This window comes from Cetorhinus maximus, chromosome 4 (assembly GCF_964194155.1).
Source record: "Cetorhinus maximus chromosome 4, sCetMax3.hap1.1, whole genome shotgun sequence".
NCBI classification, from domain to species: Eukaryota; Metazoa; Chordata; class Chondrichthyes; order Lamniformes; family Cetorhinidae; genus Cetorhinus; species Cetorhinus maximus.
In genome coordinates, this window is record NC_135882.1 from 7,546,200 (window position 1) to 7,618,288 (window position 72,089).

Sequence of the window (72,089 nt, forward strand, 5' to 3'; positions counted from 1 at the left end):
AACAGTATCCTTGGAGATTAATCTTTAATTTCTGGAGACTCCAGAGTAATCCTGGAGGATTGGCAATGCTAGCGGAGGCCCAATGCCCGAGTTAAGACAAGACTTGGCGCCGGATGTGTGCTCTGAGCATGCCAACTATTTTACTCCTAGAAAACTGGCCTAAACCAATTACATCGTCAGAGAATCCCAAAGCCTCCGACTGCCACTGATTCCTATTAAGCAGCTGTTGAAATTCAAATTGTGCCGCTGCCATATCTGCAGGTACACTATGACCAGAAAATAACAGTGTAAATTAAATGTGGGCAAACAAGGAGATGTAGAAATCTTGCTCTCACATCATTAATTCCCCTGAGCATGCTCCAATGTGCATGGGTACACTTACAGAAGGGGGGACCATTGCCCAATAGGAACATAGGACCTAGGAGCAGGAGTAGGCCATTCAGCCCTTTGAGCCTGCTCCACCATTTGATAAGATATTGGCTGATCTGGTCCTGGTCTCAACTCCACTTCCCCGTCTGCCCTCCATAACCCTTGACTCCACTGTCTATCAAAAATCTATCTAACTCAGCCTTGAATATATTCAATGACCCGGCCTCCACTGTTCTCTGGAGAAGAGAATTCCACATACTAACAACCCTCGGAGAGAGAAAAAAATCTCCTCATCTCTGTCTTAAATGGGAGACCTCTTATTTTTAAATTCTATTCCACTCAATAGCACAGCATACTAAACCTGAAATGATCTGTTCTATTATGAACTGCAGCGTTATTCCTGCTAATGTATTTTTTGTACGTCTTTATATATGCACTTTCCAACAAACAGCATTCTCCTGGTCTTGCTCTCCCCATCGTTATTTTGATTCACCACGCACTGAAATTAAGATCAAACACTGAAGGGTCATGGAACTTTGTATAAAAGCCCTGAATTTCTCATTAATTTAACGTACTGCATAATTATTTCTTTATAATTTTAAAAGCCATTTGATAATTATTATAATTGTTTATAACTATTTATATTATTACAATTATTTATCATTATTTTTAATGTATAATTAATTTCTAATTATTTTAGTGTAACAGGGTGGTGAGAATGTGGAGTGGCTGAGGCGAATAATATTGCTACATTTAAGGGAAAGCTAGATAAACATGAGAGAAGGGAACAGAAGGATATTTTCATAGGGTGAGATGATGAGAGGGGGGGGGTGAAGTATAAACACTAGCATAGACTTGTTGGGCTGAATGGCCTGTTTCTGTGCTGCAGACCAGAAGTAACGCGATGTACTATGAATTGGGTTAAATATGAAACCAGCAATTTGGTAGACAGATAACAATGCTCGTGCTGGTGAACCACTTGGTTGTCTCATATTACAGTCTAAAGTTCCACGTGGAAACAGAAATCCCAGCTCCATGACAACTAATCAGCTATATCCCATATAATGTAAATGTCAGTGGTATTCATTCCTGCAACACACTTACTGAATAAAACGGCAAACATTACTGTTACACAACCAGCAATTTTCATGGTGAGAAACAATTTTTCAAGACCGAGAGATAACATGTATATCTGCATTCATCATGCAATATTTGCAATGAAAAAGTAACAAACTGCAACATTGTGATGACACTTCACAGTACAAAATCCTTCTTCTCATTTATTCTGGATTTAACTTATTGTGAGCAGATCATTTTGGAAGCTAATGGTTTCAGACACTGAACAGCAAAATTCAGACAGAATGCTGCTGTATGTTAAGCTCAGAGGTAATGAAGATATTTTAGACACATTTTAAGAATGGTTGTTTCCAATAAAGGTTCGGTGCTAGAACCTGGCATCTGCCTTTTAATTTGATCAACAAACAACAACCTGTATTTATATAGCACCTTTACTGTAGTGAAACATGCTAAGGGACTTCACAGCATCCTCATCAAACATGACACTGAACCACATAAAGAGATATTGGCGCAAGTAACTAACAGCTCGGTCAGAGACAGCGCCTTATAAATCAGGTGGCCCCAGGTCTTAAAGGAGGAGAGAGAGAGAGATGGAGAAACAGAGAAGTTTAGGGAGGGAATTCCAGAGCTTACGGCCCAGGCAGCTGACAAGTCGAACACTCTCATAGCTTCAGATGTTGAATTGAAAATAGGAAGGCAGCAGCTAATTGTTGCCTTCACGTGACAAGTGCTGATCTTGTTGATGTTAACCTTGTGTTTCACAATGAGGTGTGTGGAGCATAAACACTAGCATGGACCAGTTGGGCTGAATGGCCTGTTTCTGAGCTGTAAATTCGATGTAATGACAATTCGCACCAAGAGGGCTTATTTGAAAGTAACAAACAATCTGGAGCAACACAGCTTTGTAGATGAGGGTGGAGATGTTTCTTGTTGATATCCCTTCATATCATGGTCACTGATTCCATCCTTAAAAGCATTCAGTGCGTAAACAATGCGGCATGTTGTCTGCTATTTATCTCTACCAGTTTAAAAGTGGTCTCCTGTTTAAATGATTTAACAACCTGCCCAGAAAATGAAAACAAAGTGTACAGAAACGACAGGTCCACTTATTTATATGCAACGCAACATTGATTCTGTATAAATGTAAATAGTTATCCCCCAGCATCGTAAGAACCTATAATTACTACCGCCGACATACTGTCAGTGTTGCTCAAACCATTTCTTTCAGTTGTGCCAACAGAAGCAAAAACAAGTTTCAAGGTCAATGAGAAACAGTTGCTTTCTGTTTTATCAGAATTTCCAGCTCGGAGTTTTTAAGGAACAAAAAGTTGCAATTTAAACAGGATGTCATTCTGATCGTGCCAACACTTCCCATATTAAACTAAAGGCAAGAGACATCAAACACCACCTATTTCCATTTGCTGCACTGCAGTAAAGCAAGCCAGCGTTAAAAAACATTTCCATAGAAACGCCAAATGCTTGCAACAGCTGGACCAAAGCCTGTCAGCAGCTGCAGAAGGCCAAGTGCTTCTGCTGAAGTGACTTGCCCCAAATCACAAACATGCATCACAAATCGCCTTGTAGCCGGGGAAGGTGAATCTGACGTCCTCCCTGGTCACTCACAAAGTCAATTCAAAGTTACTTCTATATGCGGAACTTCAACTCTGATCGCACATTTTGCTTATCCAATCAAAAAACAGGACCAGCCTGAACCACGGCAGAGTTACAGTTTATAGACAGTGAAGTCCCGCCTTTCGCGACCCCTTTGTTCGTGCTTTCACGTACCCGCACGTTGTACACCCCATCGCCCATGCCCTGAGCAATGTTTTCTTATGTGCGTTTGAAACGTCTGAATCTCTGCACTGATTCTTTGCCAGGTACACCCTTTGAGCACGCCTGGAGTGTGGGATCGGTTAATTTACTCTGAGAGAGCACAGGAATAGACTGAATATTAGGAGGAATGCCTTTCCTCAGAGAGTAGTGAGGCTCTGGAATACAGTACAGGCTGGTGTGGTAGGTGCTGACTCTCCCAATACTTTCAGAGGGAACTGGACAGAAATCACATAAAACAGAGTGTAAGTGTCTTTATAAACCTGTGTAATCCTTGGTTCGTGTGGCCACTTTGGCTGGTTCCGGTGACCTGAGTGGGGGGAATCAGTGATGCATTTCCCTGGAAATATTTTATCCCTTGTTGGTTCTGGGTTTTTTCTCTTTTTTCATTGATCCCGCTTTTTAAACGGATTGGGGATATAACTGCTGGCGCTGGAAATCGGGAACTAAAAGCAAAAGTATGGAGTATACACAGCAGGTCTACCAGCTTCAGTGAAGAGAGACACAGCCTTTTGCAGAGGGCTGTAACTGCCCGCATCAATGCTTCCCTCGCATGGCTCGAACCTCTCCAATTGAGTCCCCTTCAAAAGCATGATCCCCCTTCGCCATTCACGAGGTTTTGCGGGAATATCATCCCCATGAACGGCACGGAATTCACTGTAATCGTAGAATCTTACAGAGCAGGAGGCCATTTGGCCCATCATGCCTGTGATGGCCCTTTGAAAGAGCCATCCATTAGTGCCGCTCCCCTGCTCTTTCCCCATAGCCCTGTAAACTTCTCATTCTCGAGCGTTTATCTAATTCCCTTATGAATGTTACAGCTGAATCTGCTTCCACTGCCCCTCAGGGAGCGCACTCCAGATCACAACAGCTCGCGATATAAAAGGATTTCTCCTCATCTTCCCCCTCTTTTGCCAGCGACCCAGCAGTTCCTTTCCCTTTAAAAAAATGCCACTTTGCAGCTTAATTATTTCCTAGCAAATCACAGAGAGATACGGTCGAGTATCCTTTATCTGAAACCCCGAAATTTCGGATTTCGGTTTTTGGATACCACATACAAACTTGCATTACAATAGCCTAAGCCTAGGCTAGCTATAGTCTAAAGCAAATAGAAAAGTATGATGTATCACTGAATAATAAATACAGTTTCTTTTTGACATGTTCACCGCAGAAATCACAAGATGAACAGTGCAGACTAAGAACCAGACTTCGCGCGCTAAAGGTCGATGAGGTTCAAGAAATGTGCAGTTTTTGGATGTGTTGGGATTTCGGATTTACGGATATCCATATTACAGATCGGTATTGACAGATTATTTGCTATATTGCGTGAATGGGCAAAACTGTGGATTTCATTACAGGCAAATATGAGGTCACCCACCTTGAATCTAAAAAGAATAAACCAGGGAACTTTCTAAATGGTGAAAAGCTGGAAATAATGGAGGTCAAAGAGACGTGGGGCCACAGATCATTAAAATCATCATGAACAGGTGTACAAACTAACCAAAAAAGCACATGGTTCGCTGGCCTTTATCTCTAGGGTACTAGAATACAAGAGGGTAGGAAGTTGTATTTCAGCTGTACAAAGCCCTGTTTACACCACACCTGGAGAACACTGTAAGCAGTTCAACCTCTGTGACATTGACCCTGAGGAACTGCTGCAATTCTCACCTCCTTTATCCAGATATGGACACGGGAACTGAATGCGGAGAGGGGATGATCACTGCCCGCAACTTTAGCACCAAAGAGGTCACCAAGTCAGAGGTCAATGGGGTCAAGGCGAAAACTCTCCAGTAGCTGGATTCCTACCTGACACAGAGGACGTTTGACAGGGACCAATCATTGCAGGGCAACACATCAGAGCAGTATTGCCAGCATTCCTGGACTTACCCACCTTCAGCTGTTTCATCAACAACCTTTCCTCTTTCATAAGGCTAGGAATTTGACTGTTTGCTGACCATCCCAAATTGTCCAGCTCCATTCACAGCTCCTCTGATAATGAAGCATCTATGGCAGAACCAAGACAATACTCAGGCTTGAGCTGACAAATGGCAGCAAACGTTTGCAACATGAAAGTGCTAAGCAATGGCCATCTCCAACAAGAAAATGCCCATCCTCCACCCTGAGACTTCCATGACATTACCATCACTGATCATCATGATGATGTTCATCAACATCCTCAGATTTACCAATGACCAGAAGCTTAACTGAACCAGCCATATTAATACATTAGCTATAAGAGGAAGCAAGAGGATGGTAGTTTGTAACAAGTGGCTTAACTTCCTGATTCCTCAATGCATCTTCAATATGTACAGAGCTCCAGATTAACTGTTCACAGTGTGAATGGGTGTGGCTGCAGGAACACTTATGAAGCCTGACACCATTCAGGACAGGGCAGTCCACTTCAGCAGCACCCCTGCCATCTCCTTGTGTCTGCAGTCTACATTGTGTATAGAACACACTAACTCGCACAAAGTTCTATTCATCCACCACCCCTGTGATGGCCGACTACATTGGCTCCCATTTCAGTGACACCTTGAATTTAAAATTCTCTCACACTTGTTTTCAAATCTTTGTCCCTCCCTATCTCTGTCAACTCCTTCTGTCTTACAAGCCTCCGAGATCTCAGCGCTCCTCCAATTCTGGCCTCTTCCACATAACCGATTTTCAACCCTCTCTCCTTGGCGGCTGTGCCTTGAGCTATCTCAGCCCTAAGCTCTGGAATTCCCTCCCTAAGCCTCCCCACTTCCCTCTCCTCCTTTATGACAATCCTCAAAAGCTACCTCTCTGACCAAGCTATTGGTCATCTGTCCTCGTATCTCCTTATTTGGGTCGGTGTCAAATTTTGTCTGATAACCCTTCTGTGAAGCATGTTGGGAAGCGTGTTAAAGGTGCTATATAAATACAAGTTGTTGCTGAAGAGCAATGTTTTAAAAATTGCAGACTTGCAGTTATGCGTGCAATGTTTCATCTACAGAAAGCTCACAACAGGATTAAATTTACTCTGTACAGCAAATTTCACTTGGTTTCTCGCTGACCCTATTCCTCTTTAGGGACCAGTCTGTCTGGAAAACTGTAGAATCCACTGCACAGCAGTGGAGCCCTTAAAACTTCCCTGCTTTTAAAAAATGTCCATTAAATAATTCTCACACCTTCTTACCCAGTTTGCTCAGTGCTGATCTCATATTGCTCAACTAAAAATACTTCAGGCATGCGTCAGAAGAGGAAAATAAATAAAACTGTGCACTGTACCAGTAAACAGATTAAATGTATGACTTTTAATTCAGGCTAATGCCCATCTATAATGGAAATTCAATGTCTTTAATTGTGCAGCCAAAGAGATATCCTTCCTCTTCAATTATAGAATCATTTCCACACACTATAGAAGACAAGGACTGGGTCTGGCAGTAGAATTAACTGTGGCCCTTCCTGTCAATGTACTCTGATCCCTTCCTGGTCAATTTATCCCCATAATAATCTTTCTTCAAACTTCAAACAGTCAAAAGGAAAGAGAAAAGAATCCCAATCGACACACAGACTCAAAATCCAGCCATATCTTGGCGATTATTAATTGCATGTATATATTACTCCCATGGGAAACTAGTTGCTATTTGAGAAGGATCCTATAATCCCCTAATACTAGACTAACAGCACCCTAATAAAGCAGCCCCTACGATAAAAGTGATTTGCCTTCAGCCCATTTGCAAAGTCTGTCATCCGCTTCTGCACAACAGTTTGCACATGTCTCTGTAAATCCCCAGAATTGCTTAGCTTTGCATCCCCTGTATCACATCTATAAAGCTGAAACTTAGCCTCAAAATGAAGGCTAATAACATGGTGTACCACTCTGAAGCAGACAACTGTCTCTGCTCCTGCTGCTTAAAATGCATTACACGAAGCAGAGCCAAGTGGGTTAAACAAAGGGGAATTTGAGAGTTACCAATGCAGATTAATGATTACTCATTTTATCTCCTGCACAATTAGCTGATCAGTTAACACAACCACAAAAACAGACTTGAGTTTCCACTGTTTCTTGTACATGCACCTCTGACGGGTATATGGATTTAAGATTAAAATTCCCAAGATTTATTTTGGAAAATGATATCACACAGGATGCATTACTAGGCTCAACGTAAGGACCGAACAAAACATGCAAATCTAGAAGGATAACTACGCCCAGGGGGCCTGTAAGGAAATGAATCAGTAATCATCTAATCATTGAAACAAAATAATTTTCCTTTAAGTAATTGAAACTTCTTTTACAGTGGGTTTCACAGCACATTTCCTAACATGGTAATACTATTCCATTACATCTTTAGCGCTAAATGTAAATATAAAATGCTATGTTGCAATTATTAATAGAAGGCAAAATATCGCAATCACTATCCTTGGCATTCTACTATCCTCAACATTGCATGTGCCATACATACACCATGGGCTTACCTTGTCATCCCTAACACTGTCATGTAGAATTGAATTAAGTTTCCTGTAAATCTCTCCCTGTTCAAGAAAAAAAAAGGATTAAAATGCTGAATTATGAATAAGCTGCTCAGTGACATTAACTTTACTCCCGAAGATTTGACCGGAAATTATTACTTGTCCTTCGCAGATCAAGAGCTGAATTAAAATAACCAATTTTTTTTTTCAACTTCCCATTCTGAAAGGAACTATGAATCATCATTTGAATTTTCTGTTACCCTGCATCACTTCTGCAATAAATAAAAAAGGAAGTGGTTTTACTTAATTTCTAGTCAATCTGACAAATCGAGAAAAAAAAACATAAGAATGCCAAAAACTTCAACAGGAATGACCATAAAAAGAGAAGCACAAACTGAACAATGAACTTGCAATGTTGATTCATTACATCTTGCCACCTCAATCGTTTGTAAAAACAGCACTATGTTTTCTGTGTTACATTTTATGTTTCCGTTACTCATCCGTATTTACGATATACTCCTCTGCTAACCCTTTCTGACTCCTTCCAAAACCCAGCACTAGCACCACAAAGTCACTGTGCTGACATCTGCACTGGATTAAACTGACAATAAAATGTTCGGCTCATAGGCACACACACGTGTTTCATGCAGGCAGAATACCCAGAAATATAAAAGATTTCAAAAGTAATTTCCACTGCGAAGATGGAAGTATGAAAGAAGGCAATGTTATTATTGGCAACCACTTCTCGAAAAAAAAACTCCCTTCTACATAGCAAACAAAATACAGAAAATACAACATGTCAGTAGAATGCATTATTAAATCAGTGAAACTTCCTATTAAATCTCCCTTGCAAGAATGCAGACTGACCTTGCATCTGACATGGGAGTGAGTTGTACCAACTTTCATTTTTACATGACGGTTATATATAGTCACTGCTTTCGCTGCCCATTAGGAAATTAGCAAAAAAAAATACTTCTTTTTTTTTTGCATTAGACAATTTTATCTCTTGTTAAACAAAAATCGATAAAGAGTTTCTTAATAGGCAAGAAGCTCGAATTGGAGGGACGCAGAAATCGCAAAGAGCTGTAGAAGAGGCTAGAGAAGTTTGGGGAAGGGGCTGGGGGAGGAGGCAGGAGGGTGGGAGTGGTGCAGATGGGGCAAGGCCTTGGAAGGGTTTGAGAACAAGGGTGAGAGAACGTACACTGGTGACAGAAAACCCAGGCTAAGCAAGTCCTGTTCAACAAGCAGCAGCGCCACCATTTATTCTCCAACTTTTGCCACCCGCTGCCTCCCCTCGCCACAATGTGAATGAAAACAATCCTCTGGGAAAGTAGTGACCCGCCCTAATAAATAAGTGTCATGCACCACTGCAGACTAATGCTGCAACAACGAGCTGACTGACAGGAATTAAAGTCCCCAGCTAAAACAGAAGAAGCATCCCTGCCTTTAGAAAGCAAGCCCACCTTGGTGACTGCAATGCAAACTCCCTCCAGCCGTTTTGAAATCTTTGCTTTCATTTAAAGTAGGCGATAAAAAATAATAAGTTTTGCAACGGCAAGGAAGGGAATGGGGTGTTGGAGCGGAGGGGGTTGTGGGGGGGAGAGTGGGGCGTGTCCCCTGCTCTGTGCATGACATGGTCTTGCAACAGGTTTTGCTGTGTTAACATCACCTCTTTGAAAGTGTGGGGAGGCGAGGCCATAAATCACAAATTTAACAAAGAGCTCTTTAATTTTATCAGAGCAGACAAAAACTCAAATGAATAAAAAAATCATCATTGTAAGTAGTTTTCTTATTGCGTTGGGCCAAGTAGGAATAATGGACAACAATGATTTACTATATACTGAGAGTAGCTGACATCCAGGAAGAGTACTTAAACCACAACTTGAACGTCATAAAATCAGAGAGTGCTGGAAAAACTCAGCAGGTCTGGCAGTATCTGCAAAAGAGAGAAAAATAGATTTAACGTTTCCAGTCGAATGTGACTCTTCTTTGGAACTGAAGGGTCCCATCGGAGAGAGGAGCAGGACTTCTTCAACTTTAATGTCTCTGACTAGCGCGAGCAATCGCATCGGGCAGTGGTATGTTTCCGTTACAGACCGGAACCTCATATCTCGTTGGTACAGTACGACAATGAAAGGGGTGGGCCACCAGCTCATTGGGCATTTGGGAGCCAAGAGAAGGTTCTATGACAACTTGCTTGCCACCAAAGCGAGTACAGATATTGGGCGGGCACAAATTCATAATAATTCATCTGTACTGCGCATTGATCACTTGATGCGCACATATACCGTCCGTGTGTGAATTTGCAGTGAAATGAGGTGAAGCCATAATTAATGGAGATTTGAATTCCATGTGAATTAATGGAGATTTATACCTCATTGATCCGGAGATTCGAAGTCAGGTTCCAGCCTCCTCACCATTCAAATAAATCTGAAACCGATGTCCTTATATTGTAGGACGGATTCAGTTGTGTGGAGAGACCAAAGAAGCAGTCATTGTTCTCACACTCAAACAAGGTTCAGGGAAATTTAACAGAGGTGTTCAAAAAAACTACATCTCATTGCCAATCAGCTTCTCTTGGTTGCAAGCTTCCCCGGGGGTTCAAGGTGTCACGGACGCACCCACACTGCTTTATGTGTTCCCCAGCATCAGCCTGGCACCAGATGGTAGGGGGTTTTAGGCCTGCTGTCATCCTGACAGGGGGGGGCGGCTCTTGGCGTCAAAGCCGCTCTGCCAAGGCTGCACCTCAGCACCCCTACGGCGCTGTGTGTGAACGGCCTGGAGTGGTGTGTTGCCCAGGAGGCCCTTATCAACATCAGCCTGCAGACTCAGCGGCAGCCATCTGAGGTTCCAGGGCGGCGATGTGTGAGCCAACAGAGCTGCGAGTGGCGTTTCTATCACAGTGGGCACCACTACTTGCTCCGCATTGCCAGAGTGGAGCCCACGCTTTGAGACCATTTGGAACTGGACTCCTCCATTCTCCCACCCGTCAGAGGGGAATGTGCAGGCAGGCGACCCGGGTACCCAGCATTTCCTGGTGCAGACACATTCGCCTTCTTCAGTACAGAAATAAAATACTGAGGATGGAAACCTGGAAAAAATAATGCTGGAAACACTCAGCAGATCGGGTGGTCTCAGGTGGAGAGAGAGACAGAGTTAATGAGCTGGGTTTTACCTCTCCCGTAGAGACAGGTTAGGACCAGAAGTAAAATTGATAAAGAGGTCTTCGGGTTGGATGCCCAACGCATGCAGGAAGTGCAGCAGCCACTTTGTGCACAGCAAGCTCCCACAAACAACAATGTGAGAATGGCCAGGTGTGATGTCGGTTAAGGGATGAATATTGGCCAGGACGCTGGGGGAAGTCCCCTGGCTCTTCTTCAGAATAGTGCCATGGGATCTTATACACCACAGAATCACAGAATTGTTATAGCACAGGAGCCATCCAGCCCATCGTGCCTGCACCTGCTCTCCAAATGAGCATAGGGCAGCTGAGGCCTTGGTTTATCATCTCATCCAAAAGGTGGCATCTCCAACAGTGCGGCACTCACTTAGTAGTGCACGAACATCAGCATGGTGTGGGTGTTCAAGTCCTGGAGAGGGATGTAACCCATAACATTCTGCAGCAGAAGTAAGAGTGCTACCAACTGAGCCACGGCTGACCCTCAAAGGAAGCAAATCGCAGAAGAGGAGAAAAGAATGGATAAGATGTACAGGAAACTCCATGGCATCTTTTCCTGCATGGTCACTCACCACTGCCATGTCTCTCCCCAGCCAACACCTCTTCCAGAGGGGAAGAGGGACTCCTGATGGTGGATGTGGAGTGATGTGTGGAGCATTGATGGTAAAAGTAATAAAGGGATGTGGCAGAGCGGAAAGTAGTACATGGCAAGGCTAGGGGTTGTGCAAGTGTGAGAATAATTGTGAGAGGTAAGATTGTTACCTTGACAACTCTGGGGAGGTCACTGAATTTTTTTCTGGCATTGCAGCCACCTCCCAGGAATACGTTCCTGCCATTTTCTCAGTGAATTCTTCACAATGGTAGCAGAGATGTTGTTCAGTGAGACCTCCCTCCTCCTGTTGATGGCCTGGACCAAAGCCTCTGAAGCTGTATTTAATTAACGTTGTGTCCTTTCTGTTATCACCATCAACACCCACCTCATGATAATGAGCCTGTCTCACCAATTTCCCATAGTTCTTACGGCCGGGTAAACAGGGCCCTACCTTCGGCACGCTCCTTCTCAGGCACAGCCACAACTCTAGGCTGATAAGCTGTGGAATAAGGCACGTGGCAAAGGAATGTAAGCCAAGGTAGGATCACCAATGCCAATCCTGGTGCTAATAAATTAGCAATAAAATACAGTTACCCGTTTACACAACAATAACAGTTTCCGAGTAGACATTTTATAGATCCTTCAGCTCTCAACATCGAGTTCAATAATCTTCGATTGAAACCACTGCTCCTATTTTCACGGACAGCAGGCACTGGTAATGGTTATGTTGTAACCACTTAAACCCAATCTTTTGTTTCTTTACTTATCCCATCACCAGCTCTTTTTGCCTTGCACCATTGTCCTTTTTGTTATTTAACCTCTCCTGCCTATCATTCCATATCCAGTCTATTCCATCCAACAAGAAAGAAAAATTCCGGGAGGAGTAGGGGGGGTTCCACCGTCGTGGTTAACTAAAAAGTTAAGGATAATATCGAACTTAAAGAAAAAGCATATAATTGTGCAAAGATGGGTTGCAGGTCAGATTAGACAGAATATAAAAACCAACAAAGGACGACTGAAAGATTGAGAAGGAGGGAAAAAAAATAGAGTATGAGAGAAAACTAGCTAGAAATATAAAAACGGATAGTCAGAGTTTCTATAGATATTTAAAAAAGGAAGAGTTACCAAAGTGACCATTGGTCCTATAGAAAGTGCGTCTGGGGAATTGAGATTGGAAAACAAGGAGAGGGCAGATGAATTGAACCAGTATTTTGCATTGGTTTTCACTATAGAGGGTACAAGTAACATCCCAATGTTAGCTGTAAATCAGGAAATGGACGTGAGGGAGGAACTCAGGAAAATGACAATGACCAGGGTTGTGGTACTGAGCAAATTATTGGAGCTACAAGCCGACAAATTCCTGGGTCCTGATGGTCTTCATCCTAGGGCCTTAAAGGAAGTGGCTAGTGAGGTAGTTGGTCTTAATTTTCCCAAGATTCGGGGAAGGTTCCATTAGATTGGAAAGAAATGAATATGTCTCCTTTATTCAAAAAGGGAGAGAGACAGAAAGCAGAAAACCGCAGGCCTGTTAGCTTAACATCTCTCATAGAGAAAATTCTAGAAGCTATTGTCAAAGACCATTATAGCAGGGTACTTAGAAAAATTCAAGGTAATCAGGCAGACTCAACCTGGTTTTGTGCAGGGGAAATCATGTTTAACCAATTTATCAGAATTCTTTGAAGAAGTAACATGTGCTGTGGATAAAGGAGAATCGGCGGATGTACTGTACTTAGAATTCATAGAAGGCATTTAATAAGGTGCCACATCAAAGATTATTGCAGAAAATAAAAGCTCTTGTTGTACAAGCTAACATATTAGCATGGATAGAAGATTGGCCAGCCAACAGGAAACAGAGAGTAGGCATAAATGGGTCATTTTCTGGTTGGCAAGATGTAACGAGTGGTGTGCCACAGGTATCAGTACTGGGACATCAACTTTTTGCAATTTATATAAATGACTTGGATGAAGGGACTGCAGATATGGTTGCTAAATTGACTGATGACACAAAGATAGGTAGGAAAGTAAGTTGTGAAGAGGACATAAGGAGGCTACAAAGGGATATAGATGGGTTAAGTGAGTGGGAAAAGACCTGGTAAATGGAGTATAATGTGGGAAAATGTGAAATTGTCCATTTTGGCAGGTAGAATAAAAAAGAAGCTCATTATCTAAATGGTGAGAGTTTGTGGAGCTGAGATGCAGTGGGATCTGGGTGTCCTAGTGCATGAATCGCAAAAGGCTAGTATGCAGGTACAGCAAGTAATTAGGAAAGCTAATAGAATGTTATCATATATTGTGAGGGGAATTGAATATAAAAGTAGGGAGGTTATGCTTCAGTTAGAAAGGGCATTGGTGTGACCACATCTGGAGTATTGTGTACAGTACCAGTCACCTTATTGCATTAGAAACAGTTCAGAGAAGGTTTACTAGACTAATACCTGGAATAAGTGGGTTGTCTTAAGAGGAAAGGTTGGACAGACTAGGCTTGTATCCACTGGAGTTTAGAAGAATAAGAGGCGACTTGATTGAAACATATAAGATCCTGAGGGGTCTTGACAGGGTGGATGTGAAGACGATGTTTCATCTTGTGGGCGAATCTGGAATTGGAGGTCACTGTTTAAAAATAAGGGGTTGCCCATTTAAGGCAGAGATGATTTTTTCTCTCAGAGGATAGTGAGTCTTTGGAACTCTCTTCCTCAAAAGGCGGTGGAAGTAGAGCCTTTGAATATTTTTAATGCAGCGCTAGATAGATTCTTGATAAGCAAGGGGGGCGAAAGGTTATCGGGGGTGCCGGGAATCTGCAGCTGAGGTTACAATCAGACCAGCCATGATCTGAATATCAGTGCAGGTTTGAAGGGCCGAATGGCCTACTCCTGCTTCTAATTCCTATGTTTGTATCACAGATCCTTCCTATTGCTCTTAGTCCTCTCCCCTCTTTCTCTGTCTCTGTACTTACTTTAAACTTGCTACATCTCTAACCTTTTTGCACTTCTGATGAAGAGGCATGGATCTGGTACATTAACTCCACTTCTCTCTCCACAGATGCTGCCTGGTCTGCTGAGTATAACAACAAACTGCATTTATATAGCACCCAAACGTAGTAAAAACATCCCAAAGGCGCAGGAGCGATGATCGGTAAAAAAAAATTGACACCGAGCCCCCTTATAGAGATATCAAGGGCAGCAGGCCAAAAGCTTAGTCAAAGAGTTGGGTTTTAAAGAGCGTCTTAATAGGAAGATAAAGAGGCAGAGAGGTTTAGGCAGGGACTCCCATAGCTCAGGGCCCTGGGCAGTTGACTGCACATCCACCAATGTTGGGGGCGAAAGAAATTGGGGGCGTGCAAGAGACCAGAGTTGGCGGCCTACTCCACATCGTCTAAATAGGCCTCTGTTCTGAGGCCTTTTTTCAGTCAGAACTCAATTCAAAATGGCCACTTTAATCGTCTAGGGCCTTAAACATGTGTCAAATTGTCAACAGACACGACGTCCGTTGGGCCAATATAAAAAAAGGCACTTGACCAGAAACTGTCCTTGATCACTGGGGGCTGAGCAGGGGAAATGAAAATAAAAGAGCCGGACTTTTGCTTCGTTCTATTTATATCCGCAACTAACATGCTGCAACGTGAGGTTATCTGAACTGTTTACCTTACAGAATTTATTATGTGTAGTTAACAATCCCAAAGAGAATCCAAATCTGAGAAAATAAGACCTATGACTCAAAAAAATAATCCACATGATTTGACCACAACTGGGGAGTAAATGGGAGGCAGTGGTAGTGGGGAGGTGGTTGAGGAGGGGGTCGGTACATTCCTATGAAAAACTGCCCGGCTGGATTCAAGAAAATGTGGTATTGTGCATTGGAATAAAGTAAACGGCCTCTCTACAGAGATTTCACCAAAGGGCTGTCTATCCAAGTGAACAAAGACATTTAATAAACACCGGCACTCTCACAGAAAACGCATCAGCGTTTACAATTAACATACGATAATACTATTCATATCCTAATCTCTGACTAAGTGCAGCAGGTTTAGTATTCTGGGTCTGTTCAATCTTTGTGTCATATCAGTCACCACAATTTCCAAGCAGTACATATTGTTAATAGAGTCTTTGGCTTCAGACCACAACTGAGAGGTTATACCTATCAGGAGAGATCGAACAGGCTGTGTCTCTCTCTCTCTCTCTCTCTCTGGTAAAGAGACAGGTGAGGAGGTGACCTGAGGATTAAGATTACGAAAGGGATTGATAGGGGAGGCATAGGGACAATGTTTCGGCTGGTGGGTGAGTCCAAAATGAGTGACCGATTTAAAGCTTAATACCGAAATCTGAAATGAAGCCAAAAAATGCTAGAAATACTCAGCAGGTCAGGCAGCATCTGTGAAGAGAGAAACAGGGGGTGGAATTTTCCGTGCCCGCTGGTATCGGGCGCGTTTGAATGATTAATGAGGCCGGATTGGGAGAATACTGCGTGAGAAGCCGCCATTGCGGCCAGCGGGTAAAACGTTCTTTTTTCCCTGCCCGCTACCGCATTTAGTGCAAATCCGCCAAGAATTAACCTTTCAGGTCAATGACCTTTCATTAGAACTGGGAAAGGTTAGAAATGTAATCGGTTTTGGGCAAGTGAAACGAGAGCGCCAAACAGAACATAAGGCAAGGGTACGTGATAGGGTGAAGGGTAGGAGAGATTAAATGGCAAAAGGTTTCATGGGCAGAATATTGCTGTCGGCGTGCGGGGGTGGGGCCGACGCGTAAAATGACGCGCGATGATATAGGGCATGCGTCCTGACGTCATCGCGCATCATTTCGATACTTCAGCCGCCTCCGCCCGCTCCCGTCCGCCATAGGAAAAATCATCCCCCATGATACAAGGCCGAAGGGTGCGATAATCGAGTCATTAAAGAAACAAAAGATGCTTCTAGAGGAGGTACGAATGGCAGGATTGTGAAAGCAGAGAAAAGCAAAGACCTCAAATATAAGATGGTCACCAATAAATCCAATTGGAAATTCAGGAGAAACCCAGAGAGCGATGAGAATGTGGAACTTGGAGTGGCTGAGGCGAACTTTACAGATGCATTTAAGGGGAAGCTAGATAAGTGTGTGAGGGGGCCAGGAATAGAAGGTTACGCTGATGTGGAGAGATGAAGAGGGGTGGGAGGAGGCTTGTGTGGAACACAGACACCAGCATGGACCTGATATGCCGAATAGCTTGTTTCTGTGCTGTACATTATATGTAATCAGTTCTTTTGCACTTGCTTCTCTTTGCTATACTAAAAGGTAATGAGCCAGAAATAAATATCAAATTTACATACTACTTTTATTTCTGCTCTCAATACTTTCAATGTATTTCACATAAGGAAGGCAGTGACCTAGCGGTATTGTTGCTGGACTAGTAATCCAGAGTAATCTGGGTCCTTACCTGGTCGGGCATGTGACTCCAGATCCACAGCAATGCGGTTGACTCTGAAGTGGCCAAGCAAGCCACCTCGTTGTATCAATCTGCTAAAAAGTCAATAAAAAGGAATAAAACCAGACAGACCACTCGGCATCGACTTAGGACACCGGACAACAGCAATCTCAGCTCTGTCAACCCTGCAAAGTCCTCCTTACTAACATCTGGAGCTTGTGTCAAAATTGGGAGACTAGTCAAGCAACAGCCTGACATAGTCATACTCATGGAATCGTACCTTACAGATAATGTCCCAGACACCACTCTCGCTGCCAGGACAGACCCAGCAGAAGTGGCAGCACAGTGGGAGTTCTCAACATCGACTCTGGGCCCCATGACGTCTCATGGCGTCAGGTCAAACATGGACAAGGAAACTTCCTGCTGATTACCACATATCTACCAGCCACCCCTCAGCTGATGAATCAGTATTCCTCTATGCTGAACACCACTTACATATGAACATACGAACTAGGAGCAGGAGTAGGCCACTCGGCCCTTCAAGCCTGGTCCACCATTCAATAAGATCATGGCTGATCTGATTGTAACCTCCAGCCTACCCCTGATAACCTTTAACCCCCTTGTTAATCAGGATTCTATCTAGCTCTGGCTGACAAATATTCAAAGCCTCTGCTTCCAAAGACTCCAAAGACTCACAACGCTCTGAGAGAAAAAAATATTCTCCTCATCTCTGTCTTAAATGAACGATTCTTTATTTTTAAGCCATGACCCCTAGTTCTAGATTCTCCCACAAGAGGAAACATCCTCTCCACATCCACTCTGTCAAGACCCCTCAGGATCTTAAAAGTTTTGATCAAATCACCTCTCACTCTTCTAAACTCCAGTGGATACAAGCCTAACCTGTCCAACCTTTCCTCATAAGACAACCTGCCCATCCCTGGTATTAGTCTAGTAAACCTTCACTGAACTGCTTCTAACATTTTACACCCTTCCTTAAATAAGATGACCAGTACTGTACACAGTACTCCAGATGTGGTCTCACCAGTGCCCTGTACAACTGAAACATAACCTCCTTATTTGGTATTCAATTCCCCTCGCAATAAATGATAACAGCTTATTATTAGCTTTCATAATTACTTGCTGTGCTGCATACTTGGAGGAAGCACTGAGGGTGGCAAGATAGAATGTACTTTGGATGGGGGACTTCAATGTCCATCACCAAGGAGCTTGGCTCGGTAACACCACTACTGTCCGAGCTGGCCGAGTCCTAAAGGACATAGCTGCTGGGCTAGGTCTGCGACAGGTGTTGAGGGAACCAACAAGAGGGAAAAACATACTTGACCTCATCCTCACCAACCTGCCTGCCGCAGATGCATCTGTCAGGCAGATATAATAATTCCCATAATGTTGCTGGAATTTATTGTAAAATAGTGGTATCTGTGAGTGTGTGTGTGTGAGAGAGAGACTTAATTCGATTAAAGACAGCTGGTCTGAAGGCTTTGATGTTTTCGGCGCTGAGCCAGGTTTGAGACGTTAAGTAGGTAGACATTGGGGTAAAAGGACATTTGCATTTTTAAATAAACCAGACTGAACTCTTTCAAAGGAGGAGAGAAATGTGTCACTTAGCCAGGTGAAGCTAAGAAACAGTATGCTTATGGTAAACTTACTGGTAAACTTAGTACTATGAGAGATTTTTATTATTAGAAGAGTAAAGTCCAAAGACATAGTGAAACAATGGGAACTTGCATTCAAAGGGGAAAATATGCATAAAGGAGGGAAGGCTGTGTGTAAGGGAAGGCAGTCTAAGATTCAACAAGTGTGAAAAGCCTTCAGCCTGTATGTACCAAACTGCTGCCTCAAGGGACTGAAGTTAAGAGAACTCACTTTGAGTCCAACTGTTCAGGATATCGTTTACTTTGCCTGGATGTCTTAAAATCTATGAGCAGAATATTGCGCTCATCGGGCGGGTGTGCGCCCGACCCGAACGAGCATAAAATGACACGTGATGACGTCAGGCAAGTGTCCCGACGTCACTCGTGTGATATCGTGGTTGCTGGGCGGGTGGGGGAGTTGGCAGCACACCCGCCTACTACGGCCACTAAAGTAATCATTAAATTCAATTTTTCACTGCCCATGACTTTGGATTTTTTCAGGAAACCTCATCCACGGGCAGGATGAGGTTTCCAACAGCAAACAAAAATTAAATAAAAATGCTTAAATTTCATTCATAACATGTCCCCTGCTCATGTGACAAAGTCTCATGGAGGTGGGGACATGTTTTTAACATTTTAAAAATCTTTCTTTTTTATTTTCAAAACTCTTCATCTTCCCTGCGGCAGCTCCTGTGCCTCAGGGAGCTTTTCCTGTGCCCACCCGTGCGCATGCGTGAAGTTCCGCGCTCGCCCTCTACCCCCTCCCCCACACACAGGCAGTACTGAGTGCTGCGGCGTGCGTTTCATGCTGGGTGGGCCTTAAGTAACCCACCAGAGTCAATCGTGGTTGGGCCCCGATCACGGGCAATGGTCGATTTCGGGGCTGCACCTGAGCCCGCCCTCCCCAACAAAAGGGCAAAATCCTGCACTACGTGTTTTACTGCTGCCTTAACGAGGGTGTAACTGGGAATGAGATTAACTTGAGGATTTATAAATTATTGTAGTTTGTAGACATATCTATGCGCTTACAACCTTTTATTAATAAATGTTTAATTTAGTTGAATAAAAACCTCTTAAGACTTGGTGGTCTTATCATTACTGAATTCAAAGCCCCCATCTCAATGATACAAATTGAAAATTAGTTGTGACAGTTGTTTCAATTTTCCCTCTGGGATTTGAATAGCTCAGCATTTACCATCTGCTGTGTCATAACACATCTGTCCATGACAGTATCAGTTGTAGTGACCACCGCACAGTCCTTGTGGAGACAAAGTCCCCTCTTCACACTGAGGATACCCTCCGTTGTGTTATGTAGCACTACCACCGTGCTAAATGGGATAGATTTTGAATAGATCTAGAAACTCAAGGCTGGGCAACCAATGAGGCGCTGTGGGCCATCAGCAGCAGCAGAATTGCACTCAAACACAACCTGTAGCCTCATGGCCCAGCATATCCCCCAATCTACCATTACTATCAAGCTAGGGGATCAATCCCTGGTTCAATGAAGAGTTCAGGAGGGCATGCCAGGAGCAGCATCAGTCATACCTAAAAATGAGGTGTCAACCTGGTGAAGCTATAACACTGGACTACTTGCATGCCAAACAGTATAGGCAGCATGCGATAAACAGAACTATGCGATCCCACACCCAACAGATCAGATCTGAGTTCTGGAGTCCTGCCACATCTAGTTGTAAATGGTGGTGGATAACTAAACAACTCACTGGAGGAGAAGGCTCCACAAATATCCCCATCCTAAATTATAGGGGAGCCCAGCACATCAGTGCAATAGATAAAGTTGAAGCATTTGCAAAAACCTTCAGCCAGAAGTGCTGAGTGGATGATCCATCTCGGCCTCCTCCGGAGGTCCCCAGCACCACAGATGCCAGTCTTCAGCCAATTTGATTCACTCCACATGATATCAAAAATGGCTGAAGACACTGGATACTGCAAAGGCTGTGGGCCCTAACAATATATCGGCAATAATACTGAAGACTTGTGCTCCAGAACTTGCCACGCCCCTAGCCAAGCTATTCCAGTACAGCTACAACACTGGCATCTACTCAGAAATGTGGAAAATTGCCCAGGTATGTCTTGTACACAAAAAGCAGGACAAATCCAACCCGGCCATCAGTCTACTCTTGATCATCAGTAAAATAATGGAAGGACTATCAACAGAGCTATCACTTGCTTAGCAATAACCCGCTCACTGATGCCCAGTTTGGGTTCTGCCAGGGCCACTCAGCTCCTGACCTCATTACAGCCTTGGTTCAAACTTGGACAAAAGAGCGGAACTCCCAAGGTGAGGTGAGAGTGACTGCCCTTGACATCAAGGCAGCATTTGACCGAGTGTGGCATCAAGGAGCACTAGCAAAACTGGGAGTCAGTGGGAATCAGGGGGGAAAAAATCTTCACTGGTTGGAGTCATACCTAGCACAAAGGAAGATCTTTGTGGTTGCTGGAGGTCAATCATCTCAGCTCCAGGACATCACGGCAAGAGTTCCTCAGGATAGTGTTCTAGGCCCAACCATCTTCAGCTGCTTCATCAATGACCTTCCTTCCATCATAAGGTCAGAAGTGGGGATGTTCGCTGATTGCACAATGTTCAGCACCATTCGCGACTCCTCAGACACTGAAGTAGTCCATGTCCAAATGCAGCAAGGCCAGCACAATATCCAGGCTTGGGCAGACAAGTGGCAATAACATTCATGCCACACAAGTGCCAAACAATGACCATCTCCAACAAGGGAGAATCTAGCCATCACCCCATGACATTCACTGGCATTACCATCACCGAATCCCCTGCTATCGACATCCTGGGGATTACCACTGACCAGAAACTGAACTGTATTAGCCACATAAATACTAGGGCTACAAGAGCAGGTCAGAGGCTAGGAATCTTGTGACATGTAACTCACCTCCTGACTCCCCAAATCCTGTCCACCATCTACAAGGCACAAGTCAGGAGTGTGATGGAATATTCTCCACTTGCCTGAATGAGTGCAGCTCCCACAACACTCAAGTAGCTCAACATCATCTAGGACAAAGCAGCCTGCTTGATTGGCACCCCATCCACAACCATTCACTCCCTCCACCACTGATGCACAGTAGCAGCAGTGTGTACCATCTACAAGATGCACTGTAGGAACTCACTAAGCTCCTTAAACAGCACCTTCCAAACCCACGATTGCTACCATCTAAAAGGATAAGGGCAGCATACACACGGGAACACCACTACCTGGAAGTTCACCTCCAAGCCACTCACCATCCTGATTTGGAAATATATCACCGTTCCTTCACTGTCGCTGGGTCAATATCCTGGAACTCCCTTCCTAACAGCATGGTGGGTGTACCTACACCCACATGGACTGCAGCAGTTCAAGAAGGCAGCTCACCACCATCTTCTCAAGGGCAATTAGGGATGGGAAATAAATGCTGGCCTAGCCAGCGAAGCCCACATCCTGTGAATGAATAAAGAAAAACATTCATTTTTACCGCCTATGTGGTAACACCAGACATTGTTGGGGGCATCAACTGTACTGAATTTTGGTAAATCTTTTCAAGAGAATGAGTCAGCTTTGGACGTTTGTTTAGATCATTTCCATGAAAACCCAGAGGGATGAAATTGTAGCAGCAATTTTGAGAAATCATGCAATATTCTTGTTCTGATTTCCTCAAATACCATTAAAATTACCATCATTAGAGTAAAATGACTAAAATTTCAAATAAATCGGGAACACACCAGCTCTGCAGATTCTAATTTGTCATTTTTAATTTTAATTCTCTAATTAGTTTGAAGGTGGGTCCTCCAAGCACGTGAGAGAGAAAAAAAGAAAGACTTGCATTTATATAGCACCTTTCACAACCTCTGGGCCTCCCAAAGCACTTTACAGCAAATAATTACTGTTGTAATGTTGGGAACGTGTTAGCCAATTTGCACACAGCAAGCTCCAATAAACAGCCTTGTGATAATGACCCAGATCGTCTGTTTTTAGTGATGTTGACTGAGGGATGAATATTTGGTCAAGTCACCAGGGCAAACTCCCCTGATCTTCTTCAAAATAGTCCATTGGGTTTTTTTACATCCATCTGAGAGGGCAGGCGGAGCCTCAGTTTAATGTCTCATCCGAAAGACGTATGAAATCTATCCATGCGTACCAACATTGTGAAGGGATTCTTTATCAGTGAACCAGTGATTTCTCCCAAATATCCCAGAGAGGAAATCAATGCCTGTGAAGCATACCACTGCAGGAAATTGTCCTCTTTCCACTGTGCAAAAATGGGCTGAATTCCAACCAAAACTGTTGAATAGGAAAAATACTCTGTATTTCCCAACTCCACAATTCCAGCAAGTCCAGGATGCTGATAGGGTTGGAATTCTGCACATTTTTGCACAGTGGAAAGAGGACAATCTTCTGCAGCGGTATGCTTCACAGGCATTGATTTCCTCTCTGGGATATTTGGGACAAATCATCAGTTCATCGATAGAGAATCCCTCCATAACTTTGGTACGCGTGGATAAATCTTCCAACGACTCATTGGCAAAGACTCGCTAACGCCACACAGGCCAGGGAACAAACCCTGATCTTTTCTGATCAATGCAGTAACCGACCAGCTCTGTGATAGCTAGGAATGTGGTTGACAGAATTGTTACAGCACAAGAGGCCATTCAGCCCACCATGTCTGCGCCTGCTCTCCGAATGAGCAAAGGGCAGCAGAGACCTCGGTTTAACGTCTCGTCCAACAGTGCAGATGGAGGTGGGCCGGTGTGTGGAGCACTAATGGTCGGAGTGATAAAGGGATGTGGGGGAGTGGAAAGCTGTGAGTAGTAAGGCCAGGGTTGGTACAGCTGTGAGGACAATTGAGAGGTAAGATTCTTACCTTACCAACTCTGGGGAGGTCACTGCATTCTTCTTCAATTAGATTGAAGTCACTGATTGTCATACACTGTGAGACTTGTTATTCTATGTTTATCTACATGTGCTCACAGTAAAGGAAGAGCCATTGCCCATAAAGAAACTGCCAAGTGGGGAAAGCTGAGACCCTCGTTAAGACTGCACTGGGCAAGTTTTGACATGACAGGACCTCAATCGGCATAAATACCTGAGGTTTCCAGCAGTGGTGTACTGCTGCAAAGGGCTGGGATCTTAGAAAGAATGCAACAGTGTTGGAAGGAAGTGCAGATTCACCAGAATGTTACCAGGCATCTTAAGGATTAGATTTCGAGCAAAGCTTTCATAACAAGGTTTATATTTGCTGGAATATAGGTTAAGGGTTATTTGACTGAAGTTGTTAGCACTTTGAAAGGAATTTATAGGGTGGATAGAGAGAAACTTTATTCCGTGGGTAGGCAAGACTAGGATAAGGAGACATAACCTTAAAATCAGAGGCAGGCCATTAAGGAGAGAAGTTAGGAAACACTTCTTCAAAGGGTGGTGGAAGTATGAATCTCTCTCCCTCAAAAAAGGAGTAGGTCAATTAATAATTTTAAATCTTGAGTTCAGCAGTTTCTTTGCTGACAAGGGTATGAAGGGTTATGGAACCAAGGCGGGTAGATGGAGTAAACAACATAAGAACTAGGAGCAGGAGTAGGCAATTCAGCCCCTCGAGCCTGCCCCGCCATTCAATACGATCATGGCTGATCTCATTTCGGACTCAACTCCAATTTCCCCATAACCTTTCAACCTGTTACTAATTAAAAATCTGTCTACCTCCTCCTTAAATTTATTCAGCGTCCCGGCATCCACTGCACTCTGAGGTAGTGAATTCCACAGATTCACGACCCTTTGAGAAAAGTAATTCCTCCTCATCTCTGACTTAAATCTACCACCCCTTAGCCTAAAACTATGGCCACTCGTTCTAGAATGCCCCACAAGGGGAAACATCCGCTCCACGTGTACTTTGTCTATCCCCTTTAGCATCTCATATACCTCAATTAGATCTCATCTCATCCTTCTAAACTCTAGCGAACATAGGCCTAAACTGCTCAATCTCTCCTCATAAGACAAGCTCCACATCTCTGGAATCAATCTAGTGAATCTCCTCTGAACCGCCTGCAATGCAACTACACCCTTCCTCAAGGGGACCAAAACTGTGCACAGTACTCCAGGTGCGGTCTCACCAATGCCTTGTACAGTTGCAATAACACTTCCCGATTTTTATACTCTATTCCTTTAGCAATAAATGCCAAAATTCCATTTGCTTTCCTTATTACCTGCTCCACCTGCATACCAGCTTTCAACGATTCATGCACGATCAGATCAGATGTGATCCCAGTGAATGATGGAACAGGCTCAAGGGGCTGAATGGCCGAGTTCTCCTTTTCCTATGTTGCAATGATCTGAGTTGGTATCATTTTTAACTGCCCAATCACTCCAGTTCCAATGGATGGGTAGGACGCCTACACCTTATAATGCCGTATTTCCATGATCCTGTTAGAAGTTGGCGAATCTCACGGGAAAAGTCACCTTACTCATTTCTTAAGAAATGTTGTTGCTTAATTGCTAAAGAATATTTGAACAAAGTAGTATCAGAATCCTTAAATCGCTGCACTACAAAACTTCTAAAACAACTCGGTCCTTTTTTTGAGGTATCACTGTACCTCATGTACTAAAATGCTTTCAGACGGACTAGATAGCATTCCCATTCAAGCATACACTCTCCTCACTAAAAGAAGCATGTGCATCCATATCTCAAACCCAAATTATATTTTATCTCCGCTCTTTAGGACAATAAGCCCAATCGATTTGAGCATTTATAAAATTGCGCAAAATTCAGAACAATAAATTTTCTAAGAAATATTAAATTAACATTTCTATCAGAAAACCTGGATCAATGCTAATGGTTTCTTTTACCATGAAGCATAACCTTCATGTAACCCATGTTAATGCAAGTCAGCTTTTCTATTTTAACGCAACCTTTTTTCTAAATTGCGCAAATAGGAGGGTTCACTGAGGTCTGCAAATCTGATGGTGTCGCATTACGAACAAGCTTTCTTGGGTCCTCTATAACGTCTGTCTTCAGTTAGTAACGCTGGGAGACTAGCACGGTCTCACCAACCGATAACTTCAATGTAGAGGTGGGGCTGAATAGATGAACTTTCTACTGAAATCTAGAACGTGTAATCCGATTTCGAACCGCACACTGCCATAGATTTCTTATTAAAAACTGAAATGGAGTATACTCCAGTGGCTCAATAACATCATTATGATTATTTTTAAAACAATTAAAGAATTAGACAAAAAGTGTCAATAAGGCAATGGGATATATAAAATAAGCACAATACACCACAGGGCAAATGTACATCTTTGTTCATCTACGAGGAAATGAAAATATCTCTGTTTCTAAATATCATACTTCTATTTCTGATGAAGGAATCTGTCTGAGATGTAGTCAATTTTTCCTCTCTCGTATGTTTTTCAGTCTGATGCATCTTTCCTATTTTCCTTCCCGCCATTATTTCAGATTTTGGAGCTTTTTTTCTTTAAAAGCCTTTATCAATGACACTGAATCTCAGCTATTTTTTTAAGGCGCAAGATTTACTCCTTTGAGGGTGTCAGTTGTAGGGAGGTAAGGTAATTTGCCATAGTCTACAAAAGATAACAGGCGTCTCTCCCCATTAGAGAGAGAGAGAATTGGTCGTGTATCGCTTGAGGGGCACCTCTCCTCAAGCGCTGGGCCAGGCGAGGAGGCAGGGCCCCCATGAACTACCACCGCAAGTACAGGGATTGAATCCATGCTGTTGGCATCACACACTGCCCATCTAGCCAACTGGCATAACCGTGCAGAAGGAGCCAAACCAGCCATCCCACCATGTAGCTTCTTGCCTCTGGGGAGTGTGAATTTATAATATATGAGGTAGATGCTATCTATCCCGGACGGTGGGAGCAACCCAACTAATGACCAGTAAGAGTGAAGCAAGGACAGAATAAAATCCTCTGAAATGGTAAACGTTCCATTTCCAACTTGCACACCATATAAATGCCTGAATACAAAGCTTTGTGGTCACTCTGCTCATGATTGGTCCTTTCTCTTTTTCTAGGTGTTTTTGGTGCTTTTTATGGCAATCCTGAAAGTCAAGATTTTTAAAAAATTGCACCTTAGTGGACTCCAAGAATGGATTTCACCTCCGGTGTGAGTGAGAGGTGACTTGATTGAAACGTATAGGGCAGAATTTTCCCTTTGGCGTGCGGGGGCGGGCTTTCGATGCCTGGACTGCTCAGGGGACGCACTCCAGTACCCCCCAGATCGTGTATCACTGATAGTGGTTGCAGGCTGCGCTCTCCACAATCTTGCGTTGGAAAGGGGGGACGCAGTGGATGATGAAGACGTCAACACAGTGGATGCAGCTGCACACGATGAGTCCAGCAGCGAGTCCAAGGACTAGCATGCACAGGGAAATGCTGAGAGGGTAGACGCTGACCCGGCCATACTCCAGGGAGGCAGGGACACCTGGGAGGCTTTAATCCAATGAACCTTCAGCTAGCACACCACAGATGGACCACCAGGACAAGCCTGGGCTGTAGGCTCCATACTCGATACCTAACTGCAAAATCTGCCACGTTAGGAACAGTCACTAAGGACCTTGTTAATAAAGCTGAATGTCCAACAAAGCACTCGTTACAGTTTTGGAAACCATACACATGCAGAAGAGGCACCCTCAGCCATGGTGACATATTTGAATTTATTCTGTCAAGCAAACCAACTTATTCCAAAAAAAAGAGAATAGTGTTACCAAACAAAGCAAATCATAAAGACCTCATCTCGGGCCAACACAAAAGCACCAGTGATAAACCCGTGGTGGGTCTAAGATGCCTTATGTTTTTGTTTCCAGGTGCTATGTCTTGGTGCTGTCCCCTCGCTGGGAGTGGTATCTGAGCCAGCCTGCTGACTCTGCTGTCCTGTTGGCCTCGATGACCTTGGTGGCTGTCCTCTGGCCTGTGGAGCCTGTGCTGGCCCCGCCTGGGAGGGAGCTGCCAGTTCCACAGCTGGCATCTCCCCAGTCGTCGCAGCCTCACCCGATGCAATGGTCACTGGCAGAGGGGCGGAGGAGCTGCTGCCCTCATTCGGAGCGCCCTGAGAGGAGCCCGCAGAGACGACAGGCAGCTGCTGCGCCGATGTGAGGTTGCTTCAGACCTCCCTGCTCACTGTAGATGGATGGGCACCGAGCTGGGAAAGTTGATGCCCAAACCATCTCCCACACTGGCACAGACCAGCTGAGGTCAATGCCGATGTGAGGGCTTGCTGGTCAGAGCGCATCCCCAGGAGGCCCTGATGGGGTGTCCTGGAGGGGCCTCTCCACGAGAGTCACCACCCTCTCCATGGAGGACGCGTGGCGCTCAGCCTTGAGGATCATTGCTTTGGCAATCGTCCGTGTAGACTCCTCCACCACGGAGACCAGGCCAAGCATAGCCTCATATCTCCCCCAGATGCTCCTGCACACCCGGCCGCATTTCCTGCCCCTGCTGCTTCGCGGACGACTCCAGAAGCACATCATCAGGTAGCGACTGAGCACGTGCCTGGTCCCCTGCAGCCCTCCAACTGCTGGCGCCATGGGCACTCTCTGTCTCTGCCAGCTCCTCCAGTGACTGTGAAGGACCCTTACTGCTGTGCCCAGGACACTAGCCGATGTTTTAATCCCCACCGAGGTGCTAGTATCTGCGCTGGTGCCTGCCTGGCAGAGATGGTGTGATGCTGGTGAGACTCTAGGGCCCTCAGGTGTGAGAGGGGGCCTCTGCTGCTCCTCCTCCCGACCCTGCTCCACTGATGCTGAAAGGAAGAACAAGGGCAGTGAATCAATTAACGTGGAGACAATGTCAATGTACATCCCTGTCCTCCGGATCATTATGTGCTCATCCTTCCATAGCAAATGGTCAAGCCATGTTGCAAAATTAAATCAGCACCCCAGCCTCACCAACACCAGTGGACCTGGGCACTTGATGCCTCTCCAGATCCAGGGCCTCCTGCTCGAAGTGGCTGAGAATGGTGATCTGCGCCTGGCCGCCGCCAGTCCTCACCCGCTCTGCCGTGTTATGAACATTCTTCTCCTGAAAATGAGAGAAGAGCATTGATTTGTGTAAATTGTACATGGACTCTGTTCGCGCACAGCCCACCCCGACCAGAGTGGGACATATCAGGGCTCCAGAGCCTCCTCACCTCGCTGCTGCCGAACACTCACACAAAGATGCTAGGCCTGTTCCCCACCCCCCCCAACCGCCATCCCCCTTGACCACATGCTGCCGACATCACATTAGGCGCCACACAGTATATCCTTCCACAGCAAGGAGGCGCAAGCACATGGAGCGCAGAGGGCAGCAGATGGTTCGTTGCCAACGCCACCTTGAAGCTCCCCTCCCAGCATCTCAACACCCTGACTTGGACATGTCCTGGAGATCAAACACAGCACCTAGGTGCAGCTCCTCCAGGTTGCCCCCAAACCAGTCATGTGGGACTCAGTGTAACACATGCTTCGGGGGCAAAACACATCTCTTCATCACCCTCTCAGGCTGACCTCAGCATGGGCAGTATCTGTTTGCCCACCCAGCAAAGGACAAATGCCATCAATGATTCGATGCAGTCACTACACTCAGACTTCGGGGGTGTGGTGGAAAGCAGGGGGGGGTAAGTCAACCTGCTGGGTTACATGACCAATGCCAACATGGCACTCACCCTGCCAACAAGTCGTTGAAGCGCTTGCGACACTGGATCCAGGTGCGCCGCACCACGTCGCGGGAGCTCACCACCTCCGCCACCTCCTCCTAGGCCCTCCTCGAGGAGGGCAGCAAGGCAATCATCCGAGAAACAAGGGGTACACTGGCCCCCTGCCCTACTCTCCGGCCTGGCCTGTCCCACTGCCCTACCCTCCGGCCTGGCCTGTCCCACTGCCCTACCCTCCGGCCTACCCTGTCCCACTGCCCTACCCTCCGGCCTGGCCTGTCCCACTGCCCTACCCTCTGGACTGGCCTGCTCACCAGAGCTCTCTAGTGGGCTCTTCCACGTGCCATTGTGAGCAGCCTTGCAAAGGCTGCCAGAGCTTCAGATAAACAGGCCGCTGAGTCGCCATTGGACCGGGCGGACAATGCACTCCTGCCACCGCCCGCCCACTCCCGCAATCCTCAGGAGTCGGGCATAATGCTGGACAGCTCTTATTGGCCCGCCCCCGTAAAATGGCGGCACATACCCAATCGTGGGCGGCGATCAGGTCCACGCCCACCCACAGCTGCTCCACCCCCTCGCCAAAGAGAAAATTCAGCCCGTAAGATCCTGCGGGGTCTTGACAGAGTAGATGCAGAAAGGATGTTTCCTCTTGTGGGAGAATCTAGAACTAGGGGTCATGGCTTAAAAATAAGGGGTCGTCCATTTAAGACAGAGATGAGGAGAAATTTTTCCGCAAGAGGGTCATGAGTCTTTGGAGCTCTCTTCCTCAAAAGGCGGCGGAAGAAGAGCCTTTGAATATTTTTAAGGCACAGCTAGACAGAAGCTAGGGGGTGAAGTTATCGGGGACAGGCGGAATGTGGAGTTGAGGTTACAGTCAGATCAGCAATGATCTTACTGAATGGTGGAGCAGGCTCCAGTGGTCTCCTCCTGCTTCTAATTGGTATGTTCACATCTACTAAATCATGACAATATGAATTAAATTGTACAAAGAACGAGCAATTAGTTCCAGATTTATTAAGACTCAACTTGAAACTGGAAGTAAATGATTTGTATTTTCTAGTACCATAGAGAGGCAAGAGCAAGATTCGATGATGCAGCCTTTTTCCACCAAATCTCCACATTGCTAAACAAAAACTAGGTGAAAGCCACTGCAAGCATATAGAGTGCGACCTTCATTATTCCAATCTCCATAATGTAAGAAAGGACTATAGAGGCACTGGCAGCAGTGCAATGAAGATTTATGAGGATGTTACCGGAACGGAGAGGTTATATTTATCAACAAAGGCCCAGCAGGCTAGGGCTCTTTCCTCTAGCAAAGAGATGGCTGAGGGGTAACCCGAAAGGGGTCTTTAAGGTAATGAAAGGGTTTGATGGGGTAGATATAGAATAGGTGTTTCTACTTGCGGGGGAGATCAAAACTAGGCACTAATATGATGGGCACTAATAAATCCAGTCAGGAATTCAGGGAATGCTTATCTAGAGAGTGGTTAGAAGGTGGACTTCACTATCAGTTGGGGCAGTTCAGACAAAAAGTATAGATTCATTTAAGGAGCATTTAAGTAAGCACAAGAGGGAGCAAAAACTACACTAGCTCCCATTTAACCAACACCTTGATATTGGGATTTGTATCTTTGTTTTCAAATTCCTTCTTGGTTTCACCCCATGGCTACTTCTCTAATCTACTCCAGTCCCACACCCTCTTGAGATAACTGTGCTTATCTAGTTCTGGCCTCTTGAACTTCACTGATTTCAATTACTCCACCATTGGCGGTCATGTCTTCAGTGGTCTGGATCCTAACTCTGGAATTTCACCCTAAACTCCTCTACCTCCTTCAAGGAACTTCTTCAAACTTACCCCTTTGACCAAGCTTTTGGTCATTTGCCTTAATGGCTTTGTGTCAAATTTTGTTTCATAACAGTCCCATGAAGCTCCTTGGATCCTTTTACTACGTTACAGGGGCTATATAAATACAAGCTGTTGTTGCAATGCATTATCATTATTCACACACCACAGACATTAGAAAGACTAGACACTCCAGAATGTGCCAAGTTAGGAGCAAAGAGCATGCTGTTGTCAAGCTAGGGGAGTATTTTTGTATCCGCTCTTGTCTCTGCTGCAGAGGTTCATGCCCACGCCAGAGATTTGTGAGCATAATCAAGGCTGACACTTCATTGTAACATCGAGGGAGTGTCACAGGAGCCATCCCTCAGATGAGACATTAAACTGAGGCCCTGTCTGCCCTCTGAAAAAAGACTTGCAGCCATGTCGCACTTTTCATCACCACTGGACATCTCAAAGTGCCTTACGGCCAATGAAGTACTTTTTAAAGTGTAGTCACTGTTGTCAATGTAGGAAATGCAACTGCCCTCAGCAAAACCCCACAAACAGCAAAGTGATGGTGATAAGATAATCTGTTTCTCATGATGTTGATTGAGGGATCAATATTGTCCACGGCACCGTGGTGAACGCTCCTGCTCTTCTTCGAAATAGTGCCAGGGAACCTTTTACATCCACCCGAGAGGGCAGGTGAGGTCTCGGTTTAAGGTCTCACCTCTGACAATACAGTACTGCAGCGCCAGTCTTCATTTTTGTGCTCAAGCCCTGGATAGCGATCTAAACCCACAACTGAAGCATCCGTGCTACCAACTGAGCCTTGGCTGAGGTGGACATGAAAGATCCCATGTCACTATTTTGAAGAGAAGGAGAATCCTCTTGGTGTCCTGGTGAAGATTTATCCCTCAACCGTCACTAAAACAAATTCAGTGCTGCTTTTGGGACCTTGCTTTGCATAAGCTGGCCACTCTCTTCCATACATTACGACAATTACACACTTCAAAAGTATTTCACTGGGTGTGTAACACTGTGGGGTGCTCTGAAATGCATCACATAAAAAATGTTCTTTGTCATTAAAACTTACTAGTTCATTATTCAATCAATGCCAATCACATAAAAAGCAAATGCAGACCAGACAGTTTAACCTCGGTGGTGGAAATCTTTTGGAAATGATAATCCTGGACAAAATTAACACCACTTACAAGATTATAAGAAACAGGAGCTCGGGTAGGCCATTCGGCCTGGGGGGTCGGTACCAGGACCACTGTTTTTCTTGATATATATTAATGATCTCATTGAAACGTATATAATTCTGACAGGGTGGGACAGACTGGATGCAGGGATGATGTTTCCTCTGGCTGGGGGGTGTCTAGAACAAGGGGTCACAATCTCAGGATACGGGGTAGGCCAATTAGGACTGAGATGAGGAAACGTCTTCGCTCAGAGGGTGGTGAACCAGTGGAGTTCCCTACCACAGAGGGCTGTGGAGGCCAAGTCACTGAATATGCTTAAGAAAGAAAGAGATAAGATTGCTAGACTCTAAAGGCGTCAAGGGGTATGGGGAGAGAGGGGGAGTACGGCACTGAGATAGAGGATCAGCCATAATCATATTGAATGGCGGAGAAGGCTCAAAGGGCTGAATGATCTACTCCTGCTCCTATTTTCCACGTTTCTATGATCTATACTTGGGTGCACAAAATAAAATTTCAGAATTTGCAGATGACACAAAACGTGGAGATATTGGGAACTGTGAGGAGGACAGTGATAGACTTCAAGAGGACATAGACATGATGGTGGAATGGGTGGAAAAGTGGTAGATGAAATTTGTTGCAGAGAAGTATGAAATGACATCTTTTGGTAGGAAAAACGAGGAGAGACAATTTAAAAACAACGGTACAATTCTAAAGGTTGGGCAGGAACAGGGAGACCTGGGGGTTTATGTACACAAATCATTGAAATTGGGCAGGGCAGGTTAAGCAAATGGTTAAAATGGGATTCTGGTCTTTATAAATAGGGGAATAGAGTACAAAAACAAGGAGGTTATGACAAACCTTTATAAAACTCTGTTTCGACCTCAACTCGAGTATTGTGTTAAATTCTGGGCACCACACTTTAAGAAGAATGTGATGTCTTTAGAGAGGGTGCAGAAAAGAATCACAAAAATGGTTCCGGGGATGAGGAATTTCAGTTACATGGACAGATTGGAGAAGCTGGAATTGTGTTGATAGGAGGTTTTATAGAGGTGTTCAGAATCATGAGGGGCCTGGACCGAATAGATGTAGATAGGGAAAAACTGTTTTTCATTGGTGGAGGGATCAAGAACCAGAGGACACAATTTACGGTGACTGGCAAAAGAACCAATGGCAACATCATGAGGAAAAGCATTTTTACACAGTGAGTGATTAGGGTGTGGAATGCACTGCCATATAGGGTGGAGACAGATTCAACCATGACTTTCAAAAAAGAGATTTGAATAAGCATCTGAAGAGAAAGAATCTGTAGGGCTATGGGAAAAGGGTGAGGGAGTTTTTTAATTTGTTTGTGGGATGTGGACGTCACTGGCTAGGCCAGCATTTATTGCCCATCCCTAATTGCCCTTCAGAAGGTGCTGGTGAGCTACCTTCAGCTGCAGTCCCTGTGGTATAGGTACACCCACAGTGCTTTTAGGGAGGGAGTTCCAGGATTTTGACCCAGCGACAGTGAAGGAACGGTGATATATTTCCAAGTCAGGATGGTGAGTGGCTTGGAGGGGAACTTCCAGGTGGTGGTGTTCCCATGTATCTGCTGCCCTTGTCCTTCTAGATGGTCGTGAATTTGGAAGGTGCTGTTGAAGGAGCCTTGATGAATTCCTGCAGTGCATCTTATAGATGGTACACACTGCTGCCACTGTGCATCAGTGGTGGAGGGAGTGAATGTTTGTGGATGGGATGCCAATCAAGCGGGCTGCTTTGTCCTGGATGGTGTCAAGCTTCTTGAGTCTTGTTGGAGCTGCAGTCATCCAGGCAAGTGGGGAATTTTCCATTGCACTCCTGACTTGTGCCTTGTAGATGGTGGACAGGCTTTGGTGAGTCAGGAGATGAGTTACTCGCTGCAGGATTCCTAGCCTCTGACCTGCTCTTGTAAGATGAGCTACTCTTGCAGTCAGTACGGGCACAATGGACTGAATGACTTCCTTCTGTGCTTTAACTATTCTATGATTCTATGAAAATAGCCCTCAACACAACAAACCCAAAGTGCTTTGCACAATCTGGAACAAGTTCATGGGATATAAATTCACTCAACCTTGGAACCTCTTGGATTATCTGTCAACTACTTATTGGCTAATCTGGGGTAGAGATTAAAATTCAAATGTTATGTAGTTGTATTTATGTTGTTTTATTTGTAACTGGTATCACTTTACCGACTGACACAGTTGCCCATGTTTTTCAACAACGGCCGAAAACAAATATGCTTTCCAAGTTTTACAAAAGAAATTGGAAAAAATACTTGAAGATGAGCAATTGCAGGGAAATGGGGGAAGGTCAAGGAGGATTGGGACTAACACAATTCCTCTTCCAAAGGGTCAGCACAGACTGGATGGGCTGATTGACCTCCCTCTGTGCTTTTTACTATCCTGTGATTCTACAATACTGAATGCTAGCCTGTGCAGTATCCTCAGAGGTAAGTTATTATAGAAGCAGGGATGATAAGTGTTGTGTATATTTGAACAGATGATAACTATGAATTGCATCAATGAATGACAGACAACAAGTCATTATTAGTCATCCTGTGCTAGTGTGAATCAGCAGTCTCAGTAAGGGATGGCGTATGGAGTAAACGATCATTAGCAGAGGGTTATATTTTGTGTAAATACCAAATTTTCCCCCAATACTGCAGATAAATGGGAATGAGAATTATTTCTGGAAGATTACAAACAAAGCTCTGGGTTTTTCGATGATTTTTGGTTTAATTTAGATCTCTGTTAAATCTCATAATTGGCATGAAGTCAGCTTGGTAACTTCATGTCTGAGTTTTATTCCACATTCCGTTTGATTCAGTGGTTTTAGCAACACATTAACACAGATTGCGTTGTTTAACTTGCCTCTTCCAGTATACTGTGAACAAGAAACTTATGCCTTTTAGCATATCTGTTCCAGTTGTTATATAAAATAATATTGTTTTAAAGATTCAAAGCACAATGGCATTCAAAGCACTTAGGCTCAGAAGCAATCTGACAACAAGCACCATGTAAACCCCCATACCGACCCAAAGTAAAAAGTCGCACAGCATCATTCTGACACATGAGCCTCTTCAGACATAACTCAAAGGGGCAAAATCTACACGTATAAGGTTCTTTTTAAAGTTGTTATGACCCACGCAGCACTGAAGGACAATGCATGCTGTTTATACTTTACAAAGGAATTTAATATGCATTCTTCCCCCTGCCTCTCCCCACCACCTCTTGACATTATGAACAAACGAAAAGTTTAGTAACACCCACTGAACTCCATCCATTTATTTATAATTAGATACATTTATTTAAACTTCTTCATTCACATGCAGGCCAAAGAACCCAGTTTGGGAGTAGTTACTGGGGTACCTTACCATAAATAAAACAGAGTGAAAGCTTAACTTCCATCCAAAAGAGGTGGTCAGACTTGCGGGTTACAGAACTTAAAGCTAAGTAAAGTCCAACGTTATACTTTGTCAGTACTGGGTTACTGCTGCCTCCGAGAATAATTTCATGTACTCACTCAGTGCTGTATATTTGATGGTGGGGGGAGGGGGGGGGGAATTGTTGCATGCAAATCTTCAAGGGTCGACGCCCCCTCCAAAAAAAATCAATGCGGACATTATCAAAAATCTGTTCGCCATTAATTAAGGGGACGTGCAACTTATTTCGTACAATATTGTCCCCATGATTGCAATGAATGAATCAGAGATTGTTTCTCCCTCTCAAAACCACCACCATCCAAATGCAGTGGATTTTTTTTTAAAAATTGCAAAGTTGAGAAAAGGCAACATTGTTTTTTTTTAAAAATTATTTTGCCATCTCCAAGCGTATCCAGATGTTGCTACCTTGACCACTCTGTGTTTGTGTGTGTGTGTGTGTTTCAGACTCGAGACGGTAACAAAGCAGCTCAGCTCCAGTTCTGGACTACAGTGTATTTCTGTATCAGCTCTTTGCCTTTCTGTGTCCATTTACAACAGCAAAGATGAAGCGCAGGATTCAAGAACATATATATACACACACACACATACACACTGCTTGCTATCCCCTCAGTGTTGCAACAGAAATCTCAGAGCAAATTAAAAATAAGCACTGCTCCACAACCCAGAGGGGAAAGGAACCGATATCGGTATCCAGTTTCCCCCCTCTCTCTCTCTGTCTCTCACGAACATACATACACAAACATAAAGCTCTCTTTTAATGTAATTTCCTTCCTCCACATTATACTTACAGCGCAGTTGATCTCCTCACAACCGCTTGTACAAATTCACTCCCCTTTGCAACAGCAAAACAAAAAAAAAATGCAACTGTCTCTGGAGAAACGAAATCTCTTTTTTTACGATTTATGGTAAGTGTACATATAGCCCTGATCAACCAATCACCCAGCTCCGTGTATTGTAATATATATTTTTTTTTTAAAAAATGCAACTTGTGCGTATTATTCTGGCTCTGCGTATATGTGTGTGCATCATTTGCAAAGACGTAAGCAGTTTACGTGACACTTTATATATCCATCAAGCATCATTTATAACCATTCTATACGTGAGCCTATTGAAACATGCTAAACGCTGCTTTCCGCAGTAACCACCAACTTACCGAAGCGCCTATGATTAGGACCAAATCTACCAAAATGAAGAGAGAGAGAGAGAGAGAAACACGCCTTGGGTTCCGTTGACTTGAATTAACTTTGTAGCTTGTTTGTGTGCAGTTCTGTTGGCATAAGATGCTATCAATGAAAAGCAAACAGCGGTTTGCACAGTATGTGCCTAGTGGGGAGAAGGTTGCAAGTTGACGATTATGCTACAATATTTCCCCTGTTGTTAAATTTCTTGTATTACATTACTGACGTACGTTGCAACCAGGCTGGAGAGAGATAGGGGGATGTGAGTCAAGCCCAACTTGCTCAGTGAAGTCCCTCCCCTCCACTGTACTGATTGTCAACATTAACAATTTACGGAAGGCGGCTATTCACAAGATAGCACCGTTTCTTTTCTCCAGCTGCCCTTCGGCATGGTGCCAATGCAGCCAAACCCTAAAGCCCATTTACTAAAACTACTAATCCTTTGATTTAATAATATTGTGGAGGCTGCACTTTTTTGCTTACTTCTGGGGGGAAAAAAAAGCCAGTACGCGCTGTAATTAAAAAAACCTGGATGTATTAAAATAAAAATACATCGGCCTGGGTTTGGCTAAAGTGAAATACGATTGAAAACTCACCCCAAACACACAGAGCATTAACAATTTATGCAGAATCTATTTTAAACACTCCGCGTGTAATTTCTGTCAATTTTTTCCCTCACCATAAATTCCTATATCCATATTTAGAACGGCTACAGTGCTGCCTTGGCAGGGGAGTGTAATTACGGTGTGACATGTTTACATAGGCGACCTCCATTATAAATAAGCACTACCTGAAAGGGTGGTGGAAGCAGATTCAATAGTAGCTTTCAAAAGGGAATTGGATATATTATTGCGAAAAAGAAAAAAAAAATGCAGGGCTATGGGGAAAGAGTGAGAATAATTGCATAACTCAAAGAGTCGGCACAAACATAACTGGCCTATTGGCCTCCTTCTGTGCTGTATGTTTCTATATAGCTTTAAAATGGGGACTGAATTACATTTGTACATCTTGAGTCCGTGATTCTCGCCCTTCAAATCGCAATTCCCCTTGGCCTTGACTTCCTATGTGCACCACAGCAAGAGATCCACAGTATTTATATTATTGGTGAACTGAACTTAATGCAGAAGTTTGTATTCAATTTTGCTGTGGTTAGAGTAAACTAAGATTATGTTTGATTAGCATCCTGATGAATAGGAAATACATTAAGTGCAAGAATTGACATTTGCTTAACAATGATGGCATTGGAGAATGTTGGCTGGCACTGGGTTATAATATCCGAATTGAAGTCTGTATAATGTATGGGTTATACTGGAGCTAAATGTTGAGGCTTGACACTGTAGCAGTACATGGGGCCTCCTGTCTATTAAACAAGTATACGTGTCTATTTTTCGTCAGTTCAACTTAACAGTGCTTCAGTTTGATATAACAACATTTTTAGCGAAGTGTGTTTGGGTCTGTTGCTGCGCTGGGGCTAAGCTATGGAAAACATCCAAAAATCACTTTGGAGGACTAGTAAAAACTCACAACCAGACTTTCCTCTAAGCAACTCTACACCACTAAATTAAATGAACTCATCCATTTGCCTTTGATGCTATCTGATTGAGTGCAAAGCTTGTCTTCTGTCAATTATTTCTAACCATCTCTCTTTCTATTCTGAATGTGATTTGATAACATTTTGAACTTTGCTTTCCATCTTTTGTTACTACTTCCTCTACAAATGGGTCTTTTTAATCCGTATGGTTTAATACCACCCTCACCCACTGTATCACCTTGTGTTCACCTCCCCCTCCCCCCGCCCCTTTCTTTAGTTCTCCCTACTATCATGCACAATTATCCAGCTAACATCTGCGTGGATTTTTTTTCCATCTTCTACCAATGCAGTTCTTAAATTTGCCACTGGAAGGCACACGAGAGTGGTTGGCTGAGAGGGTAATAGTTTACCTACCAGAGGGTTGGAAGCTCTTACAGTGCAATGGGTAGCATCCCTGCCTCTGAGCCAGGAGCTCTGGCTTTGAGTCCCACTCCAGGAGTTGATGGCTATGTACAGTGCGTACATCACGCGGCCAAACAGGTTGAGTATCAACCTACAAACCCTTCCAACACATGCCAAAGGCAGGCGGTAAAAGCAGGAGAGATTCCTGGTCAGCCGTTTGATGGAAAGAACATTGGAGTCCCTATCATCACCATCCATAGCTCCACACTTCAACACGCATGTAAAAGTGCGTGTTGCCACATCAACTCAGACTCCCTGAGTGAACTGCAACACACACCACCAGCACCAAAGAGTTTGCCTTCCTCTATCATGGACAAGTACCTGGAGTTAATGCCCTGCTGCTCCGGTTAAAGTTAGGAATTTCACATGTGACAAACAGAATGCTGGAGAAGGTGCAAAGAATGATGTACCAAGCGAATGCCACAACTGCTGTGTTTTGTAATGCACTGAACAATGTTGTTTACTCCTCTGTAACTCAGCATTAAAGTTGTCAGCTACCTGGGGCTCAGAGAGGAACAATGTGCAGAGAGGCCATTTCTCACCAGGTGACGGCTGTCATCATCTAAAACCATTTGGAGCCAAGGGGGAGCATAGGGATAGCGCCACCACTGGATGCCAAAATAACTGCATTAGGCTCCCATGCCACTTGGGTCTTTCATGTGATTGAGCCAGCACGCGTTTCAACACTTAGCGCAGATATAATAGCTGCCTTGTTTTGACATGCATCTGGATGCAAACACAAAGTTCAGCATCAGCAGGCCCAATTTTATGAGATCTGTGGCATTTTCATTAATTACAAGGCACCATCAAAGCACTATTTGTGAATGCGAAGGCAATATAATTACTTTTATCCACAGAAAGGGACACTGCTTCGTAAACACCAAGATGGCTTTGATGATCGAGAATTATGCAAGTTAATGCTTGTTTTCCAGGGACTAGTCGTGATGCACAACTGGTGCTACAATCAAGCACCTCCCAATTATATGGGAGAGGGAGAGAACTGCATACAAGAGTAGGTTACTGCCTACTCCAAATAAGGCTATACAAGGTGTTTATAATAGAGTACATATGTTAAAGAAACTGATGTTCAAACTGCTTCACAATGAGGAGCAGTTTTATTTTACATATTGAGTTGTTATCATATTATGACTAAAAAAAGAGTTTATTTTTTCCAAGATAAGTTGATTTTGGGAAATACCTTATGATTAAATAAAGATAATTGTGGAACTGAGCATCATTAAAACACCCTTAAGTTTTCATTAACCAACTCTGTATTTTCTTTTAAAGGGTTCATCATATCTGACCTATCCTTAGTGCCTGATTAATCGTGCAAAATGGCTGCATTTGGCCAGATGCATTGGTGAATGTGGATCTGACCCGTGGAAAGATTTGACAGTACAGTAAAGCATAAGATAGCTCCCTTTTCAGCATTTGAATATTGTGTACAAAGCATGTAACACACACGTTCATAATGAAAAGCTTGATACTTACAAAGAGAAGCATGACTTGTTTGCGAAACCTGGCCAGTATTAAAAATGTTAACAGTTGCTCAAGATTACTCTTGCCATGTCTTCCAGTATCTCTCTGCAATTTAGCAACACCCCAGAGAGATGTTTTATCATATCAATCAATTTGCCAATTGTAATTATGCTGCACATTGGAATCTAGGGCTTAAGAGCAGGACATAGGCCATTCAGCCCTTCGAGCCTGCTCCGTCATTCAACAATGTCATGACTGATCTGACTGTGATCTCAGCTCCACTTTCCTGTCCACCCCCACCCCCCCATAAACCTTGACTCTCTTGTCTATAAAAAATCTGTCTAACTCAGCTTTCAATAAATTCAATGACCCAGACACCACTGTTTTCCAGGAAAGAGAATATTATATAGTAACAACCCTCTGAGAGAAAAAAATTCTCCTCATCTAAAAAGGGAAACCTCTTATACTTAAACTGTGTCCCCTAGTTCTAGTCTCCCGCACAAGAGAAAACATCCTCCCAGTATCTATCCAATCAAGTTCCCTCAGGATCTTAGATGTTTCAATAAGATCGCCTCTCATTCTTCTAAACACCAATGGGTACAGGCCCAACCTGTTCAACCTTTCTTCATAAGATAAGCCCATCCATCATCCCAGGAATGATTCGAGTGAACCTTCTTTGAACTGCTTCTAACACAAATGTATCTTTTTTTCAAATAAGCAGACCAAAACTGTACACAGTATTCCAGATGTGGTCTCGCAAGGCCCTGTCCAGCTGCAGTAAAGCTTCCCTACTTTTATATTCCATTCCCCTTGCAATGAATGCCAACATTCCATTTGCCTCCCCCTAATCACTCGCTGTACCTGCAAACTAGCTATTTGTGATTTGTATACCAGGACACCCAGATCCCTCTGTACCTCAGAGTTCTGCAGTCCCTCTCCATTTAAATAGCATGCTGCTTTTCCATTCTTCCTGCCAAAGTGGATTTTCTGACATTACACTCCATCTGCCAAATTTTTGCCACTCACTTAACTTCTCTATATCCCTTTGCAGACTCTCTACCTCCTCTTGACAACTTACTTTCCTACCTATCTTGGTGTCATCAGCAAATTTAGCTACCATACATTTGGTCCCTTCATCCAACTCACTGACATAGGTTGTAAACAGTTGAGGCCCCTGCACTGATCTCTCTGGCATTACACTAGCTACAGCTTGCCAACCTGGAAAAAAAAACGTTCCCTACTCTCTGAACATACGATTAGGAGTAGGCCTCTCGGCCCCTCAAGCCTGCTCCTCTCTGCTTCCTGTTGGCTAAACAATCTTTTATCCATGCTAATATGTTACCCCCCTGCACCATGTGTTCTTTTGATGTGTAGTAACCTTTGATGTGACACCTTCTCAAATGCCTTTTGGACATCAATGTACACCGCATCTAAAATGGTTCGCCTTTATCTACCTTCCTTGTTACTTCCTCAAAAATCTCTAATAAATTAGCTTAACATGACTTCCCTTTCACAAAGCCATGTGGACTCTGCCTGATCCCATTGTGATTTTCAAAATATCCTGTTATAACCTCCTTAATAATGGATTCTAGCAGATGGTAGGCTAATTGGCCTATAGTTTCTGATTTCTGTCTCCCTCCTTTCTTGAATAAAGGTGTTACATTTGCTATTTTCCAATCTGCTGGGATCCTTCCAGAATCTAAGGAATTTTGGAAGATTATGACCAATTCCTCTACTATCTCTGCAGCCACTTCTTTTAACACCCTAGGATGCAGACCATCTGGTCCTGGGGACTTGTCAGCCTTTAGATCTAATATTTTTCCTAGCACCTTTTCTCTGGTGATGGTGATTATTTTAAGTTCCTTCCCCTGGTTTACCTCTTGATTTTTAAATGTCTTTGGGAAGTGTTCTAAGTCATCCACAGTGAAAACAGACACAAGATACCTTTCAGCCCTCCATCATTTCCTTGTTTTCCATTATCAATTAGTCAAACTCACTCGCTAGAGGACTAACAATTGCTTTAGTTACTCTTTTCCTATTTAAATACTTGTAGAAACTCTTACTGTTTGATTTTTTTTATTTTACTAGCTAGCTGTCTCTCATACTCTACTTTTTCCCCCTCTATTATTTTTAAAATAATTTTTTGCTGATATTTAAAATCTGACCAATCTTCTGACCTACCACTAATCTTTGCAGATTTGTGCAGTGTTCCTTTCAATTTGATACTACCCTTAGCTTCCTTATCCTGGCACAGATGATGTGTCCTTCTCAAAGATTCTCTCTCTTTCACTGGGATAAATCTTTGCTGAGAGTTATTAAATATCTCCTTAAAGGTCTGTCACTGAATAACCTAGTTTCCCAGTTCACTTTAGCTAGCTCTGCCTTCATACCTTTTAATTACCTTTATTCAGGTTTAAACCACCAGTCTTAGACCCACACTTCTCCCCTTCAAACTGAAAGTGAGTTCTATCATGTTATAATTCAGTCACCTAGAGGCTCCTTTACCATGAAGGTATTGATTAACCCTGTCTCATTGCTCATTACTAGGCCTAGAATTGCCTGCTCCCTGGTTGGCTCTAGAATGTACTTCTCTAAGAAACTGTCCCAAATAAGCTCTATGAACTCATTTTTCAGGCTACCTTTGCCAATCTGATTCACCCAATCGAAATGTAGATTAAAGTCAGCCCGATTATTGTGATACCTTTCTTACAGCTCCGTTATTTCTTACTGTATACTCTGTCCTACAGTGTAATTACTGTTAGGAGGCCTATAAACTACACCCACATGTGACCTCTCACCTTTCCTATTTCTTATCTCTACCCAAACTGAGTCTACACCTTGCTCTTTCAAGCAAAGGTCATCTCTCACTACTGCACTAATTACATATTTATTTAACAAAGCTATCCCACCATCTTATCCCTGCTTCCTACCTTTTCAAATATTCAATATTCAGGTCTCAGCCTTTGTCACCCTGCAACCATGTTTCCCTAATGGCTATCAGGTCATACATATTTATTTCTGTGCTAATAATTCATCCATTTTGTTACAAATGCTGCACACATTCGGAGATGAGTTTTTAACTCTGTCTTTTCACCATTTTTGCAATCTCTGGCCTTATCTGCTGGTGCAGTCTTAAATTTGCATGCTCTGACCCTTCCTGCCACACTCTAGTTATCATTACCCAAATCTCTACCCTGCATTCCCTATCGACCACCTTCAACATTCACTCCCTCTGTTACTGAAGCACAGTGACCACAGTGTATACCGTCTACTAGATGCACTACAGCAACTCACTGAGGATCCTTCAATAGTGCCTTCAAAATCAATCAAAGCCAGCGCTGCTGGTTGGGACGTGTCGTTCGTATACCTAACACAGGACAGCTGAAACACTTTAGGGACGTCTTCAAAGCATCGCTGAAGAGGGCAAACATCCCTGCTGACTCACGGGGGTCCCTGGCTTGTGACCGACCAAAATGGAGAAGGTTCATTGGGGAAGGCAATCAATACATCAAGGGCAGAATCGTTGGCTCGGTAAGCTGGGGCTTGCCAAGGCCTAAAATGACACGGGTGATGTCGGGCGTACATACCGAAGTCACCGCGCATCATTTAGATTTTCAGTTTGGTGGGTGCACACCCATGCCTGCCGAACTGTCAAAGGCCTATTAAGGCCATTTAACAATCAATTAAATCATTGACCTGAGCTGCCCGTCCAACCTTAAGGTTGGCGGGGGGCAGGCAAAGAGCCCAGGCGACCTTCGCATATTTCATGGAACCTCATCCACGGGCGGGATGAGGTTTCATGAATGTTTTTAAAGAGTTTGAAACATTTTTAAATAAAATTAATGGACGTGTCCCAGCTCATGTGACAGTTTCACATGAGGGGACATGTCCTTAAATTTTTTTTTTTTACCTTCATTCAATGTTTTATAAGTGAAAGCAATCTTCCTGAGGCACCTCTGTGCTCTTTCGTGTGCATGCTCGAAAGAGCGCACTCCCAACTCAGGCAACCCACCCTTGACCCGCACAGGGAGCGCTCAGCGCTTCCGGGCATGCGTCGCGCTGGGCGGGCCTTAATTGGCCCGCCCACGTAAAATGGCGGCGCCCAGACGATCGGGGGCGCTGATCAGCTGCGTGCCCGCCCACACCCCTCCCCCACACAGCATCACCCCCCCTCTCCCCCGACGGGGAGAAAATTCTCCTCCAAGAGATTTCGACGGGAATGTGTGGAGGCGAAATCGAGGAGTCAGAGGGAGCACAGAAACCTCCAAGCAACTCACTAATTCGAACTTTCAAGCACCACCTGCCCCACGTGAATCTGCAGATCACGTGTTGGACGTATCGGCCACCTCAGAGGCCATCGAGCTGGAGTGGAAACAAGTCACCCTCAATCCTGAAGGACTGCCTAAGAAGAAGGAGGAGAAGAAACCTGCAAACCCCACCACCTGGAAGGACAAGGGCAGCAGGTGCATGGAAGTTCCACCCCCTGCAAGCCACTCACCATCCTGGCTTGGAAATATATCACCGTTCCTTCACTATCGCTGGGTCAAAATCCTGGAACTCCCTTCCTAACAGCACTGTGGGTGTATCTACACCGCAGCGGCTCAAGAAGGCAGCTCACCACCACTTTCTCAAGGGGCAATTAGGGATGGGTAATAAATGCTGGTCTTGCCAGCGACACCCACATCCCATGGACGAATAAAAAAAAAATGTTCAAACAAAATGATTAAGAAAAGCATTTTATTAACTGGTGCACCACCTCTCCATCCACCACCTTCACACCCAAAATGATTTTTCTCTCTGAGCGTTTGCTCACAACAAAATGGTGGAAATTGCGTTTTTAGGGCAATCCTGGAGGATCAGCTACGCCTCAACTTGGCTGTTGTCACATCACCCAAAAGAACCAATTAAATGAGTTAGGCTATGAGTCATATTCTTGTACTTAGACAACATAAGAACATTCATGAAAGTGTGACTCAGACTTTAGATGTTAATGATGTTGGCAAATGATAAAATGGCCACTGACTGAGTCAATATGAAAGGGAATAAATATGATTGAATTCAGGCCTGTTTTCAAACCACTCTTCCTTCAGAGCCTGGTCTGTTTGATGGTGAAAAAAAAAGAACAATCATTAAAGTGGAATTCATCATTAAAATTATATTACAATTCTTATTATTGCGAGGGACAAAAGACTGATTTGATTTAAGTTTTTCCTATTCTAGCCTAGAATGTTTGTAACTGTTATAAAGCCAGCAGTTCATATCTACTTTATTTCCAGTTCTTTATGACTAAATTTTAATCGGCTGCACATGCATTTGGACACATTTTCTAAAGTTCTGGAAAAAGTTTTACCTCATTTTAAAATGCTGTTATATTGGAGTGGATTAGTCACTACTTTTATTATTAGTTGTCTAAATATGTATGGTTAGCTTGCGGGCACATTGCTAAATATAAATCCAATTGCTTTTAGGGAACTTGTGCTCTGGCCCCAACTCTCGAGTATTCTCCTTAATTCAGCCAGAACATAAATATATAAAACTCTTACATGAAAGCAAGACTGTCGAACTAAAGGATACCTCATCAAGACTTGGTTTGATTTGTTTAATGCTATCATTGAATTCTTTAAAAATATTCTAAGAATGCTTTGTTCCCCCTGCTCCCTCCAAAGTTTTATATTGGGTGTACCTACACCACATGGACTGCAGAGGTTCAAGGAGGTGGCTCACCACCACCTTCTCAAGGGGCAGGATTTTGCCCTTGGTGGGGGGGTGCTCGGCGGGGGTGGTCGGGAAGTCGACCGCCGCCCGCGATTGGCTCCGCACTGCGATTTCACACGGGCAGGCCAATTAAGGCCCGCCCTGCGTGGATCGCGAGCGACAGCGCTCAGCAACGCCTGTGCGGGCGGTAGGAGGAAGGAGAGCCGGGCCTAGTGCGGGACCACTGTTAGGTTGGACGGGTAGAGTAAATTTGAATTTAACTAGATTGCTGACGGCCTTAACAGGCCTTTTAATTACCGGCGGGCGCACGGCCAACACCGGCGTGCGCCCCCCCCCCGAGTGAAATATCGCAAGGCTGCGCGATGATGTCGGGATGCAGCGCCTGACATCATCGCGCGTCATTTTACGCTCGGGCGTGTTGGATGCGTGCCCACAGGCCAAATGTAATATCCTGCCCGAGGGCAATTAGGGATGGGCAATAAACACTGGCCTAGCCAGCGACGCCCACATCCCAGGAATGAATAACAAAAGAAAAAAAAAGTGCACAGTTAGTCCTCTTATTGTGGGCAGCTGCAAACATTGTGAGCTTGTGATTTATACATTGATATATTATATATTTTTTTTATATATATATGTATATATATATATAAGAATTTGTTAGCTATCTGCCCTTGCACAGACTCTGGCCTCTTTTACTATTAAATTGTGCTAAGTGCATTTGAGTGTATAATCCCTTTGTGGTGGGATTTTGTACTGTGAGTGAGGGCCAACATCTTGCAGCCTCAGCAAAAATAAAGAAATTTTAAAAATGTATTAGCAGACGACCTCAGCATCCTGCAGTGTTTTAATCCACTCTCAGAGAATAGTTCGCTAATTAAAAACAAAAAAAAAACACCTATTTTCAATAATGCCACGTAAAAACATTGCTTAGCCCAGGAACTTTACGGCTTGAATGACTCATTACTAGGCAAGTACTTGGCATTTAATAAATCCCCCGAAGGCTTGTTTAAATACACACAGGCATTAAAAAAAAACAAATACCTCAAAATCAAACATTGTGAGTGGCTCTAGACAACACAGGAGCTCATTAAATTTTAAATCTATTAGTTAATACAGAATTACTCATTGCGTTTCCTAAGAAGTGACCTATTTTCGTCATGAGATAAACACTCGAGTTAACAGATGCTTATCTTGTAATCTGTTTTCCTGCAAACAGTTCAATATTGGAGTTTAAATTATTTAAAGGCACCCAGTGCCAACTGCAGCACATTAGGTTTTGTGCGTTGGGGTTGGTAACCATGAAATTAAAGTGGGGTACTTATTTTCCCATGTCTTTGTCGATCCGCCACTCTGCATTGCAAATTCCACAGGTTAGACCAATTAAGCTTCAGGCTATGTGAGAGCTACGCTGAGTCAGTCACGAGTGGGAGGGAGAGGGGAGTAATCGATATTTTATGAAGTAAAAATAAATATAGGACGTTCACTTCGAGGCCCAGAGGCAACCATTATGCATTAACAACCATTTACGGCCTACCAGCTGTAATCTAATTAATATATAAGACCAGTTTGGGAAATGCAGGACTCGCTGTTCACATCCTCCCCACAAAAACAAAAATTATTAGAATCAAACATGCTCAGAACAAAGACAGCAGTTAAATCAAAGCCGTTTAGCAGCTTTTAATAAGTAAGATTCCTCTCAGTTGGATAACTCAGTAAGTTTCTTGTTACCATGAAATTAAGATGCACTGGAGTAGTGCAAGGGAGAGAGGGCCGATTCTGGAGAAACAAGTAACGATTGTCATTCTTTCCTACGCTCCTGCAGCCAACAGAAATCTCCTTGAAATGTTATTTCTTTTCATGTCTGATGGCAAGTGAAGTTTGACGGGTGTGTGTGTGTGTGTGTGTGTATATGCTCTATATATGTGTATAAAATAAAAAGATGACTGCGGACTACCAAAAAAGCACATCGAATATTCACAGGGACTTTGTTCTTTTTCCAAAATATCTTGCAAGATGCGATTTACAAAGCTCTGTGGATAGAGGATTGTACAAAGGAGGGATTGGCAACACAAAGCCGTGATCATGTCATTGGCACGTCCACTGTGATAAATGCTCAAAGTCAAATAAGGGGAAAAAAAAATTGCAGGGTGGCAAATTTCTTGCCTATCACCTCAGCCGGCAGCCCATGAGAGCAAAACTGTGGAATTTGTAGAGAGGTTTGTTCCTGGCTGAGGTAAGCTACTGGGAGAAGCCTTGCATTTCAAGCAAGAAGGTATACATTCACAGATGGCAGGAAGAGACCGGGTCAACTTCAGCTTCAAGGGGGGGATAATTGCACCCCACTAATTACATTATGCACCATGTCATAGAATCAAACAGCACAGAAGAATGCCTTTCGGCCCATCATGCCTGTGCCAGGATGGGCAGATGGTAGCTCAGTGGTAATAGCACTGGGCTAGTAATAGAGGCCCAGGCTAGTGTTGGGGACATGTGGGTTCACATCTCACCACGGCAACTGGTGGAATTTGAAATCAATCAATAAAACCTGGAATATAAAGTTGAACTCAGTAATGGTGACCCAGACAACTGTTGTCAATTGTTGTAAAATCTCATCTGGTTCACTAATGTCCTTTAGGGAAGGGAATCTGCTGCCCTTTGCTGGCCTGGCCTACATATGTCTCCAGGCCCACAGCAATGTGGTCGACTCTTACCTGCCCTCTGAAATGCCCGAGCAAGCCACTCAGCTCAAGGGCCGTTAGGGATGATCAACAGATGCTGGCCCTGTCAACGATACCCACATCCCCTGAAAGAATAAAAAGAAACTCTTTGAAAAAGCTACCCCATTCATCCCACTCTCCAGTTCTTAACCCGTGGCTCTACATTCTTTCCCCCTTCAAATATTTATCCAATTCCCTTTTGAAAGCTACTATTGAATCTGTTTCCACCGTCCTTTCAGGCAGCACGTTCCAGATCATAACAACTCGCTGTGTAAATAAATTTCTCCTCATCTCACCACTGGTTCTTTTTCCAAATATCTTAAATGTGTATCCTTTGGTTACTGACCCTCCTACCAGTAAAAACAGTTTCATTCTAGCTACTATGTCAAGACCCTCACAATTTTGAATAACAACCGTGCAATAATCATGCAATCGTCTGCGAGAAATGAATATAATAACATAACTAACACATGTAATTTCAAGAGATTATATTCCAAGGCTTTATTGGTAGCTTTTAAAAGTAAAATTAAATTGAAGGTGCAATTCCTAAGTTATCATTATCTTCTTCACTCTTATTCACATTAAGACCCATTCATTCATCACCCCTGTGCCCATTGACCTACGTTGGCCCCTGGTTAAGCAGTGCCTCAATTTTGAATTTCTCATCCTTGTTTTCAAATTCCTCCACCTTCTTTCCCCTCCCTCTCTTGGTAACCTCCCCCAACCCAACATAATCTAACTGAACCCAACATCGCTGAAAGGAATGACCTGAGTATCATCACATTACAGTTTGTGGGATCTTGCTGTGCACAAATTGGCCGCTGTGCTTTCCTACGTTACAGTGGTGCCTAATCTCCGGAAGTACTTCTTTAGCTGTGAAGTGTTTTGCTGAGGTTGTGAAAGGTGCGATATATGCAAGTCTTTCTTTGTGTGATATGCTAATCTGGAGATCAGACTTGGAAGCTTTGATCAACTTCGCATTATGAAAAATGTTTTGACCAGGAGAATTAATTTGAATAGGAAATGCTTGAATTACCAGGCAGGCCTCTCAGTATCCGAAAAGAGAAAATATTGGGCTGTTGTGGGTGGAGAGCCAATTTTTTTTAATCCTTTCACAGGATGTGGGTGTCACTGGCAAGGCCAGCATTTGTTGCCCGTCCCTAATTGCCCTTCAACTGAATGGCCTGCTAGGCCACTTCAGAGGGTAGTTAAGAGTCAACCACGTTGCTGTGTGTCTGGAGTCTCATGTAGACTAGACCTGGCAGAAGCAGCAGATTTCCTTCCCTAAAGAACATTAAGTAAACCAAATGGGTTTTTATGACAATCAATGATTATTTTATGGTCAACATTACTGAGGCTAGCTTTCAATTAAATTCTACCAAGTGCCGTAGTGGGATTTGAACCCATATTCCTAGAGCATTAGCCTGGGCTGTGAATTACTTGTCCAGTGGTGCTACCATTATGCCGCCATCTCCCGAATTGCTTGACCTGGAGGTCCTTGGTGCCACACTCAATCAACAGTAGATACCCTCAACATCAAGGCTTCAAGCATGTGTTGCTGCCCAGGTAGTGGTAAGAGCTGGTTGTTCATCGTGGCAGAGTTGTGTAGTGGAGGCAAAGTTGTGGTGTTGGAGGGAGTGCACAAACCTCAAAGAACCCATCTACCCAAGATGCTCCCAAGAGATGGACCCTCACTGTTAGGACCTAGTTCCTTTCTCGTTATCAGCCATCCCAACCCACTACAGGAGTGTTATGCATCTCTAATGTCTTATTTACATTGAAGGCGGTACAGCAAAGATTCACTAAATTGGTCCTTGGGATGAGGGGGTTGTCCTATAATGAGAGGCTGAGTAAATTGGGCCTATATTCTCTGGAGTTTAGAAGAATGAGAGGTGATCCCATTGCTAGATAGGGTGGATGCTGAGAGATTGTTTCTGCTGGTCGGGGAATCTAAAACACGGGGGCACGGTCTCAGGATAAGGGGTTGATCATTCATGACTGAGATGAGGAGGAATTACTTCACTCAAAGGATTGTGATTCTTTGAAATTCTCTACCACAGCGGGTTGTGGATGCTCCATCATTGAATATATTTAAGGCTGGGACAGGCAGACTTTTGGTCTCTCAGGAAATTAAGGGATATGGGGAGTGGGCGAGAAAATGGAGTTGAAGCCCAAGGTCAGCCATGATCTTACCGAATGGCAGAGTAGGCTCGATGGGCCGAATGGCCTACTCCTGCTCCTATTTCTTATGTTCTTATTAATATCTTTGTCAGTTCCACCGTTGAAATAATCTCACCCCAATCACAGCTAGAACAAGGGCATGTGTCGTCTTTCAGGCTGAGGTTTGTTGTTGTCTCTGGGGCCATGCAGCTGGAAGACCTTTGCAAAGAAAACGAAAATATTCCTCATCTTTTGTTTTCAACGGGACCCAAAGGAGTGCACCTCTGTTTAAATGGAGAAATTGCTGTACTAAACGATTTGACAAATAATCACTCCACAAGTAATACATGGCGTCTGCTAATTTAGGTATAAATTAAGGCTTGTTTGACTTAATTATCTTTCGGACTTTGTTCCCCCAGCCACCACTTAACACCTTTTAATAGTCTCATAGCTGTCAAAACATGGGGTTTCATCATAAGGTTAAATTATGATAAGTAATCTAATTTATTTGAAATCATCAGTTATCTCAATCTCTGCTTTGTCGTGTACACATGGACCTATCCTGAAGTTGGAAAATGGAGTTGCGACTGTGGCTTAGAATAAAGACACTCACAATATTTTGGTAACAATTGGCTCAAATGTCTGCCTTTATTGCAATGTCTGGAGCTATATTCTTGGGTGATTGTCCCTGAAACAAGAGATCCGGAAATCCTAGACTGTTCCACAATTGTGGAATTCAAAATGAAATAATTCTTGGCATGCCATAGTGTGGAGGCAATGTAGTTTCAGGCTGAATGTTGTACTATGTTTATATCCAGAAGTTCAACTTTGACAGAAAGCTAGTGTGTATCTGGGCTTGGGTAAGTTACAGCACTTCAAGTTTTTAATGCATAAAAGTATTCCCTGTAGTGTGTGGCGAGTGTTTAGAGAAAGAAAGACTTGTATTTCTATAGCGCCTTTCATGACTGCAGAACGCCCCCAAAGCATCTTACAACCAATGAAGTAGTTTCAAAGTGTAATCACCGTGGTAACGGAAGACATGTGGCAGCCAATTTGTGCACAGCAAGCTCCCACAAACAACAATGCGATAATGACCAATCTCCTTTAATGATGTTGGCCTAGAGATAAACACTGACCAGGACATCAGGGAGAACGCCCCCGATAACTGGTCATTATCACATTGTTGTTTGTGGGAGCTTGCTGTGCACAAATTGGCTGCCACATGTCTTCTGTTACCACGGTGATTACACGTTGTCTTCAAAACAATGCTGCAGAACTGATTTCATCCACTCAAGAGGGCAAATAATAGCAGCCCTGACCAGTGCAGCACCCCATCATTACAGCACTTGTAGTACAAGTTTAGATTTTTAGCATTGATGCCCAGGACCAGAATCTTCCTGCCCCATTGGCATCGGGCGTCATGGTGGGCAGGAGGTGGACGATATGGCGAGACGGCCAAAAAGTTGTGAAACCGGTTTGCGATCGTCCACTCCACCTGTCAATGGCGGCCGTGTTTCCTGCAAACGCGCATCGGGAACCTAATTTCAATTCAAGCCCTGCTCGGTGGAATCAGCCCCCCACACGGGATCATTTGGGCACGTCGGTGTGATTGCACCTGGCGAGCTCCATTTCGCTCAGGACTTCGAGGTTTGTTTGTCTACCTTGCTTCGGGCAGCACTCGCAGTCACCAGCACCAGGCTTCACAGGCAGCACCACATCACTTTTAGGGGGCTCGTGGGCAGGTCTCTACCTACCAGGTCAGCCATAAGGCGGGGGTGGCTTTTCCAATGACTGCAGGGCAAGGGCTTGCTTGGGGAAGGAGGGTATCCCAAGGTGTGTATGGGGGGCACATGTTGATCTGTGCTAGCGGCCTCAAGTTGATGAGGGCTGAGGAGGCATCCTCCAGAGAAGATGAGGCCAGAGGGAGATGTGAGGGTGTGTGTGAGAGAGTGGGCTGGCAGTGAGTGAGATGCCAGTGAATGTGTGATGGGCTTGTGAATGTGTGAGTTTAGAGGGATGAGATGGTTGCCTTACCCTGGTGGCACGGATGAGATCATTCATCCGATGGCCAACCTCTTGTGTGCAGCGTTGGCACTGACCACCTCTGCCACCGCCTCCCAAGCCGGAGAGGTGAGACTGACGGGGCTCCTGCGGCCAGAGCACGGAATTGGAAATTGCGGTGAGCCTCCACGGTGCCCGGAAGGCATCCCAGGGATGCGTCACTGAATGAGGGGGCTGCGCTCTTCTTGGTTTTTGGGGCCATGTCTTCACCGGAGCTGTCCTGGGCTGCAAACAATGAGAAGTGTGCACGCGGCTGCAGTTTAAATATGGTGCCCTGCGTGAGGAAGCGATGAGGTAACGGTGTGACGGGCAAAATCAGAGGCCGCCCACCAGTGAGATGGGAATGGCACAATACGATGTGAAAAACTGCCATTGTGGCCTACGGGTAAAACATCCTTTTTCTCTCCCACTACTGCACCCTGTGCAAATCTGGGGCGATTCCGCTTACAGGAGTGGGACTTAAACCCAAAACTTTCTGCCTTAGAGGCAAGAGTGCTACTCACTGAGCCACAGCTAACACCTGATGGAAGAGGTTTTTTAAATTATTTGTTCATGGGATGTGGGCGTTGCTTGCTCAGCCAGCATTTATTGCCCATCCCTAGTTGCCCTTGAGAAGGTGGTGGTGAGCTGCCTTCTTGAACCACTGCAGTCCATGTGGTGTAGGTACATCCACAGTTGTTAGGGAGGGAGTTCCAGGATTTTGATCCAGTGACAGTGAAGGAACGGCGATATATTTCCCAGACAGGATGATGAGTGGCTTGGAGGGGAACTTGCAGGTGGTGGTGTTCCCATGTGTCTGCTGCCCCTTGTCGTTCCAAGTGATTGAGGTCACGGATTTGAAAGGTGCTGTCTAAGGAGCGTTGGTGAATTCCTGCAGTGCATCTTGTAGCTGGTAGCCACTGCTGCTACTGTGCGTCAGTGGCGCAGGGAGTGAATTTCTTTTATTCATTCTTGTAGAGTGGGTGTCAGTTATTGGCCTTTCCTAATTCCACTTAAGAAGGTGGTGGTGAGCTGCCTTCTTAAACCACTGCACCCTCTGTATGTTGAAGGTGGTGGATGGGGTGTCAATCAAGCGGGCTGCTTTGTCCTGGATGGTGCCACGCTTCTTGAGTGTTGTTGGAGCTGCGCTCAACTGGGCAAGTGGAGAGCCACAGTATTTATATGGCTAGTCTAGCTCAGTGTCTGGGCAATGGTAACCCCCAGGACGTCGATAGGAGTGATGTACTTGGTAACAACAGTGTACAGGGAAACTCCGTAAAGACAAGCCCAGATCACTGCTATCAAATTCAGTCCCCACACTGTCATTCTGAAAGTCCTTGGATGAATTACTATTGTCAAGATGTTAACCCTAGGAAAGGCAGTTTCTGTCAGCTGGGAAACTGTATGAATAGAAGAATTTCCGTGTACACTAGGTAACGTTTATGATGACCTATTTCACTATTTCTCACAGGACTATAGCCAGCAGAGAAGCAGAACAACTGATGTTTGTGCTGGTGCAATTTATTCATTTCACTTTTTATCCTTTTGCAAAGAATATTAAATCAGAATCTTTTAGTATTTATAAATCAAATGGTGCATACATTGTAATGACATTAGGGAGCTCTGTGTTTGGATGTTTGACTAAGAGAGATCAAAATGCATCTGTGACAGAATTAGTATATCAAAGAACCAAGCAATAGTTCTAGGGAACCAAGTGGGCATTTTTATAAGCCTAGGCTGCGATGGTCAGAAAACAATTTCAATCCTCTGATGCACTTCCTGTTCTACAAATGCCACAATTAACAAAGACAGAATGTGATGTAAAATAATCATAATCTCTCTTTCTGCTTCGTGTTTCCACAGAACGGCACATTGGTCGGAATACCGAAACTTTTGAAAGCATCTTTTTGATTGAATGCAGCCAATTGGAACAATGCTAGTTCATTTACATATAGTGTGCCTTCTAATAAATCCAGCAATTTAGGGATCCTGTACCAGCAAATCAGTACATCATAGATGCAGTAGGTTAATGTGCTGACAATATGACTCCTCCACAGTCATTTTGTTTCAGTTTCTAATAAGAATCAAAATAAATAAATACCCTGAAAGTAAAGAATAATAAAGATATATTGACTACTTGCAGTTATATAACAACATCTTGCATTTATGCAGCACCCTTAACATAGGAAACACCCCAAGACCCTTCAGGAGTGATTATCCAATAAAATTTAACAGCAAGCCATACAAGGCCACATAGGAGAGGTGACTGACAGTCTGGACAAAGAGAAAGTTCTTAAAGGAGGAGAGAGAGAGGTAGAGAGTTGGAGAAGTTTAGAGAGGGAGCTCCAGTTAGGGACTAGACAGCTGAAGACACAACTGCCAATGGCGGAGCGATTAAAATTCGGAATGCACAAGAGGCCAGAATTGGAGGAGCGCAGGATATCTCATGGGGTTGTGTGGGCTGGGAGGAGATTATAGAGATCGGGAGGCTTGCAAGACAGAAGGCTGTACAGAGAAAGAGGCTCAAGTCTTATTCGAAACATCAGAGAACTAAATTACTGAAAGAAGGAATAAAAGGACTTGCAATTGGATCAAGAAGCTCAATAAGATTATCAAAAACTCGCAGGTGAATTCAGAATACAAGCAGCAATGGAAGCTACAGAGGCACCTTAAACCTACAAGATATGTTTGATAAAAGGTGTGCCTCCTTGCCACAGTGCAGCACTCCCTCAGCACTGCCCTGCAGTGTCAGCTCTGATCAGAGTGCTGAAGTACTGGAGTTGGACACAAACTTACCTCGTTTCACAACCTCCGAATGTCCCAATGTGCTGCACAGAGCGCTTTAAGTGTTGTCACTGTGTCACGGTGTAAGAAATCTGGTAGCCAATTGGCACTCAGCGAGGTCCCACAAACAGCAATACAATAATAACTAGGTAATCTTTGGGATGCTGAAAGGGCTGTGTGTGCTGCAGCCATTTTGAACGCATCCTTCAGTTCATCCAAAGCACCTGCATTGATTGTGTTTTAAAAAGCATGACTGATCCAGCACTGACCTGAATCATTTAAAACCCAGTGCCGGGAGTACACGTCATCTCATCCTGAAAGCACTTCAAGGCTAATCGATTATTTTTCAAGCGAAATTACTCTTGTTGTACCTGCTGCCCTGACAGTGGTGCCCCTTTCAAATGTGACATTAAACCCAGGCCCTGTCTGCTCTCTCAGGTGGATGTAAAAGGTTCCTTGGCGCTATTTCGAAGAAGAGCAAGGGAGTTCTCCCCTGCGTCCTGGGGCAGGATTTTCCATGCCCGCTGGCGTTGGGCATGTTCGGCCAATATGACGGGCGCGAGCGGACAATATGACGAGAAGGCCAAAAATTGGTTTCACCGGTGTCGTGAAACCAGTTCGCGATCGTCCGCTCCGCCTGCCGATGGAGGGCCGCGTTCCCCACCATCGGACGTCGGGAATCTCATTGCAATACATCAGCGTATTATTGCAAGGCCAGCCCGCCGGACTCATCCCCCTCCCGCTGGATCGTCCGCCCACATCGGCAGGAAAACATGCCAGTGCAGAACACGTCTTGACAACTGTGACATGTAGAAGTCGGGACTTACCACCAGGGCCTTGCTCACATCGCGGACACCCGAGGAACAGAAGATGATGGAGGCCGACAGCAACGGGATCCTGGAGGAACATCTACGGCATGCTGGGTGGATTCTCAGGGACATGGCTCCACCACGAAGCAGCTCACGGAAGGTGGAGAGTCACCGTTGAGGGATGATGGTTGAGGGGGGTGGAGAGGAAGTTCCAGCTGTGTTTGGGAGAGGAAGGTGTACCAGGGGGAGGGAGATAAAAGTCCAGGATCGACTGGGAGAGGAAGGTATGTCGGGAGCAGTGAGGTGTCGGGGCGGAGGGAGTACACGGGAGTGAGGAGGGGGGTAACGGCAGAGAAGATGGAAATTGGGGAGGTAGGTGCAAGGGGGGAGGAAGCTGTAATGGAAGGAATTTGGAGGGGGGGTAGGAGCCCAGAGAGGGGAAGTAGTCCAGGGGGAGGAAGGAGTCCGAGGTGAGGAAAGAGTCTGGAGAGGGGAAGGAGTCCAGAGGAGGGAGTCTTGGGTAAGGGAGGAGTCCGGGGGGGGAGGAGTCTGGAGAGGGGAAGGAGCAAGTGTGGAGGAAGAAGCAAAGGTATCTAAAGGAGGCAGGAAGGGGATGGACTAAGTTGAGGAGTAGTTCAGAGGATGGGGGGTGGGTTGAGTCCGGTGTGGGAGTAGGATTTCCAAGGAGGAGGAGAGATGCAGGTCAGCTCGGAAACTCAGACGGACAACTGAAAGCGAACCCCAGCAGCCAGCATTGAAAATGCTCAGGACAGTGAGATGAGTGTGATGGAGGAAGGCTCTGCGTGTGTGTGAGTGTTTGCACGAGGCTCCGAAAGGCCCTGCCACACACACACTCCTCCCTCCAGAATCACTCATGGTCCAGCTGTGTGCAGCTGAACTGCTAGTTGGGGTGGGGTGGTGTGGGGTGGTAATGCAAGTGGAGGACTCACAAAGCCTGTAAATGAAGCTGAAAGACAACATTACACGTTATTCAGTGAAAGTGAATATATTTTCAGATTATAAAATGACAAAATGTGTTCACCTGTGCAACCACTTGTGATCAGAAATTCTTAACTTTTCTAGGCCGACCACTTCTTCTAGGTGCTGCCCTGACATCTGCAGCAGGGGTGGAGTCAGCCATGGTTGGCCCTGTTGCCTCTGATGACTTTGGCATGTGTCCTCTGCAGAGCCGAGGCCTTGAGGGCCCTGGTTTGCTTTGGCTGTCCTCCTGTGGGCCAGCTGCTCCCTCTGCAGTGACAGAGGACAAGATTGAGGGGGTCACAGGCAAAGGGGACTTAGAGGGAGCAGACTGCCTCTGAGATTCCTGAGTGAATGACCCGGGGGTGTCCAACTGTCACTCCTCCTCCCTTTGTGTGTCTGAGGGCCCCGGCCTGACTCCTTGAGGGGAAGGAGCAAGTGGAGGGACATGGAGCTGCCCCATTTCCCTCTCACGTTGCCACTGCAGGAACTCACCCATGGCTACTGTGATGGAGAGCAAGTCTGGACACATCTCACAGATGCCTCTTCCCCAGCAGTCCTCCCAGTGCTGAGCCCCTCAGCTGAACCTGCCTCCTCCTGCTGTGGACACATGTCCGTGTGGTAACCACCAGATTGTGAACCTGAGCCTGCCCTAGATCTAGATCCCACCGAGGTGTGTGTCTCTGCGCTGGTGGAGGTTTGTGGGTAAGCGCTGTGACGGGTCTTCCAGGCTGTTTATTTCCAGCTCTTCAATGGAGGAGGTGTCCTCTTGGCTGGAGGTGAGGACCTGGATGGAGCTGAGGGACTGGCTGGCTGAGGGTGTCGGGCACTTGGCAGAGCTCCCTGTGAACCAAAGTAAAGATAATTAGTGCACGGCAGCAGGAGAGAGAGCACTCACAGTTGCGTCGAGAGAGAGGTGGTGTCATGAAGGATTCTCACGTGGGTGTTCGCCGCTGACCTCACTGTCACTGCAGGCACAGTCCATGCCCTCACCAGTGAGCACCTGGCACTCTCCTCAAAGTGAGTGAGGGACCTAACGTGGGCCACTCCGCTCCGGATCTGGGACCTCTCCCTGCTGCTGTGAGCAGGCTTATCCTGCATGAAAACAGATGGAGAGAGTGTGAGCAGGACACATGGCTCTGTGTGGAATGTTTGTGTGGTGAGCGGAGCCATGGACAGGATGAGGACACGAGCTCCAGAGGATATGAGCCTGATGGAGATGTGAGGGTGTGTGTGAGAGTTAGTGGTGTTGTCCCTTGAGGTGTGAGGTCCCTGTGGGTGTGTGATGGGTTGGTGAGTGTGTGAGTTGAGAGTGATGAGGTGGTTGAATTACCCTGGGGAACGGATGAGATCATTCACCCTCTTCCTGCACTGGACGGCTGACCTCCTCTGTGCTCCGGTGGTGCTGACCACCACTGCCACCGCCTCCCAGGCCGGATTGGCACTCCTGCAGCCAGGGGTGGGGGGCGGGTAGAGGACACCGGGGTGGCCTTCCACTGCATCCCAGCAGGCGCCCCAGGGAGGCATCACTAAATTTGGGGGCTGCCGTCACCTTTGCTTTCGGGGCCGTCAGTCACCTGGAGCGGTCCTGGTCTGTGGACATGAAGTGGGCTGCGCTCTGGTGCAAAACAAATATGGTGCCCGGACCAAGAAAGTGCTTGGGTCATGGCATGGCGGGCAAATCCGAGCCTGCCCGCCAGCGATCTGGCACGCTTCCCGTGAATGTGTTATTAATGGGGTGGGACGTGCCGGGAAGCGGACAACGCGGTGCAAAAACCCGCCTTTGCGGCTGGTGGGTAAAATGTCGTTTTTCACGCCCGCTACCGCACTTAGCTCAATTCTGGGACAAGTCCACTCCCAGCCTTTTGAGATCATGTTCGATTGTCAGCGTTCCTCAGTGTCCGGGGATACTTAGGGATCGTGTTTTTGTCAGGACAAATCCACTTGGTGCAACAAGATGAAACTGGTTGACCTATTTATGAATATGCGGCCTACCACAAGTTCAAGGCTGCGTTACCATCTTGGATGTCTTCCAGCAGTACCAGGATTTACAGCATGTAGGGGTTTTGGGCCCAACTCCCTCATAATCCCACGTATCATTAGAACAAAAGACCATAAGAAACAGAAGCCAGAATACGCCATTCGGCCCCTTGAGCCTGCTGTGCCATTCAATGATGCCAGGGCTAAAATTCTATCTCAACTTCACTTTCCCACCTTATTCCCCTAACCCTTAATTCCCTCAGCGCTGAAAGACCGATCAATCTTTGTCTTGAATATGTTCAACGATTAGCATCCGCATGTCTTTGGGATAGAGAATTACAAGAACCCCCCGAGTGAAGGAATTTCTCCTCAGCACCGTCCTAAATGGCTGGCCCCTTATCCTGCGTTTGGGACCCCTAGTTCTCCAGCCAAGGTTTGAGCATAAAAATCAAGGCTGACACTCCACTGCAGTGCTGAGGGAGTGCTGCACTGTTGGAGGTGCTGTTTTTTTCAGATGAGATGCTAAACTGAGGCTCCAACTGCCCGCATGGATGGATGTAATGACAGTATTTTGAAGAGCAGGGGAATTGCCCCTGGAGTCCTGGCCAATATTTAAACCTCAACGTACATCACAAAAAGCAGACTATCTTGTCATTATCACCTCGCCGTTTGCGGGAGTTTGATGAGCGCAAATTGGCTGCCATGTTTCCTACATTGCCACAGTGACTGAACTTTGAAAAGAAATATTTCATTGGCTGTAAAGTGCTTTGAGGTGTCCAGTGGTTGTGCAGAGCGTTGTATGAAACGGGTCTTTCCTGTTTTTTTCTCCTCAGCGTCTATCCTGTCAAACCCTCCAAGAGTTTATCCCTGGATAATTTCAGCTGAATGTAGGAACTCATTGTATAAGCAATTGTGGAGATGTGGTGAGAGGATAAGACCTGCATAGAAGCCTTCAATAAATAAACGCACTTAAAAAGGACTAAACAGAGATAGGGAATAAGTAGAATAGACATTAGTACCATTATGTATTAATTCTGACTGCAGATTATCCCGACTAAATCCCAGAGATAATTACGTTCAAATCAGCAACGCTCAAAATACAACAAAGCAAAACACACGATTACATCAGCTTGGGTCTTAACAAATGGAGTTTTCTGATCTGAATTTACTGCAGCTACAATAACATTGGCCAGAACCTGTCGCTCAGCGTGCGGGCACGCGCCCGACACACTTGAGGGTAAAATGGCATGCGATATTTCTGTTGGCGGGCATGCGTGGGAGTCGGCAGCACGCCCACCGACAATTATAAGTGGCCTCTGAAGGCCCTTAATCAATGAACTGAGTACAATTTTTCACTGCCCATCCAACCGTTCGGTTGGCGAAAGGGCCAAGCAACCTTTGCATTTTTTGGTGAAACCTCATCCACAGGCGGGATGAGGTTTCGACCAGTGATTTAAAAAAATAGTTTGTGCACTCCTATTTAACACGTCCCTGCCCCTTGTGGCAGAGTCACGTGAGGGGGCACGTTTTCGTTATTTGTAATTTCTTTATTTTCAGTTCCCTGAGGCAGCTCCGTGCCTCAAGGAACTTTCACTGCACTTATCCGGCACGCATTCATGAACTTCAGCACTCGCGCTCCTGTCGCCCCCCCCCACCCCCAGCGGAGCTGCAGCCTGCGTTTCACACTGGCTGCCCATTAATTGGGCAGCCGGTGTGAAATCGCAGCTGAGGCCCGATCGCGGGTGGTGGTTGACTTCCCGACCGCTCCTGGGCCTGCCAACGAGGGCAAAATTCTCGCCCATCATGTCGCACCACAAGCCTCAGAGTTGAAACACACTTCTAATTAATTTCTTTACGGAGTACGAAATATTTTGGCAAAGTATTTTCCCCTGAGCTGCACAGCCAGAATTAGTGGTTTAGTTGGGAACCGCTGTTTGGAAAAAAGATAAACAAAGCTTCCCAAATAATCTATTCCGGAGACATCGACTGGGATTTTCAATTCTGGGTCAGGAACCTGGCTCCTGGTTCAGTTCCAGGCCCTGAACCCACACGTCATGTTCAAGACACACCCATCTGGATTTTTAACGGGTCAGGCCAATTACATGCATGGAGCAGGCTTGCTGTCCAATCAAACACTGGAGTGCTAACTCCTGAGGCTGGAGGGCCAATGGGACTAAAGACCGACAAGTCCCCTGGACCTGATGGCCTGCTCGCTAGGCCTTAAAGGAAGTGGCTACAGAGATAGTGGGAGCATTATTGTAATCTTCCAAAATTCCCTAGATTCTAGGAAGGTCCCAGCAGATTGGAAAACCGCAAATGTAACACTACCGTTCAGGAAAGGCGGCAGGCAGAAAGCAGACAGCTATAGGCCAGGTAGTCTAACATCTGTCATTGGGAAAATGCCAGAATCCATTATTAAGGATTAGTAGTGGCGGCATTTAGAAAATTATAAGGCAATCAGGTGGAGTCAATATGGTTTTGTGAAAGAGAAATGGTCTTGGACAAATTTATGAAGAGCTGTTTGAGAATATTACAGCTGGATGGAACCAGTAGATGTAATGTATTTGGATTTCCAAAAAGCATTCAACAAGGAGCCTCCCACCCGGCAGGATATTATGGTCCTGCCAAACTGAATGGAGATTTAAATGGCTCGCCGCATCCACAGGGGGAGACACGCTGCAGTGGGGCCATAAGATCCTGGCCATAGAGTCAGAATAAATGGGTCATTTACAGATTGGCAAACTGTAACCAGTGGAGTGTAGCCGGGATTAATGCTGGGCCTCAACCGTTTACCAAAGCAGGACAAGCAAGTGACAGATGCTTTCTACCCTTAATGTCATCATTAGCACATTCCTCAGCTAATATCACCACCGTCAACACCCCTTTGTCCTTTTGTCTATGACATCTTTGGCAATCTTTTCTTTGCCTCCACCTATCACTGGCCCTCTATCCAGCTCTACCTGCCCCACCCCCCTCAACCAGCTTATATTTCACCACATTTCTATATTTCTTAGCTCTGTTGAAGAGTCATACGGACTCGAAACGTTAACTGTGTTCCTCTCCGCAGATGCTGTCAGACCTGCTGAGTTTTTCCAGCCATTTTTGTTTTTGTTTCAGATTTCCAGCATCTGCAGTATTTTGCTTTTAAGCTAGGAAAACAAGTTGTGAGGAGCTTGCAAAGAGTCTGCAAAGGGATATTGGTAGGTTCAGTGAATGGCAAAAATTTGGCAGATGGAGTATAATGTGGGAGATTTGTGAGGTTGTCCATTTTGACAGGAAGAATAGAAAAGCAGAATTTTATTTAAATGGAGAGAGACTGCAGAATTGTGCATGAAACACTAACAATTTAGCATACAGCTACCGCAACTAATTGGGAGGGCAAAAGGAATGTTGGCTTTTATTGCAAGGGGGATGGGGTATAAAAGCAGGGAGGTTGTGCTACAACTGCAATGCATTGGTGTGACCGCACCTTGGCCTAGATTTTCATGGCATCACAGAGGCTCCGTGGCCTATTCAAAATGGCTCTGGGAACCTGGATCCATAAGTCCCACTCCCATTTCGGACAGATTCCATTTTCGATGGTAGGGGAATGGGGGCGGACACTGAATTCAAACAGACCCCATTTTTGCCGGAGCGAGAGCCTTCTCCCGCAATGTGTAATTTACAAATTTTTTGAGTAGATATAAATGCTTGTAAAGGGTGGATAGGGTCCGCGGAAGTGTCAACCTGTCAAGTTATTTAAATAGCCTGCCCTTTTACATTGAAAAAAGACAGCCTGCTTGTCTCTGTGAGTTGAAAATAATCTGTGGTTGCAGTTTTGATAGATGTTTGCTGACATAATCCCAAATGCTATCCTTATAGCATTATTACTGCTTGACTCCTGACACAGCCTATCATTGTCACAGTGGGGGGCTGTAAATTCACAGTTTGATTACAACTCCAAGAGGCTATTAAAGGATTAGCTGTCTTTGATGTGGGATTATGAATACCAATACTTGTTTTTATAAGAGATTAACTACTTGAGGGGGTTTAAATGTATTGAATACATTTTCATGAATGAGAGTCTTATATATAGTGAAGTCTATAATAGATATTTAGAATTTTATTTTATTTCATCTTAGCATGGCTCCTGAGGTCTGCCCATGGCGGATACTGAATGAGTTGGCATGGAAAGTGTAAGGTCAAAGGGTCATGGTTTGGGGGCACTGGTTGGCACTAAGGTGGCATAGGGGCTATGAGGGGCCATGGGGGTGGGTGGGAACATGGGTTGGCATGATTTGGCATGTGTGGATATGGGGAGTGATGGGGGGTGGGGGGAGGCGAGGGGGTGAGGCCTAAAGGGCCTTAATATTTAACAAAACGACTGGGACAAATTCCCAGAGAACCAAGGTGGGCCTTTTAACCAGCCCGCCTCGGCATTCAGCAGCTCATGGCCTCCTCCAATCTGCATCCGGGAGTGATGGGTCCCAAGCTATCCTGCACCCCCACCCCCGTCCCGGTGGAATGAAGATCCCTCCATTTTGGGGCACTTTTTCCCTGAGGCTGGTGTTTAGAGCATCTGAAAGTGAGAATGGGCTAAGCCACCTGCATTTGTGACATTGGAAAGAGAAAGGGAAAGAGGCTTTGAACAATCTACATCCAAAAAAGTAAAGAAAAAACAGTTTATTTTTGTCAGGACATCTCCTGGGTCAATGCATGCGTCTTGGGAGTGAAAATCCAAGCCCTGGGTCAGTGTGTACAGTTCTGGTCTCCCTACTCAAAGAGGGATACACTTGAATTGGAAACAGTTCGGAGAAGGTTCACGCTGATTCCTGGGCTGAAGGGGTTGTCTTATGAGAAAAAAGTTTGAGCAGATTGGGCCTCAAGTCATTGAGTTTAGAAGAATGAGAGGTGATCATATTAAAACATATAAGATCCTAAGGGGCTTGACAGGGCAGATGCTGAGAAGATGGTTCCTCTCGTAGGGGAATCTAGAACAAGGGGGCACAGTTTGAAAATAAGGGGTCCCCCATTTAAGACAGAGATTAGGGGAATTTTTTTTTCAGAGGATCTTTAGTGTTTGGAATTCTCTTCCCCAGAGAGCAGTGGAGGATGGATGATTGAATATATTCAAGGCTGAGTTAGATAGACTCTTGATAGACAAGAAAGTCAAAGGTTATGGGGGTAAGGCAGGAAAGCGGAGTTGAGGCCATAGCAGATCGATTACGATCATATTGAGTGTCAGAGCAGGCTTGATGGGCCAAATGGTATGTTCCTGCTCCCATTTCTTATGATCTCCAGCACTGACATATTGGAAGCCGCAGCAGCTTGATTTGTGAGCCTATGATTCATAATGCAGAGAAAGGGAGAGAGAGAGAGAGAGAGAGAGAGAGATAGGGGGGTGTCTTAACATGGAAGCTTAAAACAGCCACAGCTGCCTGGTTGTGATTAAGGAGGGACAGACTCTCCATGGGACAGCCAGTGGCCGCAGCTGTGCTGCTGCAGCCATTAAGGAGGGGGCCCCTTGCCTGATCCATTGCCCCCTCCCCCATCTCACTTCCCATCCTGAGCCCAACACGTTGACCTGGGAGCGATCCAGGCCAGCATGGGCCTTAATGGGCTCTGTAGTTATTAATAATTGACCGGAATTAGTGCCCACCGGGAGACACCAGGCAGACAATCTGACCCCGGCCACCCTCGTGGGGCATGGCTCGGGGTCAGGAACGTGGCAGTGAACTGGCTCAGAGACAGGCTGCCCAAAATTGCACACCTACCCACCTCCAATCCGAATCCCGCATTTACCTAGCTTCCCCTTAAAGGCACCAATGCTAATCGCCTCAACTCCTCCTTGTGCTAGTGAGTTCCACATTCTAACCACTCTGGGTAAAGAAGTTTCTCCTGAATTCCTTATTGGATTTATCCTATAAAGCGTGTTTCTTTCAACCGTATGTTTAAATGGTGCTTTTGGCTAATAACAGGTTTTTTACCCCATTGTCTAATAGTTATTTTGGCTGAAGTAATTGTGGGGCAAAGAAGCTTTAATTATTGCCTCACCCGGGGTTAACGAATTAAGCTGCACTGCAGAAATAGCACTTATTCTGAATATATCCCTGGTGTTGAAGTGAACAGATTAACCGTGGGTGAATCTGGCTCTGAATCATTTGTTCTCAGCGTCAATATTTATTTTGCAGCTGGCATATTTTCAGCATTTTCCATTTTCTACAGAGCTCAGTGCCTGTACGGTTTTTTTGTGTTTATTTTAGTTCCCCTTTTATATCTTGTAATAGAGCCACTACGTTTAACATCAAAAACAGTTGACTCCTGCTTGTAAAATACTGCTGTTTCTTTCTCTGCAAAGTATTTGTGCAGCAGCCATTCACGGGGAAAACCAAAAGCACAATGCGAGAACGTAACCTTAAACTTAAAGCTTGGGAGCTTGCTGTGCACAAATCAGCTTCCTCGTTTATTGCATCTCAGCAGTGGCTACACTTCAGAAGTACTTTATGGGCTGTAATGCACGTTGGGGCATCCTAGGGTCATGAGAGGGACGGTACAAACACAAATTATTTTTCCTTATTCCAAGGAAAGGTCACGGTTGCAATAGAGACGGACAATATTGGTCAGAGACGAGGGTTGAAGTGATTTTGGCGGAGCTGTGTCGAGGTTTGGTCCAAGGTTGACCCTTGGTGGCTTGCTCCGGCCTTCCGAGGCAAGAAGGCTCTAGCAAGACGGGGAACTGGGTGAGGCAGTTGGAGGGGCAGCGGAAGAGCGTTGCTCCACGTTGGTGAGGAATTTCAACTCTCCGTATTGTCGCACGACTAGCCGAAATCACGAGCTGAAGCCTTGCGACGTTTTGCCAGGGCTCCCTCCCGCCACCGGGATTCTCAACTGGTAACCTCTGTGGGAAGATGAAAGCCAACTTTACTGAGGTGAATTTAGTCCGCTCGCAGGGTAAAATTTTTAGCTTGGCGAGCGGGTGCTCATCCGCCCCCCACCCCCCTCCGCTCGAGCATCAAACGATGCGAGAATCCCGACGTCAACGCACAGTCGCGCAATATTGCATTCGGCGGGTGTGCGCGGGAGTCAGCCGCGCCCCCCGACAATTAAAAGGCCCATCAAGGGCCATTCAGTGATCAATTAAGTTGAATTTTTCGCTGCCCACCCTACCTTACGGTGGGCGGGGCAGGCAAAAAAGGGCCAAGCGGCCTTTGCGCTTTTTGGGAAACCTCATCCATGGGTGGGATGAGGTTTCCTAAAGCAAATAAAAATAAAATAAAAATTTTAAAACTTAATTAATAACATGTCCCTGCTCATGTGACACAGTCACATAAGGTGACATATTTCATTATTTTCTTGACTTTATTTTATATAACACTCAGCTCTGTGCCTCGGAGGTTATGAAGTGCACCCTCGCAAGCGTGCGCACAGGTCGGGCTTGCCCAGCTCGCACACCACCCCACCTCACTCCCCCCTCCACACCCCCCCGCCTGCACAGGCAGCGCTGAGCGCTCCCGCTCGCGTGTCACGCTGGGTGGGCCTTAATCGGCCCCGCCAGCGTCAAATCGCCTTCCGGCTCTCATCGTGGGTGGCAGTTGGCTTCCCGATTGCCCCTGCCCGCCCTCCCGCCCGACACGGGTGACATTCAGCCCACAGAATTACAGAGTCATTACAGCACAGGAGGAGGCCATTCAGCCCATCGTGTCTGTGACAGATCTCCGAACGAGCAATTCGCCTGCTTCCCATTCCCCGGCCTTCTCGCTGTAACCCTGAACATTCTACCTCGTCCGATACTAATCCAATTCCCCCCTGAATGCCTCAGGTTGAACCTGCCTCCACTACGCTTTCAGGCAACGCATTCCAGACCTTAACCACTTCACTGCGTGGAAAAGTCTCTCCTCATGTCTCCATTGCTTTTCCTGCCAACTCATGGGGAAGATCCCAGAGCCTTGTTTATTCAGGTTGCTCCCCATTCTAAAATAAATTGCACATTCCGCACACTTCTTTATTGAGTACCTTCTTTGTATTTAACCCGGTATAAATATTTGACAGTAAATAAATACTCACATTCACCTTCATAACTGGAAATATGTACTCCAACTAGAAAAAATAAATGTTCATGTTTGTAAGGACAAAACCTTGGATATGTTGACTCTTGCAGATGAGGTTCGGGTCCACCTGTTTCTTAGCTTCACAAACGTTGGAAATGAATTGGTCACATTGTGCTCAGAACAGTTTGTCCCTGGAACAGAAGGAGCTGCGGAGACCTTTTGTGAAATTTTATCCACTGCCTTCAGGTTTCCTCTATGCTGTAATATTGACCACTTTCTGGCAGCATTGTTATGTCAGCGGGCACTAGGTGCCCTTCTGGGACAACTGAGACATTAAACGCTGTGATCAAAATACGAGAATAGGCGTTGGGCCTAGGCTGTCGAAATCCTGCAGCAAATGACTCCTTGATAAGTTTGAACGATCGGAGCGTTGTTTTATTTTCTGCCCCATCCCCAGTTTTCTCCGCTCTCCAGACCTTGCTTAATCCCACCAGTTTTCATTTCTGATCCTCGACAGTAGGTGTTCAGCTAAAGCGGGGGCAGAGGCCCATAATCCTGGGTTCACCCGGAGTCCAGATGTGTAGACAAACACTCTGCCCTCCACTGTATCCTAACTCGTGCCAAGTCCCGTTCGCCTATCACCCCTTGTGCTCACTGACCTACACTAGCTCCTGGTCGCGCAGTGCCTTGATTTTAAAACCTCGTCCTTCTTTTCAAATCCCTCGCTCCCTCCTGCCTCTGTAATCTCCTCCGAACCAACTTAATCTAATTCAACTAACATCGCTACAAATCTCCCTGTTCTCTGCGCTTCTCCAATTCTGGCCTCTGACGCAATCATGGTTTCTATCACCAGGGGTGACCAGATTTTGAAAAGCCAAAAGTGGGACTGATAGAAAAGCCTTGGGGAGATGGGGCTCTTTGATGATGCTCATGTTGGGTGACCAATGGCAGGAGTCTTGGGGAGGGGCAGTTGAAGGTAGGAGGCCATGTGACGACATCTCCCAGAGTGCATCCAGCCAGAGTTGGCAACCCTAAAGACACCCAATTGCTGTAGGCAGCAGGTAGGAACCACAGGCTTTTGTTTTAATGACATTTCTGCCTCAGTTTCTTTAAAAAAAAACTGAACCAAGACCCCAGAATCCCCTATGCAGCTCTAACTATGTGCAATACACAACGGTAAGACCAACTTCCATTTAGAAACCTTGTTTATTTTCTTTTTGAACACTGGGTTCTAACAATAGACATTTTCAGCCAGAAGCTGGATTTTAAGCCAGCGAATGTACCTCGAATATGGGAGATTTTGTTTGCACCCAGAGCCACAAGCAGCAAAGCACGCGATCTTCAAATGAGAAGTTTGGTTGAACGTGCCACAGCTCAAACAAACTTGCCTGCTACCTTCCTCTGCTCCGATTGGTGGTTTACTGATGGGCAATGTCCAACTACCACTTTACGGGCGGTTTGCAGTTGGTGGACACCCTGAGGCTGCTTCCCTCCCATTCTCAGGACTCCATGGGGTTAATTTATAGTAGGTCATGTGGATAAGTTACCCCAGTAACCCTTACAAATTACCCCAGTAACTCCTATAAATTACCCCAGTAACTCCTATAAATTACCCCAATAAATCCTATAAATTACCCCCGTATCTCCTATAAATTACCCCCAATTAACTCCTATAAATTACCCCAGTAACCCCTACAAATTACCCCCAGTAACTCCTATAAATTACCCCCAATTAACTCCTGTAAATTACCCCAGTAACCCCTATAAATTATCCCAATAACCCCTATTAATTACCCCCAGTTACGCCAATAAACTACCCCCAGTAACTCCTATGAAGCAAGCTCAGTGCCCCCTATAAATCTGCCTCCATTGCTGCCCCCCAGCTCTCCCACACTCTCCCCTCCAGCTAATCTCTGATTGGCCAGTTGGAGCGTACCGACGGGAATGGCCAATCACGGCACTGAAAGGCAAATGAACCAGGGCATCGAAAAGCTGTCCCATTGTGGACAAATAATTGGAGCAAATAAATTCACCCCCTCGCCGGCTCTGGCTGTCGGTGGGAAGGATTTCACGGGAGCGTCCATGTGCAGCAGCTTAACGGTTGGCGAGTGGGGTGGCATTCCAATTCGCGGGGTGCAACTGAGAGGGCTTTTTTTGGGTTTGTTGACAGTAGGTAGAGCGTGTGATGAAGGGGAGGGGAGAAGAAGTAAAGAGAAGAGACACTGGTGCCGTGCGAAAAGATGAAGTGCTGACAGAAATCTCTGATACGGCTCATGTAAAGAGGGTAAATGCTGAAAACTGGGACATTTCAGCCATTTTGAGAAAATTGTCGGGACATTGGGGATGTTTAATGAAAAACCGGGACTGTCCCAGCAAAACTGGGACGTCTGGTCACCATACTATTGCCCCACCTTCAGCTTTCTAGGTCCTAAGCTCTCAAATCCCCTCACTAAACATCTCTGCTTATATCTCTCTCTCTTCCTGTAAAACATTCCTTAAACCCTAGCTCTTTGATCAAGTTTTTGGTCACCTGTCTTCATATCTCCTTATGTGGCTCAGTGCGAGATTTTTATCTGATAACGCTCCTGTGAAGCACCTTGGGATGCTTTACCATGTTAGACGCTATATAAATGCATGGTGTTGCTGCTGTTCCAGCAGGGGATAAAAATTGTCATGAGGCTATTCCCCTTTAATTTGGAAAATATGATTTTTCAAACTTTTACCTGACTGGAAATTTTGCAATTTGAAATGAGACAGAATAAACTACTTAAAAATACTAGGCAACCATCCAAGCTGAAGGCAAAAAAACAAACAACTCGCCCTCAGGGGAGTGTGAAGAGAGAGACATTAAAACGCAAAGAGAGATATAAGCAGAGATGTTTAGTGAGGGAATTTGAGAGCTTAGGACCTAGAAAGCTGAAGGTGGGGCAATAGTATGGGTGACCAGACGTCCAAGTTTTGTTGGGACATTCCTGGTTTTTCATTAAACATCCCCAATGTCCCGACAATTTTCTCAAAATGGCTGAAATGTCCCAGTTTTCAGCATTTACCCTCTTTACATGAACCGTATCAGAGATTTCTGTCAGCAGTAAAACGCAAAGTGCTGGGTATTGAAACAATGGCTGCCACAGACAGAACAAACCAAAAACTCCTTGAAAATACACAATGGGTGAAGTATAACAGGCCAGGCTGCAGCCAATTGCAGACAGATTGCAAGAAAGCTTTCACCAAAGGAAACAGGCTGAAAGCTGGGCTCTCTCCCTCTGTCTCTTTTGGAACAAGTGTACCACCCTGTTCAAAAGTCAACTTTACTAGAAATCTGCTAGCCAGCCGAGATCTCGTAATAATTGCAACATCTTCTGCATCTGACCACGTCCATGAAACCAAGTAACCCAAACTGGGCGCAATGTTTAAAAATCTGCACCTCAAGGGCAAGCAAAGGACGCTTAACCGTATATTATTTTAGCGTTTTTTATTGGACTCTTAACTTCCCTTATTTCTGATCACATGTGGGTTGTGTCGTGGTTTTATTTTTTTTCTTGGGTTTAGTGGTTACTAAATTTGCTCCTACTTTGACTCGGCTCTTAATTGCTCACAGCTTAAATAATTAAATATATTTGGATTCGGAAAAGGCATATTCTCATGTTAGAAAAAAACTCAAATCTTTGGTGTAACCAACCGGGGTGGCTGAATAGGGGAGTCAGCTCACTCCTTCTCACCTGGCCATAACACAATTAAGAGCACAATTGAATCCCCAATCCTCCTTGCACATATAGAAGAGACTGCGCTAACCCTATCCCCACATCCCCAACTTGAATCAGCTAACTCATGGCAATGTGGGGATCGAGCTTAGACTCTTCCTGGTCCATTTTGTGTCACACTATGCATTTCACTTCTGAGTTTTGCCAGCTGGAGATCCAAGGTTGCCAAATTTTGCTGGATATATTTATTGAAGTCCTTCACATGACTCCCCTCTCCACCAGCCCATCCAATCAAATAGCCTTGTTACCCCCATCACTAATATTGTTCATAATTAATTATCAAAAGTATTGAAAGAAAACTTTCAAAAAAGTTTCTTCTTAATTATCTGACCTTAGATCAGCCATGATCTCATTGAATGGCGGGCAGAACAGGCTAGAGGGGCTGAATGGCCTCCACCTGTTCCTATGCACCTATTGACTTTTCTCTATGACCTCACTTCCAGAGTTGCCTGCAGCAATGTCCAGGATAACAATCTTCCATTTCTTGGAGAAAGCAGGCCAATCCTGGAGGGTTGGCAACCCCACGACAAATTCTCTGGGGTGAGTGTCATTAGGGTAAAGTAGCCAATCCCCATAGGGAGCTGCAAGTGAAGGGAGTGAGGGTCAGGTATCTGGTGCCCATGTTGTAATCCAATCTCCGATCCATGCTTTAATTGTGAGACTCCAAGTGATACATGTGGAACCAGTCAATTTATCCTCTTGTGTGCCAGATACATGATAGTTGGAGAGGGCCCTAACAAGCAACTTCAGTAAAATGAAAGGGAGAAAGACTGAGTAACCCCCCACAACTTTCAATATA

At 45.0% G+C, this 72,089-nt stretch overlaps 1 long non-coding RNA gene across 1 annotated transcript; it reads right to left on the reverse strand.

The window, feature by feature from the left end:
* Nucleotides 1-4,797: 4,797 nt before the first annotated feature.
* LOC144679294 (uncharacterized) lies at nt 4,798-37,024 on the reverse strand. Its single transcript, XR_013576307.1, has 3 exons — nt 36,823-37,024; nt 7,732-7,773; nt 4,798-5,280 (listed from the first exon to the last, which is right to left on the reverse strand). It is a non-coding gene; the product is annotated as an uncharacterized LOC144679294 (long non-coding RNA).
* Between the last annotated feature and the right edge of the window lie 35,065 nt (nt 37,025-72,089).